Source organism: Bidens hawaiensis, unplaced genomic scaffold (genome assembly GCF_021521415.1).
Source record: "Bidens hawaiensis isolate Kalapana, Puna unplaced genomic scaffold, B.hawaiensis_p1.1 tig00038581_1, whole genome shotgun sequence".
NCBI classification, from domain to species: Eukaryota; Viridiplantae; Streptophyta; class Magnoliopsida; order Asterales; family Asteraceae; genus Bidens; species Bidens hawaiensis.
In genome coordinates, this window is record NW_027505564.1 from 22,139 (window position 1) to 93,830 (window position 71,692).

General features: G+C 33.8%; 6 protein-coding genes and 2 pseudogenes across 8 annotated transcripts; 3 read left to right on the forward strand and 5 right to left on the reverse strand.

The window, feature by feature from the left end:
* The first annotated feature begins 4,513 nt into the window (after positions 1-4,513).
* On the forward strand, positions 4,514-7,397 carry LOC143613959 (protein CANDIDATE G-PROTEIN COUPLED RECEPTOR 2-like). Its single transcript, XM_077087531.1, has 6 exons — positions 4,514-4,845; positions 6,216-6,407; positions 6,528-6,687; positions 6,783-6,885; positions 6,991-7,072; positions 7,156-7,397. The coding sequence occupies exons 1-6, from the start codon at positions 4,531-4,533 to the stop codon at positions 7,231-7,233; spliced, it is 930 nt and encodes a 309-aa protein (XP_076943646.1). The 5' UTR covers positions 4,514-4,530; the 3' UTR covers positions 7,234-7,397.
* A 1,287-nt stretch (positions 7,398-8,684) lies between these two features.
* Positions 8,685-12,167, forward strand: LOC143613958 (chaperone protein ClpB1-like; annotated as a pseudogene). Its single transcript, XR_013150215.1, has 5 exons — positions 8,685-8,750; positions 8,829-9,996; positions 10,324-10,507; positions 10,593-11,693; positions 11,787-12,167. The product of XR_013150215.1 is annotated as a chaperone protein ClpB1-like (transcript).
* An 8,364-nt stretch (positions 12,168-20,531) lies between these two features.
* On the forward strand, positions 20,532-22,027 carry LOC143613957 (SNAP25 homologous protein SNAP33-like). Its single transcript, XM_077087530.1, has 5 exons — positions 20,532-21,117; positions 21,181-21,274; positions 21,359-21,492; positions 21,606-21,703; positions 21,790-22,027. The coding sequence occupies exons 1-5, from the start codon at positions 20,689-20,691 to the stop codon at positions 21,887-21,889; spliced, it is 855 nt and encodes a 284-aa protein (XP_076943645.1). The 5' UTR covers positions 20,532-20,688; the 3' UTR covers positions 21,890-22,027.
* A 200-nt stretch (positions 22,028-22,227) lies between these two features.
* Positions 22,228-31,312, reverse strand: LOC143613956 (pre-mRNA-splicing factor ATP-dependent RNA helicase DEAH1-like). Its single transcript, XM_077087528.1, has 25 exons — positions 31,191-31,312; positions 29,585-29,680; positions 29,340-29,470; positions 29,033-29,218; positions 28,858-28,929; positions 28,640-28,726; positions 28,412-28,445; positions 28,267-28,321; positions 27,955-28,014; positions 27,788-27,859; positions 27,304-27,367; positions 27,138-27,217; positions 26,945-27,012; positions 26,815-26,869; positions 26,656-26,713; positions 26,503-26,571; positions 26,318-26,386; positions 26,137-26,226; positions 25,879-25,965; positions 24,916-25,031; positions 24,249-24,315; positions 23,096-24,142; positions 22,825-23,011; positions 22,637-22,737; positions 22,228-22,530 (listed from the first exon to the last, which is right to left on the reverse strand). Exons 2-25 carry the CDS (start codon positions 29,676-29,678, stop codon positions 22,345-22,347), a joined length of 3,135 nt encoding a protein of 1,044 aa, XP_076943643.1. The 5' UTR covers positions 29,679-29,680; positions 31,191-31,312; the 3' UTR covers positions 22,228-22,344.
* A 2,023-nt stretch (positions 31,313-33,335) lies between these two features.
* Positions 33,336-37,334, reverse strand: LOC143613970 (uncharacterized). The gene is made up of 3 exons (XM_077087540.1): positions 36,957-37,334; positions 36,546-36,853; positions 33,336-34,089 (listed from the first exon to the last, which is right to left on the reverse strand). Exons 1-3 carry the CDS (start codon positions 37,332-37,334, stop codon positions 33,336-33,338), a joined length of 1,440 nt encoding a protein of 479 aa, XP_076943655.1.
* A 21-nt stretch (positions 37,335-37,355) lies between these two features.
* LOC143613971 (uncharacterized) lies at positions 37,356-40,449 on the reverse strand. The gene is made up of 8 exons (XM_077087541.1): positions 40,392-40,449; positions 40,107-40,311; positions 39,873-40,022; positions 39,661-39,759; positions 38,832-39,613; positions 37,917-38,724; positions 37,506-37,726; positions 37,356-37,432 (listed from the first exon to the last, which is right to left on the reverse strand). Exons 1-8 carry the CDS (start codon positions 40,447-40,449, stop codon positions 37,356-37,358), a joined length of 2,400 nt encoding a protein of 799 aa, XP_076943656.1.
* A 13,529-nt stretch (positions 40,450-53,978) lies between these two features.
* Positions 53,979-54,643, reverse strand: LOC143613972 (uncharacterized). Its single transcript, XM_077087542.1, has 3 exons — positions 54,488-54,643; positions 54,136-54,403; positions 53,979-54,055 (listed from the first exon to the last, which is right to left on the reverse strand). Exons 1-3 carry the CDS (start codon positions 54,641-54,643, stop codon positions 53,979-53,981), a joined length of 501 nt encoding a protein of 166 aa, XP_076943657.1.
* A 10,595-nt stretch (positions 54,644-65,238) lies between these two features.
* On the reverse strand, positions 65,239-66,985 carry LOC143613961 (small ribosomal subunit protein eS19x-like; annotated as a pseudogene). The gene is made up of 4 exons (XR_013150216.1): positions 66,810-66,985; positions 65,834-65,924; positions 65,561-65,744; positions 65,239-65,476 (listed from the first exon to the last, which is right to left on the reverse strand). The product of XR_013150216.1 is annotated as a small ribosomal subunit protein eS19x-like (transcript).
* Between the last annotated feature and the right edge of the window lie 4,707 nt (positions 66,986-71,692).

Below are 71,692 nucleotides of genomic sequence, written 5' to 3' on the forward strand. Positions count from 1 at the left end.
ATACGGGTACTATCCTAACTTATGTTTAATATGTGTGTTTGTTTAATATGATAGTGTAAAAATGTTATGATTTTGATGATCAGTTTGTTATAATTTTTTTTTTTTAAAAAGCATCTGAATTTTTAAGATTGTGGTTATAAAGTTATGTTAAATTTTATGACTTTCTAAAATGTTTTCTTATGAAATTTTATGATCGTCTATATTTATATGGTAATTGTTACAATCAAACATTTTGTTTTTAGTTTTACATAATACTCTAGATATTAATGTTAACATAAGCTCATTATGACATACATTAAGATTTTCGTTTCATACTTAATCAGGTTGCATGGTTTGCTTTGTTTTTCAGGTTCTAAAGCAAAATGCTTTTGTTTTTTGACGTAAATATTTGAAAGTTCATGCTGGGATAATACGATTTAAATATTTTCATGACTTTGCTAATATAGACAAGTTTGTGTAGCTATTAACTTTTTATGTAGACAATCTTACTCTTTAATATGTTGGTTAGGCCAACCTAATATTAAATATTTGTTTTCTAGATTATGCTATTTATTATTATATGTATTCAATAATTATTTAGCATAATGTATCCATAAAAGGGTTATAACAAATGGATGAGAGAGCTTTGGCTAATTCCTGAATGATATATATTAGAATCAACTATATTTCAAACACACTTGAATGAAAATTAACATTTTATTGAATATTGATTAAAACTTTATTGTAAATATTGATTGTCATAATAGTTTGTTTTGTAACATAATTTTATAATATACTTATAAAAATAAATGTCTTATATATTGTTTATCTTTTAACATTGATGTGTAATAAATGTTTAAAATTGATGTATAAATAAACACGGATACTATCTTAGAGTAATAAATATTACAATTATTGACGTGTAATAAATGTCTTAGATAGTCTTTGTATGTTTTTGTATTTGATTCATATAAGTTATAATGTCTTATAATTCATGTAAAAGTATAATTTATTTATAAGTACAACATTTTCATTTCAATAAATTTATATTATGTTACATATATATTATGTTTTTAAATATGTTTCACCTTGTGTAACACATGTACTGTCCTAAATTAATATTAAAATCCAATGATCTGTTTCTTTTAAGAGATTTGGATCACTTGAAGCTTGCTAATTTTATAAAAGAAATGACACATTTGGATTTGGAAAATGAAGTTAGAGATAAATATTTTTCAAGATGGTAATATTTAATTCAAACATGTTTGGTAATAAATGTTTAAATTGATGTGCAAATAAACACGTATACTATCTTAGAGTAATAAATATTATAGTTACTGATGTACAATAAATGTCTTATATAGAGTTTATCTTTTGAATCAACATTGAGATAAAAGTTTTGTTGAATCGACATTGTAGAATTGTTTTATTGATTCAGAGACTAATTTCATTTGTTGGCTTATTATGTACTAATGATATAAGTTATAAAATATTTTAACTTTTCATTTAACTTTAGTCTTTGTATTTGATTCAAATAAGTTACGATGTCTTATAATTCATGTAAAAGTATCATTTATTTATAAGTACAACATTTGCATTTCATTAAATTTATATGATGTTACATATATGTTATGTTTTTAAACATGTTTCACCGTGTGTAACACGGGTACTATCATAAATCAATATTGGAATCTAATTATCAGTTTCTTTTAAGAGATTTGGATCACTTGAAGTTTGATAATGTTACAAAATAAAGGGAACATTTGGATTTGGAAAACGAAGTTAGTGATAAATGTTTTTCAAATTGGTAATATTTAATTCAAACATGGTTTGTAATAAATGTTTTTAAATTGATGTGCAAATAAACACGGGTACTGTCTTAGAGTAATAAACGTTATAGTTATTGATGTGCAATAAATGTCTTAGATAGAGTTCATCTTTTGAATTAACATTGAGATAAAATTTTTGTTGAATCGACATTGTAGAATTGTTTTATTGATTTGGAGATTAATTTCCTTTGTTTGCTTATTATTGTACTAATGATATAAGTTATTTTAACTTTTCATTTATCTTTGTTAGTATTTGAATGTTTTTGTATTTGACTCAAATAAGTTATGATTTCTTATAATTCATGTAAAAGTATCATTTATTTATAAATACAACATTTGCATTTCATTAAATTTATATGATGTTACATATATATTATGTTTTTAAATATGTTCCACCGTGTGTAACACGGGTACTATCCTAAATCAATATTAGAATCCATAGATCTGTTTCTTTAAGAGATTTGGATCACTTGAAGCTTGCTAATGTTATAAAAGAAAGAGCACATTTGGATTTGAAAAATGAAGTTAGTGAGAAGGTAAAATGGTTGCTATAGTGTGAGAACTATGAGTCAAATTTTGATGATCTTCCAAACTCTTTGGAATCTGAAGGTAAAATTTAAGGTAACACCAATAACTTAGTAACTTAATTATGTAGTTGATTACTAATTTTTTAATTTCATTGTTTACTTTGTGTTTTCTATTTAAGTTGTTAGTTTTGTTCATAACTAGAAACTTCAAAAAACCTACAATAAACTTTTATAATCGTTTATTTTGTTTGTCAAGTTGTGAAGGTAATTTCTTTTTTTTGGTTAAATTTTGAAGAAGTTAACGGTTGGTAAATTTGTCTATATTGATTTTGTTATTTATCTATCTTTAACCCGTGTGTAACACGGGTACTATCCTAGTAAATTTAATAGAGCATTAAATAGTGGGCTCTGGGCTGGATATAAGAGACTGACAAGGGCCCAGCCGGTGAGTTGTAAATTGGGTTATTCGGCTTTTCTCCAACGAGTATACTTTGGAATTGGATTGTATTTCAAACAACCATTATGGAGATGGACAAATGGACAATAATTCATCTAAGCATTTATGTTAATTGTAACAACTAATGAATATGCTAACATATATGAATACACTAAAATATGACTAATGTTAATATTTAAGAAGGAATATAACAAAAAGAATAAAAAAAATTAAAATAGCATATTAAAATTTTAGTGTATTCATATATGTGATAGCATATTCATTAGTTGTTACAATTAACATAAAATGCTGAGATGAATTATTGTTCATTTGGCCATCTCCTTGTGCAATATCGTATTATTATAAGCTACAAACTACTACATGGAAGATCGTAGTATAAATAAGTATTGGCAACAAAATAGAAATATTTAACTAGCATATAACAAGATTTATCACAATACTAGCACGTTACAATATTGTTTAAGATCTTAATAAGTATAATTAACTAGAAAAATATTTTACCCAATATTCAATATTTCTCTTTTAAAACCGGTTTCAACTCAAACCAAAACGACCATAAATCAGTTTTGACTTTTGTTGACCAAATTGAACCAGTTTCGAGTTTTAAACTCGTTTGTGCACTTCTACTTGCACTGTTGTAAAAATCGTTACTCGTTAATCGGACGGTGTGGTGAGGGACTAACGATCTGATCGGACTTAATGTACAATTTTCAGTTTTATATATGCACACACACAATTTTATATGTAACTAGTATTTACACCCCCGCGTTGCGACGGAGGTGTAAAATTGTGTATTTACATATCCACTCCACTCGAAAGCATGAAGTTACCACAACCATCTCCTTCGTTCGTCACCCCCTCTCCCACAACCAGTTCCTAACGTTAACCATTATGAAAACTGAATCAAAAGTAGACGTACAAACGCTGAATCACACACGCTCATTTGCATCATGTTAACACACAGAAAAAAATAACCAAGTCAACTTAACATCAACGTGTTGCGATGGGGTTGTTAAATGGGAAAATAGACAAAAACGCTCAACCACGCACATGCGTTGCAGCGCGTTAACTCGTTGAATTCAGACGTAAACGCTAAACAAAAAAAATTGTAAAAGATGAAAAGTATAGGGCATCAAAGTGGAAAGTGAAAAAATATTGACGACTAAAACTAAAAATATCTTCTGACATATCTGTATACTACGAAAAAAATGTAGGGACCAAAACTAAAAAAAATGAAAGTTATATAAAAAAGAATATTACATGGTACAAATTTGGATGCACAATGTACAAAAGAGTAATGCATAATTCTTCCACTTTTGTTATTATATATAATTTTCAGTTTTATACATATATAGACACATTTTGACCGAAAATTGGCTTCAATCTCGCCAAAAACTGTTGATTTTGGTAGGAATCTCACCGGAAACTGCCGATTTTGACCGGAATCTCATTCATTAGAAAAAACCGAAACCTAATGTTGTCCGGATCTGACCATTAATGATTAACTCAAAATTAATCAGTGAAGTAGGAAACTAACGATTAATCGACACCTAGGCGGGTAATTGAGATTTTTGGTTGGGACCGAAAGTCCAAAACCGACCAAAATGGAAGCATCTACCAGCCGGTGATCATATTCGTTTGCGCGTCAACTACGAAGCTCTGCAATTTCAACACTGCACAAAATCAAAATTAGGGTTTCAATATCACCAACACTGTTAATCCATTATTATGTAGAATAATGGCAAACAATCAAACCACACAGTATTTATTACCTCCAGCCGGAGACATCATCAACACCGATCATCATCATCATCATCATCATCCATTATCCTCCTCCTCATTACAACCGTCGCCGTTCAGCCACTACCAATGCCACGGCCTCTGGTACACCGCCGTCCTCTCCATCCCGGCGGTGTTGTTTGTACTGTACCTAGGGTTTCATTTGAAGAAGAATATTAAGAAGCTTCGGCACCGTCGGTCACATGTTATGATTACTTATTATGTTCTCCTCTGGTTCTCTGCTACTCTTAATCTCGCCTGGTGTTCTCTTCAGGTATTAGTTGATAATAGATAATAATGATGCATATATGATTTGTTTTTCAATATGTATATGTGGTGTGCATATTTTATAAGCTGGTCTAATGTAGTGTTGTGTTGATTGTTACGCCGTACGAGTGTACGGGCTAAGTGTTTGTTTAGATGTTTGTTATGCGTAAGGGTAAGAGTGCAGTGCGGATTCGGGATGGAAGTAAGTAAAGTTAAGTGCTTGATGATGGAGACAATAAAACTACTTCGTTGAGAACTACTAGGCGCACCTTCATCGCTTTAGAGCGCTTCTTGCATTTGATAACTATGGTTGAGATAGGACTTTTTTGCAGGTCTAAGCTACTTCGAAAGTTGTGAATCACTTGGTTTTGAAAAGCACACTTGGGCATGAGGTGCACTCAGATGCAAGCCCCAACGCCTTTGATTGCTTGAGGTGACGATTGTACAGTAGGCTCGCTTAAAAACTTGAATGTTTGTTAAAGATATAGTCCTAGGGGTTCAGTGGAGTTTACCTTTAGTTAGGCAGGTGCCTCTTGTACATGGCATCAGGGTGTTCTACATAATACATATAGCTTTTTAGGTTGTACATATAGGTTAGTCATATATGTACTCATGTATAGAGCTTATTTGTTTCTAAGTTTTGGGTACCTGATGCTAGAAACCCCATACGTTTTAGAACCTAGGTGGATCAGAATATTGTTAGCTTCAATAAATACCATGTGTAAATTTTCCCTACCGTGCGTTTTTTGGACCATAAAAAATTTCATACTCTGCTTTTTTAAGCTACTTTTAGGGTTGTGATTTAGGTGATTGTTCATTTCGATAAATACTGTGCATTAAGTTTTCACACCTTGCTTTATTTGGTCAATCTAAATGAGATTGATGTCAAGCTTGTTTTTGAATTATTTGTCTAAGTGGTAGTTTTTTACAAAAAAAAAGGAAGAAAGAAAAGAAAAGGAGATCATGTTGGTTAGTCTACTTAAGAGTTTGATGCTTCGTGTTAGGTATTTGTCCAAGCAGGAGCTTTGTTAGTTCAAAATGCTTGTGTTTTCTTTAGCAAATTGAATTTCCAGTTGAAACTATGTATGGAGTGGGCGGTTTGTTTTTCACATCAAATAAAGAAGATGGGTAGTGGTAATAGATAGATTTCATACTGTCTGTTATCTATCAACAACATCGTTTTATCAAATAGAGTGAGGATCCATAGACGAGGGTAAAATATCATTTTATTACTAGTCTGTACAACTTTCAGCATTTTTGTCACTTTATTATCAATAAATTTTGTTGTATGTTACAGTTTTAGATTTAACTGTCTAGTTTTGAGTTGTAAGAGGTTGAGTGGTGTTAAATCTTAAATCTTGGATTATGTTGATGCAGGTGTGGCAGTGCGTTCCCGGGAAAGAATTATCTTATAATCTATTGTCATTGCTCACAGCATTGGGGACACTATGTTTAGAGATTAGCTTGGTGGCCTTCTTGCTGCAAGAAAGCTATGCAAGCGGGTTGGAAGCATTAGCTCATACTTTTATTATTTCAGGCCTCATTGTTGGAGCAGATATACTTTTAAAGGTAATAGTCTAGTAGATATTTATCCTTGTGCTTGATTGTCTGTTTTCACTAGTTTAACTTTACAATAACCTTTTTCTTGATATGTTTTTTTTTATTTTTCACTTTCTTGTACGCTATCAGACAATTTGTGTGTTTGGATTCAATGTTCCACTTTTCATGGATGGTGCAACCATTCATCGAGGAAAATGGGGCTTGTGGACAATTGATACACTATTGCTGACATGTACATATGGCTATATACTTTTTGTGCATTACTCAACATGGAGAGATAAACTACCTCGTAAGTAGTCGATTCTTATTTGTAGATCTTTTATATATGATAATATCTCAATGTGTACAAACCAATATGTAATACGCCATCATCTTTTTATGCAGCTAGACCAGCATTTTACAATTATGTTGTTGTCATGTTTGTGATGACTGGAATCGCGTTATTTGGTTGTGGGCTTGCTGCAATTGGCGTGGGATTTGGACATTGGTACCTAAAATATGTTTATGATTATAGTTATAAAAGCATAGTACAAAACAGCGATGGAACGTATATAACACTTGGCTTGTATCTGAGTTATTTTGTTTGTTGCAGGCTGTATAGTTTTGTTGTTATCTGCTACCACACACTCTATCTTCCCTTTGTGTATATAACTTTCTTAGCAGATTTCTTTCAGGTATATATGATATATTATTGGTTTGGTATCATAATGAAGAACGTTATTTGTTTGGAGATATGATATGATTTTGGTGTTTTCAGGAAGAAGACTTGCTTTTGGATAATGCATACTACTCCGAGATGAAGGATGCTGGGTTCTTTGATTCTGATTTGGAATAAATGGAAGTAATTATTGTGTCTCCACCTTGTTGACATGGAATAATTAGAATCAGCTTGTAAGACATGTAGTATTGTTAATCTTATCTGTGGTCAAGTGTACTTTTTAGTAAATATCGTCTTTTTATGGTGTTAAGTGTTAACGTTTGATATGCGTTGTTTGAAAACTGGTTTGATACGCGTTGTGTTTCATCTCTAACGAGTTAATCGGCTAAAAGTTTAGAAGTTAGCTAAAAGGGTGTCAACTGAGCTGACTTGAATCAAATGGGTTATAAAATGCATAAACCTCATGTTCTTGTAAGGAAGTTTATATCATTATGTAGTAGTATGCATCGTCTTTCGGAAAGCAACTACGTCGGCCCACAGACATAAAATAGATAGTATGTTACACAAAAAAGGGATGACTTGCCTGAGTGTACTAAGTTGAGGAGTTTCCCTTTCCGCTTATAGAAGCCAATCTTCTCCGAGGAAGCTATAAAAGGAGACCCATACACCCGGTATTATCATCTCATTCTCTCTACTCTCTCTTCCTACATTATTCTCCTTTCAACTCTATTTATCATCACTTATTGACACGTTGTAGGCTGATCGCAGGAGATCCCTTCCCGCGGTGAGACTAACGATTATGTTCTTGTTCTTAGCGGGGGGTAGAAAGCTTTGAGCTAGTAGTTAACCCCTTAAATAGCCATATTCTTATTGTCACTATACCCGTTGTGACAAACAAAATATGCTTATAACACATACATGAGAAAATATTGTATATAAACTATTATATATATATATATATTAAAAACCAAAATGTTGCCCTCTCACATTTTTTACTGTTCATCGTTTAAGCAATTTCCAGCCACATATTTCTGTTACGCTTGTGTTCAACTGCTACTAGAAAAATGATCCACATGCAACGTTTTAACTTTCAACTTCACCCAATGGTATTTTCCCATTTTCATTATTAATTAGATATCATCTCTTACCACATCAACATTTGATTAATTAACATCAAATATTTTTTAAAAATATATATATATATATCATTTTATTTTGACCAAGTTAAAATATACAAATCATTAGAACTACACCAACTTCTAATAAACATTCTCTTGTCAAAAGATAATAAAATAAACAACAAATATAGATTTAGTTCTGGTGTTAAATGGTTTTAATTTTACTTATCCAAAGAAAAAAAAAACACGAAGGGCCCTATTTATGCTTAAAACCGAAGTGAAACGTCGTCGTAAGTCGTAACTACTCAAATTTAAAGTGTCTCTCTCACAATAATTTTCCACCCATAATTCAGAAAACTCTCGAATAAGTCTGGTAGCTTCCAGACCTCACCGGAGTGTTATTACACTATCCAGACGTCTCTCGTAACCTTTAACACCTGTATCTATATCTCTCTCTCTCTCTCTCTCTATATATATATATCATTCATATTCATCACATCACTTCAATACAATATTCCATAACAATAATAATAATTCTCTGTAACAAATTCTCTCTTCACAACAACAAATTCAAAGGTAACAAATTACTCCTTACATTTCATTATTATTATTATCATTACGTTGCATGTTAATTCAAATATATATTGTTTCCAGGTTTCATATTAATCACAAGAAATGAATCCTGACAAATTCACACACAAAACAAACGAAGCCTTAGCTTCCGGTCACGAACTCGCCATGACTTCCGGCCACGCACAGTTCACTCCATTACACATCGCCGTCGCCTTAATCTCCGACGCCAACGGAATATTACGGCAAGCCATCACCAACGCCGGCGGCGAAGAAGCCGGCAACTCAGCCGAACGTGTCTTCACACAAGCGTTAAAAAAACTACCGTCTCAGTCACCTCCACCGGACGAGGTGCCTGCAAGCACCTCGCTGATCAAAACGATTCGCCGCGCGCAATCGTCGCAGAAAGCGCGCGGCGATACGCATTTGGCGGTTGATCAGTTGATTTTAGGGCTTTTAGAGGACTCACAGGTTAATGATTTGTTGAAGGAAGCTGGTGTTAGTGGTTCTAGAGTGAGAACTGAGGTGGAGAAGCTGAGAGGTAAGGATAAGAAGGTGGATACTGCTTCTGGTGATACAAATTTTCAAGCGCTTAAGACGTACGGTCGGGATCTTGTCGAACAAGCCGGGAAGCTCGATCCGGTGATCGGGCGGGACGAGGAGATTAGGAGAGTGGATTAGAATATTATCTAGGAGGACTAAGAATAATCCGGTGCTAATCGGTGAGCCTGGAGTGGGAAAAACTGCTGTGGTTGAAGGCTTGGCTCAGAGGATATTAAGAGGTGATGTACCGAATAATTTAAGTGATGTTCGGGTTGTGGCGTTGGATATGGGCGCGTTGATTGCTGGTGCAAAGTATAGAGGCGAGTTCGAGGAGCGATTGAAGGCGGTTTTGAAGGAAGTGGAGGAGGCTGAAGGGAAGGTGATATTGTTTATTGATGAGGTGCATCTGTGCTTGGAGCGGGTCGGACTGAAGGGTCGATGGACGCTGCGAATTTGTTTAAGCCGATGCTTGCTAGGGGTCAGTTGAGGTGTATCGGTGCGACGACTTTGGAGGAGTATAGGAAGTATGTGGAGAAAGATGCGGCTTTCGAGAGACGGTTTCAGCAGGTTTTGGTGGCTGAACCGAGTGTTCCGGATACTGTGAGTATTCTTAGAGGGTTGAAGGAGAGGTATGAAGGGCATCATGGTGTTCGGATTCTTGATCGGGCTCTTGTTGTTGCTGCTCAGCTTTCGAGCCGGTATATTACTGGTATGATTCGTTTCATTGGCTGATTTGAAGTAGATTTGAATTTTGAAAGTCCGTTACACTAAAAGTGTCATAGTTTGAAAAAACTCAAAATTTAAGGCAGATTAAATGATTACTTTTTTTTACTTATTAAATGACAATAATGCCTTGAAAATTGATTCCATCAATATTGTTTATTAATGTAGTTGTGTGATTAAGGATAAACTTGATAATTGGCTAATAAATTTTGAAAGTGGACATATGGACACTTTTAATGGGACGGATTTTAATGGGACGCAGGGAGTATATAGTAGTGATGATGGTTGTAATGTTTGTTGAATATGTATGCAGCACGTTTCTTGCCGGATAAGGCTATTGATCTTGTGGACGAAGCTGTGGCGCGAACGTGAGGGTTCAACTCGATAGTCAACCGGAAGAAATCGATAACCTTGAAAGGAAGCGGATGCAATTGGAAGTTGAGCTCCATGCTTTAGAGAAAGAGAAGGATAAAGCAAGCAAAGCGCGTCTCGTTGAAGTAAGTTTATTAGAATTAGATTGATTATGCATTTAATTTTAAGTTAACTGTATTTGAATGTACTAACTTGTTGGTTTCGATTCAGGTGAAAAAGGAACTTGATGACTTGAGGGATAGGCTGCAACCACTGATGATGAAATACAAGAAGGAAAAAGAACGAATTGACGAAATTAGAAGGTTGAAACAGAAAAGGGAAGAGCTTTTGGTGGCTCTGCAAGAAGCTGAAAGAAGATATGATTTAGCAAGAGCTGCAGACTTGAAATATGGAGCGGTTCAAGAGGTGGAGACCGCGATAGCGAAGCTCGAAGGGACTACAGATGACAATGTGATGCTGACAGAGACGGTGGGACCTGACCAGATTGCTGAGGTGGTGAGCCGGTGGACTGGTATACCTGTGACTAGGCTTGGGACTAATGAGAAAGAGAGGCTTATTGGTCTAGCTGATAGGTTGCATCAGAGAGTAGTGGGTCAGGATCAGGCGGTGGGTGCTGTGGCTGAGGCGGTTTTGAGGTCACGAGCTGGTTTGGGAAGGGCTCAGCAGCCGACTGGTTCGTTCTTGTTCTTGGGTCCCACGGGTGTTGGGAAAACCGAGCTTGCTAAGGCTCTTGCGGAACAACTTTTTGATGATGAAAAACTTATGATTAGGATTGATATGTCCGAGTACATGGAGCAACATTCGGTTGCTAGGTTAATCGGTGCTCCACCAGGGTATGTTGGCCATGAAGAAGGTGGTCAACTTACTGAAGCAGTAAGGAGAAGACCTTACAGTGTGGTGTTATTTGATGAAGTAGAGAAAGCTCATCAGTCAGTTTTCAACACGTTGCTTCAAATGCTGGATGATGGAAGGTTGACTGACGGTCAAGGTCGGACCGTCGACTTCACCAACACGGTCATCATCATGACCTCCAATCTTGGAGCTGAGTATCTGTTAAAGGGCTTGTCTGGGAAGACTACAATGGAGAATGCTCGCGAAATGGTGATGCAAGAGGTCCGGAAGCACTTTAAACCGGAGCTGTTGAACAGGCTTGATGAGATTGTGGTTTTCGATCCGCTTTCTCATGATCAATTACGAAAGGTTGCTAGACTTCAGATGAAAGATGTGGCTGCTCGTCTTGCTGATAGGGGTGTTGCTTTGGGTGTCACAGAAGCAGCTTTAGATTTTATATTGAGCGAGAGTTATGATCCGGTAAGTGTCAAAATCTTGTTCGGTTACTATAATTGGTTTATTATCTTATGTGTATACAATGATCATTTGGGCTGACATGTTATGAATGTGTAGGTCTATGGGGCGAGACCGATTAGAAGGTGGTTGGAAAGGAGGGTGGTAACCGAATTATCAAAGATGTTGATTAGAGAAGAGATTGATGAAAACTCGACAGTGTATATCGATGCAGGCATGAACGGAGAAGAGTTGAGTTACAGGGTGGAAAAGAATGGTGGATTGGTGAATGCTGCAACAGGGCAGAAGTCGGATATACTGATCCAAATCCCGAATGCAAATGGTGGGGCACGTAATGATGCGGCACAAGCTGTTAAGAGGATGAAGATTGAGGAGGTGGATGACGATGAAGAAATGAACGAATAAGATGCCGCACAAGAGGATGAAGGTTTGAGGGTGGACAATGAAATGGATGAATAATTTGATGACCTTTTGTTGATTTTGATTTTGTTTTTGTTTTGGAGATGAGTTTTATGTATCTACAGCTTGTATGTTGTTTAAGAGGCTTGTCTATGTTGAACAAGTTTCTTGGTTTACTAATGTTTGTTTCAATGAATGTGAATTAGTAAACCCTTTTACTTAAATCAATTATGTTTATATAAAAGCTTTGTCTTTGTTGTTTTGACTTTTCAAGATCATTGCTGATATAAAGAATCTAAATGCCCAAAACAATAGGCCTCTTCGAAAAGTCTGCCCCTCGCTCGAAGCTTGCTTAAAATTTCGACCTCGATTCTAAATGAGCTCGGCTCGATATCTACATGAGCTGAGCTCGAGACAGGGTCGGCTTGTGGCTCGATCTTCGCTCGAAGCGTTAGCTCATTTGGATTAAACCTTAAATTTTAATATTTATATATAATAATAGCATACCAAGAAATAAATAAACCAAAATTTTACATATATTATATCACTTGATACCTAAAACCTATAAAAAAGTAACTAACACATAAAAATTATAAATTCTCTAGCTTATAAATTTTATATAATATGTATAACTAGTTTTTTCCCCTGTATTACTGGGGTTGTTTTATATTATTTGTTCTAATATTTATTTATTTTTTGAATTTATATTTTTTTTATTGTATGAAAGTTAATAATATAATTATAATTTGATGATAAATTGTTTCACAAATAAATGAGATGTTATAACCCGGTTTAAAAGTTATATGGTTTTGATGAGACCAAAGACCCGTTTATTTTTTTACTATAAATTTGCTTTTTTAATTATAAATAATATTTATGAAAGTTAAAAATATGGTTTGATGAGAACCAAGACCCGTTTATTTTTTTACTATAAAATTGGTTTTTTTATTTAAATAATATATATATCTTTTTTAAAATAAATAAGATATTAATTTTTAGTATATCCTATTTTATAGGATTTTTACATCAATAATTGATGAGAATAATTTTTTATTTAATGAGATGTTATAACCGGTTTAAGGAATATCTGGGTTTGGTAAGACCCATACCCACGAATTCGGGTCAAATGCATGAAAATCCTCCATTTAAAAACCAAGCAAATCTGGTGACTCCAAAAAAAGGGGGAGCGACCACATCGCGACACGTAGGATTTTTATGTTTTCGTTTATATATATTATAGATAATATTAAAATTCTCTAGCTTATAAATTTTATATAATATATATATTAATATTATAGAATTTTTCTTTTATATATCAAAATTTATAAAATATATAATTATAACAAAAAAAATTAAAAGAGTGGCTCGACGAGCTCGATTTTTCAGCTCGATAAAGAAAACGAGCCGAGCTCGAGCCAGCTCGATTAAGTTCGAGCTCGAGCACACTCTAGCTCGACTCGGCTCGACTGGTTTACAGCCATTTCAACAAGAAAAAAATAGTAAATTTTGATCCAAATATAAATATTTAATGAAATTACCAAGGCTCAAGAGCAGCAAAGCAGCCAATTAAGTAGATTATTTTAAAATTATTATTATTATTATAGTTAATTATACAAGGTGCCTCGTACACTCAAAATCAACACAGAATTGTACTCAAAAGGTGAACAAACAAAATTACAACCCACAATATAAGTATTAAACAACAAACAGAAGTCTACTAAATGCTCAATTTGCCTTTGTGTTTTGATTCCTCAGTTCGTTGGTGTAAGGCTCCTCTCCCGGTGACCCTACTTTAGCGTCGGATTTACTCATAAACACAGTTCTTCAAATCAGAGTTTATTAAAACTTTTCGCGGAATATAAAACATCAATAATTTGTTACAAAACATTAAATCTTTTCTTTGATACCATAACACAAAACTTTATATTTAAAACATCTTTACTTCTTTCTTCAGATGCCAGCCGTTCAATCCATGCCGTGTGTCATCCTCATGCTAACTCTATAATCAGCTCACCTGCGTGCATACTAAAAGTCAGATACGCTGAGTGAGTTCTAGTTAATCAGGCAACATACAACTTATTCCCATATATTTCTTCCCGTATCCGAAGACACATATTACTACCTTAACCTCGTATAAATATCCATAGGAGGATCGTCACGTAATATCTATTAAAAGAACCATTACCATTACCATACTATATATAATTTCCATAGGAGGAACACTCTGTATACTTTCCATAGAAGGAACACTATACTTTCCATAGAAGGAACACTATACTTTCCATAAAAGGAACTCTATATATTATCCATATAAGGAACACTATCTATAAGTTATTATTTAATATCCATGTAAGGAGCTAATCACTTCCCTTGACGATACGTGCAATATCCGAAGATCGTTCACGTACCGACAAGCTTTCATTCATAATGTTCATACATCATCCTTACATTACATACAATATTAATATCTTTATTTATATCCTGACAGTACGTGCAATATCCGAAGATCGTTCACGTACCGTCAAGCAATCAATCGTATCTATCGCATATATCATACGCGGCATACGCTTACCATTTAAGGTAAGTGTATTAACTATCACATTGAGTATGCACACAGCCCCGAAAACATAACACATAAATGGGGCTAGAAACTCACCTGAACACGGTTACGTTCACCGTTAATCGTAATCCCTTTCTTCAGCTGTGCACGGCTGACTGTATAACAAACATGCGTGTCAATACTCGCCTGATCTACTCTGGTGGCCTAGTATAAGCTTACTTTAACTTATCGCTTTTAATTTATTTTCTAATCGAACTTGGCTTTAGGCGAAGTTAAACCTCAGGCGAACTTGGCTTTAGGCGAAGTTAAACCTCAGGCGAACTTAGCTTTACAGCGAAGTTGCCATCAAGTGAACTTGGCTTCAAGCGAGGTTACCAGTTAGGCGAACTTAACTTTACAGCGAAGTTGCCATCAGGCGAACTTAGCTTGCAGGCGAAGTTCATCGCTTTGAAGGCGAAGTTGCCCAGTTGCAAGCGAAGTTGTCCAGATCAGCCGCTGTTCGGTTTCTGACCAGCATTTTGAGCGATTTTAACACCCTTGCTATGGTTCAATATCACCCACTACGCTTCCCGACCATTTTCGGTCGCTTATACACTAAAAAGCTTGGATCTTTAAACTTCAAAGATCAAGAATCATACCTTTTTGAGCTTGTTTGGATCTCGTTTAACTTGTTAACACAACTAATCGCTCTCTCTCTCTCTCGGATCTGTCCGTTCCTCTCATCGGATCTGCCCGGTTCCGGCCGCTGGCGAAGTTGTGGTGTTGTGTGTGTTTTTGGAGTGTGTTTGGATAATGATAGAAATGAAGATATTTTGGGGTGCTAGGGTATTTATATCCCTGAAATCCCATGGACCTAAGGCCCATTCTCATTTAACCCATCTCCATTAATCCAAGTCCATAACCCACATCCATTACCCAACACTAGCCCGACCCATACCAACTCCTACTCTATTATTTATTTCCTGACAACCCGAGTAAACTTTCCCTTTATTAGTAAGTAATATAATTAATATCACTTTGAAATTTTGGGATGTTACAGTTGGGAGTTTGACCGGTTGTTTGGGGAGAAGCAGGTTCATTGGGAGAAACCGGTTCGTTTATTGGAATGATGGGCGGGGTAGTTATCACACCCCCATCTTAGGCCTAGGAGTACGACTCAACAGTTGGTACCATATTTATATATAAATCAGAGTTACGGGTTATTAGCGGAAGACTTTATAAAACATGTGGATTTAAAGTTAAAATATTTACATTACAAAAAGACGAGACGAAAGTCTCGTTTAGATTTACTTGTTTATAAGTTTAACAAAAACATCATATTTTAATATTTAAACAAAATATCCGAGCCATCGAATTCTTGAGCCCTTCGTCCTTCAAGTTTATTCTTGGTTACCTGCAAAATGTTATAAAAATACGTCAGCAATAATTGCTGGTAAATATGCTGACGCTAAAAATATTTTCCTTTACTTTGTCACCCCTCGAGGGTTAAGCAAGCCTTGGCCCATCTTGGCTTAGGAATAACAAAGTTAAAACATCATTATAAACTCGAGTCTCTACACTAGGTCACCCTAGCAAAACACCGCAACGTTTCGACGTACTTAGGTACCATAAATATACACAAGGTCATTCTCACTCGAACATACATTGGTTCAGGCCATCGTGGCTGGAGGTCGTGACCAAGCGTGGTGCGATGTGCCCACCGCATTTAACCACATATGTAAGAATCCAGACAAATGTATACTACAGCCTGAGGGCTAGGCTTTTACTCTTATTCATAATGTTTTTAGAGACACTTGGTCTCATGTAGATTTTTACACATAACACATTTGTTTGTTTGAAAACAAGTTTATAAAAGTGGGGCGTATTCACCTTTTCAAGTGGGATCAGCTTCCAACACCGTCCTTGAGTCTTTCTCTTGCTATCTCGCACCTATAGTACGAGTATAACTTTTATTAGTCGGATATACAATCCGGCTTAAGACCTTTAGTCTTTATTTATCTCGATGAACCTTTAGTTCAATATTCTTTTACTTTAAATTTAACCTTTAGTTAAAAAAGTAATATTTATAAACCTTTAGTTTGTTATAAAAAACCCTATGTTTCTTCTTCTTTAAGAAACGTACTCTTTTCTTTTATTATTTAAGAATACTCATTACGCTTAAATAATATTTATAACAAAGAATATTTATATAACACACACACACACACACACACATATATATATATGTATACAAATATATATTTCTTTTTCTTTCTTTCTTTTCTTTTCTTTGTTATTTATTTTCTTTGAGATATCGAGTATAATTTCGCTTGGGGTATTAACCCTTTATAATATTTTATTAATATTTTAGTCGGGCATTATGCCTACCTTTACTTGGCTTAAAATCCCTAGATACTCGGGCATCACTTTGACGCCGCTTGATCAACACTCCTTCCTCGTACAATCTTTCTCCTCACTTTGGCACGCTTCTCGAGGCACCAACACTTCACGGCACACACTTCGAGATGATCGTCGGGATGTAAAAACAGCATCACCTTCTTGTTTGGAACGTCGTCGGGGAGTGGTACGAAAATCGAGGTATGGCACGGGAATCGAGGAATCGTGCACGGTTTTCGAGGTGGATCAATGGCGCGAACTTCGAGGTGTAGAGAGATGTTTATAGAGAGAGTTATAAGCTGAATTTGGTGTGAAAATATGAATGCCCGAAGCTGCTATTTATAGGCATAAATTTGGATCCCATCGCGGTACGCGATGGGTTCCTTGGCTGGTCCGTCGCGTGGCGCGACGTAGGCCTGGCCAGTCACACACTAGACCTTCCACGTGGTGACACGTGGCAGGCGTTACGCCGCGTGGCGGATGTGTTGCCACATGGCGGCAGATGATGCCACCGTGTGCCGCGTGACACACGTGTCACAACGTGTCAGACCACGTCATCGCCGTACGCGATGACATTGGTCAACAGCGATCGCGTATCGCTGTTGACCCTTCCAGAAGCTTTGACCAATCCCCTTCGCGTATCGTGATGGACTGGTCTTTTGTCCCCATCGCGTAGCGCGATAGGACGAAAAACAGATTTTTCACTTTTCACCTTGGAGTTAGGAAATTGGCAGAATTGATCCCTATACTTTGGAAAGTTGACATTTTTGGCCCGAAATTTCCGTGATGTTACAGTAGTAGAGTCCCCTGGGTTGGCAATAGGTGGGTTTTGAGAGGAGGGTTTGTGAGGAGTGTTATGGAGGTTCAACCAAATGGATGGATGTGGTGGTTCGGACAGGAATATATACGGGTCCGATGTCGGTTTGGTGGTTTTGGAATATGGGAAAACGGTTTCGTCAAAGATTACATGTCGGGAAGTAATCACTTGACGGGTTTTTAAATCGAGGCACCGGTACCCGTGGTGGTTTGGTGGATATCCGAGGAAGACGCATGCATTTGACCGGTGTTCAAGTTTATGTATCATGGTGGATGGTTTGAGTGGATAGCATAGGCAGCCAAACACTCGAAGATGAGTGTAGGATGGTTGACGGTTATATAGGATTGTGGTTGGGTTGTTGAGGTTACTTGGTTTGTTCGGTAGGATGTTTGAAAGGTAGGTTGTTGTTTCAAGAGCATAGTGCCAATAGGTGTTTGGTAGGTTGGATTGAGCAAGAAGAGTGCGAACCAGTTCACCAAGACCCTTGACAAAAATCTTGCTACTACTTTGTTCAAGATGCTACTCAAGTACAGACCGGAAGACAAAGCGGCAAAGAAAGAACGTCTTTTGAAACGAGCTCAAGCCGAGTCAGAAGGGAAACAGGTTGAAACCAAGAAACCAATTGTTGTGACGTATGATCTGAACCAGGGCCGGCCTAGGGGTGTGGCCGGGTAGTCTACGGCCACAGGCCCAACACCCCGCTATGCCCGAAAAAAAATTTTAGAAATTTTTTTATGCATTTTTTTAAAAAATAAATTATGTATAATCAATGTTTTAACATAATTTCATAACCACTAGATTGGTCTAGTGGCAAAAAGGTAAGACATCTAACCAAGAGGTTGTGGGTTCTAGTCTTAGTTAAGACATTTTTATGTTTATTTTTATACATAAGTTTTTAACACAACTCAAATCATAACTAAATAGTAAGTAAGCCACTTAAAATAAAATTGTTTAAACCCAAAAAAAATGTTTCTTTTACTTAAGGCCTAAAAAAATTTTCGCCTTTGGCCCAAAAAAAATTTCATCTTTTCAGAGCCGGCCCTAGTCTAAACCACGTCACATACCTAATTGAGCAGAACAAGGCACAGTTGGTGATCATTGCTCATGATGTTGATCCGATTGAATTGGTTGTCTGGCTTCCACCACTCTGCAGAAAGATGGAAATCCCATACTGCATCGTTAAAGGGAAATCAACTAACAATATTATCTATATTTAATTGATATACATGCCAACTATACAATATCTATTATTTAGTTCCAATCTTTATTTTTCATCTTATTCATCTTCAAAGTTTACTCCAAATCTTCATCATCTTCATAATATTCATCACCATCAACGGTAGATTCTTTTGGTGTTTTGTTTTCCATCATAACATCTAAAAAAACACATATAATTGTATTAATATTTAAGTAAAAACACATATCGGTTCGGTTCGTTTTTTTTCGGTTTTTTAAAAATGGAAAACCGAAACCGAAAATTCGGTTTTTCAAAAAAACAAAAAGTTAACCGTCGGTTAATAATCCGGTTCAATTTTTTCGTTTAATTCGATTCTGATTCGGTTAATTCGATTTTCTATTCACCCCTAGACCCTGGTGGTGGGTTTGTAACAAATGTTTCTGGAATTTTAAAAATCTCTCTTTTAAAGGGACATTTTTGAGGATTTTTCTTAGGTTAATATACACCATTAAAACTTTGAAATTATTATTTATCATTATATGTGTCTTGTTTTCCCACACGATTATTATCTATAATATATATAAATGAAAACATACAAATCTTATGTGTCGCGATGTTTTCGCTCCTCCTTTTTTGAAGTCACCAGATTTACTTGATTTTTTAAATGGAGGATTCTCATGCATTTGACCCGAATTCACGGGTATAAGTCTCATCAAACTCAAATATTTCTTAAACGAGTTATAACATCTCATTAAATTAAAAACTAATTTCATCAAATATTTGATATAAAAATCCTATAAAGTAGGGATCTACCAATAATTAATATACGATTTATTTTAATTTATATATTATTTATAATTAAAAAACCAATTTTATAGTAAAAAAACAAACTGGTCTTGGATCTTATCAAACTCTTATATCTTTTAAACCGAGTTATAACATCTCATTTATTTATGAAACAATTTATCATGAAACCATTAGTATATTATTAACTTTCATACAATAAAAAATAATAATTCAAAAAATAAACAAATATTAGAAACAACTAATATAAAACAATTCTTACGGAGGATAAAACTAGTTATACTATATATGATTCGATCATATGCTAATTATTTATAAAACGTGTACATTTTTTTATATATTTTTTTAAAAAAAAAAAGAAAAGAAAAGAGAATCTTGATGAGAAATTAGTTTCAAGTGTTTTTGGAATATTGAAGTCAAATTGTACAAGGAACCATACAACTTTGAAGGTCCTTTGTTTTATTGGATATTCATTCATTCTCTCCGTCAACAAGGTACCCTTTTTCCGGTGTTTACTTTTTAACTTTCAACTTATCTTCTTCATGTGGGTTTTGTTTCAATTACTTCTTTTAGGTTTTTGATTCATGGGTGTCATCTGTTTGATCAAATCATCATTTTTTCTTGATGATATTTGGGGCTTTATTCATGTGGGTCTTGTGATATTTATCTTGATGTCTTATGTTTATGTTTTCTTTGGTTGGTTTAACTGTTAACAAACAATCTTTAACATTAATTCAACACCAATATGTGAAAAAGGTCAAAACTTTGTTAACTTTCATCATTTTACTACTTGATTTGTCTAATTGTCTTGTATTTCATTGTTGTTCATACTTTTCAGGGCTCGTATTATCGTGTATAAAGATCAAGTATGTTTGGGCACAAGAAACCGCAACCTGGTTCCAACCCGTTTGACTCTGATGACGAGATTGACAAACGGTCAACCGTAAAACCGTCCAAAAGAACTTCATCTGACCATTCTTCAAATCCCACGAATTCAAACACCGCCGCGCTTTTTGACGATGGTGGGATTAACAAAGGGACATCATTTGCATCGAGAAACAAATACAAGAACGATTTTGTTGATTCCGGCGGTTTAGAGAACCAAAGTGTGCAAGAACTGGAGCATTATGCTGCATACAAGGCTGAAGAGACTACAAAGGCTGTGAATAGTGCGTTAAGAGTTGCGGAGGATATTAGAGAAGGTGCTAAAAACACGTTGATTACGTTGCACCAGCAGGGTGAGCAGATTAACCGAACTCACATGGCTGCAGCCGACATTGAGCAGGATCTCAGTAGGGTAAATGGCTCGGTTTTGTTTCGTTTGGTTTTCAGCATATATCTGATTATTTTGTTTATTTAGGGGGAGAAGCTGTTAGGGAGTCTTGGCGGCATTTTTTCTAGGACGTGGAAGCCGAAAAAGGGTCAGGCAATAAAAGGACCTACGATAATTAGAGGTAATTAAGCGTAATTAAGTCATGTGATTAGAATTGTCAATGGGAAAATTTTTAGTGTTTTAGCGAGCTTTGGTGATTTTGCAGATGACCCTGATAGAAGAAAAGGTAACCATTTGGAGCAACGAGAAAAACTTGGACTTACAACAACTCCAAATAAGGGACCGTCATGTTCAAGAACTCCACCTCCTGAATCTGCGGATGCAATGCAGAAAGTTGAGGTATTATAATTATCCTCGAAAGTCATGAGCTTTTTGAACCTTCGACTGACGATTGTTCTTGTGAAAAAAAGTTGTCTTTTTGTCTTTGAATTCTCACAAACATCCATTAACAGTATGAGAAAGCAAAACAAGACGACGGTCTGTCTGACTTGAGTGACATATTGGGAGAACTTAAGGAAATGGCTGTTGACATGGGTTCTGAGATTGAGAGGTTAGCGTTTTCTACGAGGTTATTAATGTCATGTTTGAAAAGTTTAAAGGTTGAATGTTTTCTGAAAGTTGGTTCATATTGTGCAGGCAAAACAAAGCCCTGAATCCTCTTCAAGATGATGTTGATGAGATCAATTTTAGAGTGAAAGGCGCCAACCAACGTACTCGCCGCCTGCTTGGAAAATAGATCCTGCAGTGATTTCAGTTGCCGATTCTTAAAACGATAATTGTGCTATGTTAAAACTTAACTCCTTACTGTTGTTGATTACTTTGTTATGTACTGCTTGTTAGTTGTTATGGTTAATCAGGGTTGACTTTTTTTTATTTGTCAATCTCATTATATGAGTTGAATGGATTAAGGATATTTTGTCTGAATGTCTTCTATCAATTAGCCTGAAATCACTTATTGATTTCACATGAGTTTTCATCTACAACATGACTCAACTGCGATTTCAAATTTAACCGATTTCACATAAGAATTTGTCTGTATTAAAGTTGGTTTAACAACAATCACGTCTAGCAATAGGATTAGCGGTAGCATTAGGGTGCCTAAAACTCCTCATCAACAGTCTTACACAAGATATACAAAATTGTATTTACAAAATCTCATTCCTTAACATCTCCATTGAATAAATACCGTACTCAATCCCTGACTGCACGACCTTGTCCACGTGGCATTTTCTTTGACGCCAAATCTTCAACATCCTTGAGCTGATAATAATGAGGCGCTATTTCCACAAGCCACTCGGGTTTTAGCTCGCTCACTTGTCGCATATACTCCTTGGTTGTCAGCACTAGCTCGTGGTATACCACCCACCTTGGAAGTACCTTAACAAGCAAAACCCAAACAATAACAAGATTAATAACTACACATACACCTTACAATTCAAATGATTTGAAGGTTTCTTTATAATATAAACAGAAACTAAACTACCTGAGCTAAACCAGAGCTGGGATGTATATAAACCGTCTGAGGATGTTTAACGGTTCTGTAAGCACCATTCTTTTGCATCTTTGCTGAGTGAGGGAAGTATCCTAGAAAACATAAAGAACGGGCTTAGTAAACAATAATGGTTTTATTTTTACTTAAAAATAATCTCAAGTATTCAGTTTTTGAACAACCTGAGGTTATGGCCTTCTTGATCGCTTCCAAATCTCCCGGGTTCGATGTTAACTCGATTTCAACTCTTTCTAGAAGCCCCTCCAACTGATCTCTTATGTCTCGGGCCCGCTTCATACTCCTGACCTGGATGTAATTCTCATAGCACCACTGAGTAGAAAAGTTTGTTTCTCTCCACGAACTGTAAACCTATAATGGTTACATTTTTATAAGAAATATGAACGTTTTATAATACAAGTGTGTGTATTTACTATTTAGTATTTACCAACATACCTTAAGCAAAGCGATGTGATCTCCAACATTACCCATATGAAAATTCAAACGCGCATTATCAGCATGAACTTGTTTATCTTTCGGACGATAAAAAATAGAACTACCGATCGACAGCATGGCAGCAATTGAAATAATCTCATCCGAGCATTGATATTTCTCAGATGCGACAATCATCTTAGACAACATAGGATCAAGTGGGAATTCAGCCATCTTTCTACCCACTTTTGTCAACTCACCTTTTTTATTAAGTGCACTTAACGCAAAAAGCAGCTCCAAAGCTTTAAGTAAAGCCTCAGCAGGCGGTGGATCCATAAAGTCAAAGTTCAACAAATCATGGATCCCGAGACTCTTCAAACTGAGAACCACATTGGCGAGGTTGGTTCTTTGGATCTCGGGAACCGTGTTATCATCTAAATCATTAAAATAATTGTAAGCAGTGTACAGTCTAAAACACTTCCCGGGCCCTGTTCGTCCAGATCGACCAGCTCGTTGATTTGCAGATGCTTTTGAAATGGGAGTGATGAGTAACGACTCCATTCCCGTACGCGGGTTGTAAGATTTCATCTTAACGAAACCCGGGTCGATCACGTATTTAATACCATCAATTGTTAATGATGTTTCTGCAATGTTAGTAGCAAGGACCACCTTGCGGGCCCCTTCGGGAGTTGGTTCAAATATCTTGGCTTGAAGTTCAGTTGGGAGATTTGCATAAATGGGGCATATTATTAGTTCTGCTATTTTGCTACCTAACCCACGGGTTCGGTGCTTAAGGATCTCTTCGGCTGTTTCGATCTCCTCCTGACCGGTGAGGAAGACCAGTATGTCACCATCGCCAGGTGGCTGAGTGACATGAATCTGAAGAGCTGTGACAATTGCAGCATCCAAGTAATCAGCTTCGGGTGCTTTGGTGTAATTTATCTCTACGGGAAATCTTCTTCCGGGAATTTTGAAAATTGGGGCAGAATCGAAATAGTCACTAAATTTCTCGGCATCAAGAGTGGCACTTGAGATGAGTAACTTGAGGTCGGGACGAAACCGAGCTATATCCTAACAAAATAAAAACGGATATGTGGGTCAAATTATGTATATAGGAAATTTTCTATAAACTCAAAAAATGATTGAAAATATGCTGGGGTGCGAGATTTAGATATACCTTAACTAAACCGAACAAGATATCGGTCGACAATGTCCTCTCGTGAGCCTCATCCACCATCACAACACTGTTTTCAATTTAATTAATACTAGTTAGCCAGTATGTACAAATAAAACAGTAAGGCCCCGTTTGTTTTTTTTAGAGATTTAAGTCTGAATCTGAATACCACATCTGAATGTTAAGAGGTGGTTCAAATGTCTGAAATCTGAATCATTAAGAGGTGGAGGCTAGAGACGAACCTCTAGTCGTCGGAGATGGAGCCTAGTCTCCGGGTTAGAAGTTAATGGAGGCCGGAGACAAATGTATGTTTTTTTGGGTTAAGAGGTTTTCAGACCCACTAAAAGCTCTTACTGGTTCAGATTAAGACGCTGAACCTCTTAATGCCAGAAAAAAAACAAACAGCCCCACGTCTGATTACGTCTGACCGAATCAGACGTTTTCCTCTATTCAGAGAAAAGAGGCAAAAACAAACAGGGCCTAAAAGTCGAATTACTGGTGGCACAATGGGTGCATGGGTGTGTTGGTTAAAGGGGGTAAATGTTCAACTTTTTTCAATCACTTGACCCATTTCTATTTTACTATGATTTTAAGTTTACCAATGTTAACCGTTAAATATAAAACAAAAGGCTGAAATTATCACATTCGATAGGTGATGAAGAAAAGATACCTGTAACTTGCAAGATCAGGTTCACCAAGAAACTCTCGAAGTAACATGCCATCAGTCATATATTTGAGCACTGTCTTGTCAGAGGTGCAGTCTTCAAAACGTATTGAATAGCCAACCTGAAACCATATGACAAATATTTAAAATTACCATATTACAAGCCGAAAACAAAATTCAAATTAATCCAGTCAATTTTAAGACTCAAACAAACAACTTTAATTTACAAATTGTTCGCTATTAAAAAGTAATTACAAGAACATCCTTTCACATCTTAACCAGATAGTGTGTGTGTGTGTGTGTGTGTGTGTGTAACACCCTAATCATTTTAAAGCTTACATTGAAGAGTTTTCTATGGTTAGTTCATTAGTAGCAAGTGAAGGACTGACTGATTGCTTGATAAGAGTTTGGGAGCAGTTCTCTATATCAGTTCAGATTACTTTAAAATGTAAGGTTGTAGAGCTTATTTAGTAATCCATTTGTAAGCAAGTTCATTAGATGTTGAAGTCAGAATATTTAAAAGCATTTGACGTAATATATAGTGTGTATTATCGAGAAAACATGCATTCTTTAAGTTCAATTCAGTTAAACAAACCAGTGGCCAAGTCATGAACCACTTAGGTAGTTAGGTTTTATGATGTTCAAGCAAACTGAGTCAAATAAACATTGATGGATAAACTTTATGTAATATCTTGCTATAATGAAGCATCTAGAAATGCATAGACGTTTTAATCCGGTAGATGCTTTATATAGCCTATTGTAGTTATTGAGCAAACAAAGTAACTAACACATTGTTAAGCAAATTTGTAAGTTGTTTCTGTTGTAGTATAAGCAAAATTTCATACGTGATGATTTATAATCAATTAGTTGTATATGAAAGTTCATATTCAGCCATTTTAGCATAAATAAAGCAATGATTCATAGAGAGAGTAGACATTACAAAACACTTAAGTCAAGCACAATACATACCTCATGCCCGAGTTTGACTCCCATTTCTTGAGAAACTCTAGCAGCAACACTCATCGCAGCAACTCGTCTTGGCTGTGTACACCCGATCTGCATGAAACAGAAAGGACATGTAAAAAAAGAATCATAGCTTTCATTATAATGCCAAAATTCACCCATTATCATATCCCCATGAAGCATCAAAATCATGTTTTTAAAAGAAACATGCTGTTGCAGAAAAATAAGAATGAAAATAAAGAAGCTTGGTATTTGCAAACATACCATTCCACGTTTGGTGTATCCAGCTTCATGGAGATATTGTGGTATCTGAGTAGTCTTCCCAGAACCGGTCTCACCAACAATGACAAGAACCTAACAAAACCCAGATACAAACCCAAAATCATAAGCAAATAATTTGGTAACAGAAAACAACCAACATGTAATGCAAAGAGTTCAAGTAGACCTGATGATCTTCAACAGCTTGGAGCAATGATTCCCGATAGGGATACATAGGTAAAGTTTTTCTGTCAGCCTGAAGACCAAACATAAAATCACATGTTAGAACAAAATAATTCATCTAAAAAAGAATATAAAGTATATTAATAAAGCAATATACCAATCAATGTTTCAGAAATGAAGGGAATGTACCAGAAGCTTCTCATGCGCTGATTTTGCCATTGATTTTTCCTGTTCCTCTTGATATGCTTCATCATCAACCTGTAAATTACAGAAACTCGATAAATTAACGATTAGGTGAAAACCAATAAAGAAATATCACACCACGATAAGTAGAGTTCCTACATTTACACCACCCATGACTTGACCCTGTATGAACTCGATCTGGTCCTCAAACACGAAACTGTCGAAGAAAATAAACAAATGAGATTGATCATATCCATTGGTTGCCATATTTAAACAACCTCAAAAAAAATCTCAAAGGTGTAACTACAAAAAGCTTACTCGTAATTTTCGGACTGCGTTTTGTTCTTTGACCCGTACTTTAGTGTTGCTTTACCTGCGAATTGATTACTCATTAGCTAACAAGTTAGTGATTACAGATTAAATATTAGCCTAGGTACTAAGAGCATACCAATCTGATGATCCTCCCATGCTTCTTGTTCAGCAAATGGATTCATCTTATCTCCATCTTTTGAGTCTCTGAAGTATTAGCAAACAAAATTTATTTAATTTCAAGTAATAGCATAAAGAAATAAGAAAACAAAGTAGTGTGTTTGCATGTAGGAACATGCTATAACATGGACTGATGAACATTGGATTTTTACCTGTAACGCTCCATAGCTACAGCAAATCTTTTCTCTTGATTTACACCACCTTCTTCATCATAAGCATCAGGCATCCGATACTGCATTGTGAAATGAATTAAACAATCAGTAGAAAAATAAGACTATAACATAAATAGCAGCTAGTATCTGTTTACTAAAAACTTACCTCGTTAATGTTATCATCCTCTTGAGACCGCTTCTGCACCAGGTCATATATTTGCTTTTTATATCTGTAAAAATAGAAGACAAGTATCAGGAAGTGAGAAAACTTAAAATAGATATTTAGTACAGAAAATCATCATGCACACAACAAAATGCATTCAGATGCAAAAGAAAGTAAGAAATAGTGACACACTTACCAGAAAATATATAAAATTTACATATATGTATACATTTTGACAAGGTAGGAGTGCCAAAAGTTTGTTTAAAGTTATAGATGTTATCAGTGCCGAATTACACGCCAACATTACTTATATTATAAGTTTGACAAAACAACAAAAACAAGAAAGAAAAAAAATAGCTTGGCATGAATAACACAAACTGAGATGTGATATGTTCATATTAAACCAATTCATTAATTAGCATGTATAGGCCACAAATGTATTCCAGGCTAGTACAGATTTCACCTAATAAAGATTTAAGAGAATTACCTATTTTCACGCTGTTCAACTTCTGATAGTTTGGTATTCCCAAATAGATACTGCTCATCTTCAATATCGTCTCTGAAATTGAAGAAAAAAATAGGTGAACAAAAGGAGAACAAAATAACACGTTCATAAGTTAGAAAACTGAATGTGAAACAATATTCTAAATATACCTGATTTCCTCCAATTTTTTCTGCTCTCTTTTCTTGAGATATTCCTGCCTCGAAACTTTCCTGAAAAAGGATAGAAGAAACTTTTCAAGTTAAAATCCTCCAAGTGAAGAACATTTTTTCTTTAGAAAATCTTGTTTAAAACATGAGATCTTCAACTGCTTAACTTCTTAGTTACTACAATAATTCAAATCATTTAACTGTTTCAACCAATCATGTTATTTGGGTATCACACTTGGTGTGAAGAAATATAAAACTTAAAATCTAATATAACAATAATATTCAAAGGGTTTCTAGCAAAAGCTCAGTTCAGACCTTAAAGCTCCAATGTCATCTTCTTCCAAAGCATTGGCTCTCCTAATTGCCTCTTCTGTTGTCACAAAAGAAAAAAAAATAAAAATAAGTATTAACATTTTCATAGATTTTTGTGATAGAAAAATAGTAATATTTTCATAATTACCTTCTTCCCTCTTGGATAACTTCTGCTCTGTCAGCTGTTAAATAAGATAAAAGAAGTTAGGAACATTAGCACATAGCTTATTTCTCCATCCATCAGTCAAACATATGCAATCATAGTTGTCAAATGACTGAATAACCAAATCAAGATCTTATAATAGTTAATCATAGTAGTAAACAACGTATAAATGCTTGAAAACCCATAATTTAATTCATACTGATTTAAGCAAACCTTTGTGGTCCTTGCAGCATCTTTTTCCCTTAGATGACGCTCCAACTCCACCCTTTCTTGTTGATCACGCAGTCTTTCTTCTTCAGACTGTAACACCAACACAAGTTTGGAATTAATATTTGACCAAAGAATTACCACAAAATATCTGAAAATAAACAATATCAGGTAATTAACTAAACTGCGTTTTGATGCCAAAACACTAATAATATGTCAGATACCTCAGAATCATCTGACTCATCACGTGAAACTTTTTGTTTAACTCGTCTTGCTTCTTTCAAATTCACAACTCCCTGCAGCACAACATATCATAATCAGTATCAACTATTACACAAGACACCAATACACCAGCTTACAATAAAAAAGATCAAATTTATTATGTACAGGCATTCATACCGCGTCATCTTCATCTTCTTGGGCTTCACTCTTCTTTCTGAAACGTTTCTCTTTTTTGTCAGTCTTTTTAGGCTTCACAGAGCTGCCAGGGTCACCATTGTCGTCATCATCATCAGCCTCCAATAGCTTGTAAGTCCTCTGCTTTTTGGCTAGCATTGCAGCAGCCTCTTCTTGTTGTCGATAAAGCTATTAAAAAATATTATTATAACAATTAGGTACCATGGAAATTACCCTAAAAAATCAAAGAAGGCTGATAACACTAACAGACCATTTGAATAACACAAAAAGAAAAACAATGGAAACTCACATTTGATCCAGAACTCTTACGATCAACCTTTCGAAAGAGTTCTTCAGCAAAAGTTCGTGTGTCGTTTAAATTAGACACCCCCATGTCTTTCAGATTATCAAACACATCAGAAGGTGATGAAGCTTTCTTAGCTGAAATGGATTAAAGAAAAAAAGCAACAAATATCTATCAAAACCTGATAAAACAATATGGCGTAACAACTTAACAACAATATATGTAAACAATTAGGTTCAAAGATGCCTTACCTAAACTAATCATGTATTGGACCACAGTTGGTTGTGAGTATCCCAAGAGAGAGATCAACTTATCTGACACCCAGGTCTTCAAGTCACTCCCCATATCTAACTACATTCAAAAGACACCAAAACACAATTATACAGCAAATAATAGCCATATAGCAAGACAGACACAAAAAAGTATTGACAATAATGCAATAATCAAAATCCATAACATCAGTAAATCATGTAAGCAAAAGCTGGTCTGGAGACGTTGAATTTTACTATTTAGAGCATTCAAATTGGAGCCTTCAGCTCAAAAACCTCCAACATCCAACTCTCTCGCTCTCTATCTTACTAACAAAGAATTATATTATTATTTTTCCTCTTTTTGACGCGCTCACAACAAATTCTAGAAAGTTGAATAAGAGCCTCTAAAAATAGAGGTGTACTTTAGTTTTCTATACTTTTTTTCTATTGTAGACAATCCAATGGGGGTGTTCTAGTCATTTACTCTGTATTTTCCTCTACATTATACAGAAAGTATTGGATAGACTCCAATGTGCATGCTCTAAGAAGGTCAAATTTGGTTTCTCAAGAACAATCATCTCCAATTGTTTAATTCACTCTTTCACTAATTCTCACTGCTCCTCTCCTCAATACTTGTTAGGCATGTTTCTCTTAGAAAACAAGTTAAAAAAATCAACATACTTCCATGAAATTTCAGTTACAAATAGAGCTGTATACAAACTGAACGTTCAGCGAACAATTCGTGAACCGGGAGGTTCATATAAGTTCACTCGTTAATAAATGAACGAACACGAACTTGCTTCGTTTAGAAAAATTAACAAACATGAACAGAGGTCGCGTTCGTTCATTTGTGTTCATGAACGTTCGGTAATTTTTTCATTTATGTTCGTTTACGTCCCTTTGTTTATGTTCGTTAGTTAAAGGTTTGTTTCATATATTTAGTATTTAGTAGAATAGGCTTTGCGATTCAAAAAGGGGATAGCGGCGCAGCTTGTTGCTCGCTTACCCATTATCCAGATGTAGCTCAGTTTGTGTTATATATAAATTTAACTGAAAAAAAAAAAAAAAAAAGAGTAATTTTTACCAAAATATATTTTCTCAATATTTTATTTGTAATAACAAACCTAACATTTAAATATAAATTCTATAACTTTATTGTTTATGTTCAGCTCGTTTCGTTAAAGGTAGGTTTGTTTGTTTGTTTTATTAAGTCTTCCTTCAACTAACAACAAATCTAACTCGTGCTTCATTGACATTACTAAAATAAAACCACCAATTGGAGGATGATTATTACTATTATTATCTCAAGTTCTTAACTTAATACTTAATTAAGTTGATTATAATACTGTTTTTTTTATTTAAATAGTACATGTTCGTGAACAAGTTTAATGCTAAACAAACGAACATGATCAAGGCTTCATTCGGTTCGGTAGTTTACAGGATAGGGAGCTAATTATCCTAATAATAATGCGAAATATTAAGGAATTTGATTCACAGCAGTGGACATACAGACATACATACATAATAATAATAATAATAATAATAATAATAATAATAATAATAATAATAATCTGAATCTGAAAACGAAGATGAGTTGATTTCTAACCTGTAATTTGGATTTCGATGAACAAAAACCCTAATTAATTCCAGCAGCAGGATCTCGAATTTGTTAGTAATAGGATTTATTAACCGACCCGAAACCTTATTATTATTCTAGTTGCGATTAATATGAGCCTCGTTTCTTTTGAAGACCCGCGTAAGTTATGGGCCTATAGCCATATATGTATAAGAGTTCGATAATTTTAATTGCTTTTAAAATATTTTTAAACTAGGTTCGTACCCATGTTACACACGGGTTGACATTAGATATGTAACAAAATGTATATAAACTACCATACAATATCATAATATATATAATAAACCATAAGATATCATCAAATTTACAACCCAAAATATATCATATATCACTATATTTGAGATATAGATAAGAATATTGTCTACATAAAAACTTACTAGCTACACAAACTTAAGTTTATAACAAAAGTCATGACAAATATATAGATGTTAACATTCTTATACCGACATGATATTCAAAATTTCCGTCATCAAAACAGAATCATCATGCACTAAAACCTGAAAAAGACAAACAAACCATGGAAGTCAATTAACTATTAACAAAAAGGTTACTAACATATATCATAAAGACTAAATGTAAACATAAATATGTATATACTTTTGTTATAATACACACAAAATGTGAAAATGTAACACAACACAACTTTATAGTCACAACAAATGCATCAAATGGTTAAAAAAAATCATAGAATTTTGAAACTATAATATTATTGTAACAAACATATTAAACATAAGAACTACAACAATAGAAGATCTAAACATGTGAATTCAACTTACCAAACATCATATTCATCCACAATCCACCAACAAAACAAAACTGCCATAACAACCTACAAAACAAAAAAATAAACGATTTTAGCAGTTTATTGTACGTTTTAGGAATTTATATTTATAAATTAATGTAATAACATAATCAACCAAAACATAGCAAACAATAAACTAAATATTTAGACTAACTAAGTAAATAAACAACTTATTGAATAATTGTTACCTTAAACTTCAACATCAGAATCCAAATAACTTTGTAAATCATCAAAATCGGACTCATAATTTTGACAATCTAACAACCATTTCACTTTCTGACCGACCTCCTCTTCCAAATCAAAATGTGCCCTGTGTTTTCTCTCATTCGAAAGCTTCAACTCATCCAAATCTCTTAATAGGAAAAGATCATTGGATTGCAAAATTGTATTTGGCATAACAATCTTCTGTTGGCCGTTGACATACTTTATAACAACTAAATTCTGGAAAGGATAAAAATACCACTCACTAACATTGACAACCGGAAGAACCTCTTGATCATGTTGTAAAATATCTTCTCGTATAGCATTCATCAGCGAGTTCTCTTCATCAGTTAGAACTACTTTTCGATTGCCAGCGGCGAAGATTTGGTACTTGTTGAGAATTCCAAAAGACATAACAGAGTGGATGTTATACTTGTAAATTACGGAAATATCACTGATAAGGAACTCATATCTGTTGTAATCGGTGGAAAATTTCCAGTTAACAATTGTCGACATTGTTGAAGAAGACGAAAATTGTTTGGTGTTTGATTGAAGAAGTTAGGGTGTGATTGTTCATCTTTAAAAACCGTATAAATTAATAAAAATTAATGGCTGTTTATTGAATCAAGAAAACTAATTATTAACCCTATAGTTTCAGACTGTTTTTAAACATTATACCTATGTTTTTTTTTAAATACAAAATCTGGTAAATAGATATAATCCAATACATATCAAATAAGTTAGCCTACAAATATAAAGTTTAATCAAATATCGTATAAATATTTTTTTTTAACATTAATTTCCTAAAATATACTGAGTACAAGATAAAAGAGAAACATAAAAAATAAGAAAAAATAATGGATGATTAACAAACAAACATATACCTATAGTTAGACATAAAATAATTAACACAATCCTTTTATAATAAAAAGTTAAATGCAATTATAACTGTTGAAACATAAACGAAAATGAAATGTAAAAACTCATAAAAGGTTTCCAAATATTTCCTTATACACAACGTTTTTTGTTTCGTTAATCAACTGAGATTCTTTATCTAGTAAAACAATCTTAATACCTTCTCGAGTCTTAACTCTAGACAAAGCAACATAAAGCTAGCCATGAGTAAAAACCGGGTCTTTTAAATATAATCCAACACGCGATAACGATTGTCCTTGACTTTTATTTATAGTCATTGCAAAACAAACGGATATAGGAAACTGTCTTCTCTTTAACTTGAATGGAAGCTTCTTATCAGAAGGTGTAAGACTTATTCTGCTAATTAAAGTACGAAATCCTATATTTGTACCAGAAACAACCTTAGCTTCAATGACGCGTTTTCCCAAACTAACAACTTGTAGTATAGTTCCATTGCACAAACCTTTTTTCTGATTAATATTTATTAGTAACATAATAGAAACTCCCACCTTAAGTAACAAACGATGGTTTGGCATTCCAGACATCTTTATACCATTAAGGAAATCAGGAGAGTACAACGTGGGATCAAAATCTTCTGAGACACTTTCAACCTCATCGATACTATCTGAACTTAAGTATTCCATTTCTTGACCGGGAAAATATGATAACATACGATCATTAATTTCTTGAACCACCTCATTTAAGGGAGAAAGCAACGCCCGTTCTTGAAAGTAAGTAAGATCGTTAAACCTTTCTAACATAGAAGGATAAACAAAGTCTATTAAATCAGACATAGGATCAAGGGAATGTTTTATTAGAAGGTCATCTGGAATTGATATAGTTGTTTCACCGTCATTCGGACCACCAAGATTACCTTCACCAATATCCAACAACCAATCAGCAAATTTTTGAATCTCTAAAGTGTTTGTCATTTGAGAACCAAGAGTCAACCTGTAACATCCCGAAATTTCCAAAATAATATCAATTATATTACCTAATAATAGAGGGAAAGTTTACTCGGGTTATCAGGAAATAAATAAAAGAATAGGAGTTGGTATGGGTCGGGCTAGTGTCGGGTAATGGATGTGGGTTATGGACTTGGATTAATAGAGATGGGTTAAATGAGAATGGGCCTTAGGTCCATGGGATTTCAGGGATATAAATACCCTAACACCCCAAAATATCTTCATTTCTATCATTATCCAAACACACACACACCCACACACACACGCCACAACTTCGCCGGCCGAGCCAAGGGAAGAATCGGGCAGGTCCGAGAGAGGGCAATTAGTGTGCTAGCAAGTTAAACGAGATCCAAACAAGCTCAAAAAGGTATGATTCTTGATCTTTGAGGTTTAAAGATCCAAGCTTTTTAGTGTATAAGCGACCAAAAATGGTCGGGAAGCGTAGTGGGTGATATTGAACCATAGCAAGGGTGTTAAAATCGCTCAAAATGCTGAAAAGAAGCCGATCAGCGGCTGTCTGGGCAACTTCGCCTGATCTGGGCAACTTCGCCTTCAACGCGATGAACTTCGCCTGTAAGCTAAGTTCGCCTGATGAACTTCGCCTGCAAGCTAAGTTCGCCTGATGGCAACTTCGCTGTAAAGTTAAGTTCGCCTAACTGGTAACTTCGCCTGAGGCCAAGTTCGCCTGATGGCAACTTCGCTGTAAAGCTAAGTTCGCCTAAGGTTAACTTCGCCTAGAGCTAAGTTCGCCCGAGGGTTAACTTCGCCTAAAGTCAAGTTCGTTTAGAAAATAAATTAAAAATCTAATGAAAAATGTGTTAAGACAGTTAATGGAAATAAAATTTTTCCAAGCTGACCTGGCAGCTCGACCCCAGCCAGGGGCTCTGCCCCTTGGACCCTGCTAGGGGCTGCCGCCCCTAGACCCCGCTGCCAGGGGCGCTGCCCCCGGACCCCCGTTCGTTGTGGGTCATATAAAGATAGAAATACATTGTGAGAAGTGATAGTTAATTGATACGTATACTTGTTATACAGTCAGCCGTGCACAACTGAAGAAAGGGATTACGATTAACGGTGAACGTAACCGTGTTCAGGTGAGTTTCTAGCCCCATTCCTTGTTATGTTTTCGGGGCTGTGTGCATACTCAATGTGATAGTTAATACACTTATCCTAAGAGATAAGTGTATGCCTTATGTGGATAATGTGAAATGTATGAATGATTGCTCGATGGTACGTGAACGATCTTCGGATATTGCACGTACTGTCAGGTTGTAACGCTATGTATAAGGTAAGTATGTTAGGTATGTTTATGTGTATGAACATGATGGAGATAATAGAAGAAAGAAATGATAATGTATGGTTGTATGGTTACGAAAAGGGTACCGAGCCCTACTAAAACTCGAGGTATGATGTATGGTTGTATGGTAACGAAGAGGGAATCGAACCCTACTAATATTTGGGAACTAGGGAACCGAACCATACCAATATCCGAGAAAAGAGGTGTATGTCGTGTATGACATATGTGATAGATACGAATGATTGTCTGACGGTACGTGAATGATCTTCGGATATTGCACGTACTGTCAGGATATAAATAAAGATATTAATATTGCGTGTAATGTAAGGATGATGTATGAACATTATGAATGAAAGCTTGTCGGTACGTGAACGATCTTCGGATATTGCACGTATCGTCAAGGGAAGTGATTAGCTCCTTACATGGATATTAAATAATAACGTATAGATAGTGTTCATTTTATGGAAAGTATGGTGTTCCTTTTATGGAAAGTATGGTGTTCCTTTTATGGAAAGTATGGTGTTCCTTTTATGGAAAGTATAGTGTTCCTTCTATGGATAGTAAAGTGTTCCTTCTATGGAAAGTATACAGAGTGTTCCTCCTATGGAAATTATATATAGTATGGTAATGGTAATGGTTCTTTTAATAGATATTACGTGACGATCCTCCTATGGATATTTATACGAGGTTAAGATAGTAATATGTGTCTTCGGATACGGGAAGAAATATATGGGAATAAATTGTATGTATGGTAGCAAGTATGTAGGTAGAGCAGAAGGGCAACTAGTGAAGTATGGATATGTATCTACAAATATGTATGTATGTGTATGTATTGTATGGCATTCGATTAACTAGAACTCACTCAGCGTAGCTGACTTTTAGTATGCACGCAGGTGAGCTGATTACAGAGCTAGCATGAGGATGACACACGGCATGGATTGAACGGCTGGCATCTGAAGAAAGAAGTAAAGATGTTTTAAAAATAAAGTTTTGTGTTATGGTATCAAAGAAAAGATTTAATGTTTTGTAACAAATGATTGATGTTTTATATTCCGCGAAAAGTTTTAATAAACTCTGATTTGAAGAACTGTGTTTATGAGTAAATCCGACACGAAAGTAGGGCCACCGGGTTCGGGGCCTTACACAACCTCATGTTCTTTGTTAGTTTCAAAACCTTACACTTTGACCATATGTAAGAAGAACTAATTGTTGCATTGACACACTCGTTTCTTGTTCCATTCTGTACAACAGGTAAAATCTGTCTGAAATCACCCCCAAGAACAACTACCTTACCTCCAAACAATGATTCAGAAGTGTTTGCCAAATCACCTTTCATAACATCTTTTAGCGTTCTGTCCAACGCTTCAAACGCATGTTTATGAATCATTGGAGCTTCGTCCCAAATTATTAATGATGTTTTCTTCAATAAGTCAGAAACATCAGTATTTCTCTTAACCTGAAAATGTTGAATATGTAAACATTATATTAAATATAATAATTAAAAAAAGATAAATTAAATTGTAAAATAATAACTACCTAATAAAATTTATAATACTTACCTGACATTGGGAGTCCTCGGTAAGATTGATTGGAATGAGGAATCTTGAATGAGCAGTTCTACCGCCTTCTAATAATAAAGATGCTATTCCACTTGAAGCAACATTAAGAACAATTTCTCCCTTAGACCGAATTGAGGCGGATAAAGTTTTCCATAAGTATGTTTTGTCGGTACCTCCATAACCATAAACGAAAAAAACACCACCTTTTTTACGTATCCATGAGTCAAATATTTCGTTGTAAACGCCTTTTTGTTCAGAAGTTAGAGATATATACAAATGCTTAAAATCATTTGTCAAAGCATCGGTATCATAAGCTAGTTCTTCCATCATAAGAGGATTCATTGAGGCAGATATAGATTCCTGATCTGGAAACGGCATGTGCGAAAACCTACGTAGAGATTATTTGTTTGATACCAAAAACTCTTCAATCTCAAGTAATGCCAAGTTCTTAAGTTGGTCGTCACTAAGACACAAATCTGAAAAATAATTAATTAATTTACTTTAAAGTAAACTACAAAAAGAAAATATCACATATAGAACAAAACTAACCTGGATTCTTGTGTTTCTTTTGTTGATAATAAAGAATACCGTCGACTAAGAATTGCCATGTATTATCCCAAACGTAATCAGGTCTTGATAATGAGAATGTTATAAGCATTGTTGCAAACAAATTCCTTAGATAATATCCGGTTGCGGTATGGCTTGCTTCCTCTATTGCTTCTATGTACTCCTTATCATCATCTAAAAGCCCTCTTCTATAACATGCATCTCTAAAAGAATCACAAACAACACCATCTACCGTGCGAATATCTTCGAAACATTAGGGTCCTTTAACCTTGTTTAAAAGTATTCGTAAGTAGTAGGCCTCGTCAAACGATGCAGGAACGGCATGAATTCTACCAATAGCAAATCCCTTTAACCTTGGTACCCATTTCGGTGGTGCTTTTTTTCCATACAAACTGTGTTGGAAACTCAGCATAGGATAGCTTCCTTGCATGCCTATAGCTTTTATTGGCTTCCATCCAACCAATAAACATTGAAGCAGCATTGGAAGGCTTCGTAAGAACATCTTCAATATCTTCCTCCGGACCATAAATTACTTGTTGCTGACCATGTAAATGGAAAGGAAGTCTCGTAATAGCCGGGACCCTATAATGAACATCAAAAGCAAATATCCTCCAGGCAGCCTCACATGCAGAAAGATATCTACAATCGTAAAATGCTTTAATCTCGTCCGCATAAGGATCTTCATTATCGGGGCTGTTATTTTGGACAAGGGAAATTGTAGCACGATCTGGACCCTTATTTATATATTTAAACAAATACTTGATTGATCCTTCTTGATTGCACCACTCGACATTTATATGGGCTTGATACTTTCTTAACAGAATTTTGTTGTAAGGGACAACACTTCTATTATCTAAATTTATTCCTTTCTTAACGACGTAACGTCCATTATCTCTTCTTTTATAAATTGGAAAACCTTTTGAATCTATACTTGTCTCACTTTGAAATCTTTTTGGAAAATTTTTGGAACATTCTCTATCAATCATGCAGCTACAGCTCGGATTAGCCTCACCACAAGGACCATGAAGCATATGATCCGACACAAGCTGGTATAGGTCTGGTTCAGTCAACTTGTCTGGAATTTCACTTGAAACAAACTTATCTATATCGGATGGATTATGAATTTTATTATCTGGATGAATGAATAAGCAAATATGGGCATGAGGTAGATCATGTTTCTGAAACTCAGTTGTGTAAACGGCTGCACTTGGAATTAAAAATAAAAATTAGCACAAAATAATAAAATAAAGATCTTCAAAATTAGCAGGAAAAAATATGAAAATATAAATTTTTATTTGCGAACCGAACCTGCTTTAACCTTCCCAAACAAAGATTTACCCTTCAACAACTTAATCATTGAATCAAGCTTCATCTTAAAAATACGACATAATATATCGGGCTTGTCTTTAGAATTTAAACTGGTATCCTTCAAAAAACGCTTGACTTCTGGCCAACCGGGATTGCACGTAATGGTTAAGAAAAAATCTGGATAACCGTACCATCTACAAAGACACATGGCGTCCAAATAATTTTGCATCATATATCTACTTCCTCCGGTAAAAGATGATGGAAGAATTACACGCTGACCAGATGTGAAAACATCTGAAGTTCCTGATGTCTTAAGGTTTCGAAGGCTTTCGTATGTGTCACACCTAAGTTCACTCTGTTTAGAACGTATAAAATGCAACCTTTGACTCTCAACCATGGTGTATTTGTCTACCAAAAGCTGCTGAAAAAGCCTCCTACCATTTAAGGGTAGTGAGAATTGGTTAGGCCTATCTTGTAACCTATATGCAAAGAACTCTCGCATCGTGCACTTCTTACGGGCAGCAGTAGATGAAGGATCGACATTCCGATGAGGAATGTCTATCTTATAACCATCCTCACCAAAAGGAAAAAGCAAAGGAAATTGGAGAGGAGTATAAGAAGGATGAAGCTCACTAATTCGTCGAAGACCGCCAGAGCTCGAGTTAACTATTATATCTCTATTGTCCAAGGCATCACCAATATCTCCAACTATAAGAGCAGCAACCTCAGAGGCCGTTGGTAAGTTATAGGTCCTAGCATCGTATTGCCTTGTTCCAACAATGCTGAGTTTTAAATCATTATGAGGATTTTCTTTAAAAGAATCACGTACCAACCGATAGGCCTGAACCAATGGATTTGTGAGTCTAACATTTCCTTCGGATAATTAATAATATAATCATCAAACTTTTTGTCATCTCCGGATAATTGACTGCAAGAAAAACAAAGGAAAAAATACACTTTAAAGTTAATATGAATGTAATATATTATAAAATAATATGTTTATAAAAATTATAAACATATACTGGTTAAGGTAAGTCTTACCCAAAAACTCGCTGTCGGTTTGAAACTTCGTTCTCTGTATCATAAATGTATAGTTGAGCAAACTGAGGTTTGTTACCATCTAATGGAAGAAGAGTTCCTATAGAATGGTAGTTTTCTCCACTTAGTCTAAACGTGTATGGAGTGTTTCCTCTATTAATGGAATTGTCAATTTTTCCACCCATTGATGTAAAGGAGAACATTGAATTGAATCATCTAATATTTTTCAAAAAATACTTGCTTAAAGGATCCTCGCCACGAAATAACTTAACATAACTTTCATGAGGCTGTTTTAATTCAGGCAGTTGAACATTCCCGCTGCGACAACATAAAGAGAAATTTGAATCGCCACTACTATGTTTTCCTCTCCTAGATTTAGCTTCCCATAAACAGGCTTTGCATGAATTACATTGGAAAGTTTGATTACCAAGATCAAGGTAATCTGTACAACAAATGCAAAAGAAGTTATGGCATGGATTTAGAACATACTATGTAGAATTACATAATGTATTAACAAATAACCTGATGATATGCCTTTAAAAACATCTACAACAAACTCAAAATCATTTAACGGCTGCATAGGTATAGCAGTAGTATTGCTTGTTCTCCTTGTTCGTCCTTTACGCCTTGTTGATGAGGTACTTCCCGAATTTATGTAGTTAGAAACAGAAGCGCTATTACTCAATATTGGGTTAGTGTTGATGTTAGAAGAAGTAACACAATCTGTTCAACAAAATATTATACGGAGTATAACTACTAACACAACAAATAAATATAATGATTAAAAGAAAATAGGCAATACTTGTGATAGACGGGCTTCTTTGGAAAATTTTGTTTAAAGAATGTTTTATTTTATCACGTTTCCCATCTAGAATATCCTTTCTTTGTTTTCGTTTTGATGAAAACGAACTTTCAACTTGAGTAGATGTATCATCTGCAAATATATATATATATATATATATATATAGGATTAGGTTCATTTTAGAAGTATTTCTAAGTGCGAGAAGTGCGAGAAATGAATCCAACCAATCACATTTTTTCTTTTATTTTATCATTTATTTAATATTAAGGGTATAATAGTAAAATATATATTTTATTCATATTTGGCAAATCATAAAGAAAGGAGGAGTTACAAATAATTTATTTTTTTATTTGTTTTCAATATTGGACTATATGTCCATAATCCAGGAACTATATTGAATTCTTTTTCTTTTTATTTTATCAATTGTGTCATTATCCGTATTATCATTTTTTTAATTAAATTTCATATATTGATTACATATAATGTTCTTGAATTCAACTGTGTCGACTAATTCAATCAAATCTACTTATCAAATTGATTATTTTTTATTAATATAGGTATGATATCAATTGTGACAGATAAAGTGTGTACTATTAAATTATTAGACAAGGATATATTATTTTCAACACTCAATTTAAAATTTTTGTGATATCTTACAATATATGAATCAAGTTCGTCAACTGTGAGACTATTAACGACTTTTACATGAACATAACTCGTATATTGGATAACAGTTTCACAAAAGAAAAACAAAACTCAGCTTATAAATTATAGTAAATATACAAGGCAACGACAACCACAAATGATGTCCAATAATCAAAACTTGTCACACCCTCAAAATCCACTAACAGAGTTTTACCGTTAGAGGGTGTGAACTAACAGGATCGGATTCATTAGTTATAATCAAACCATAAAACAAAGTTTCAAAACCATGAAAACGTTTACGAGTATTTAAATGCGGAAGCGTAAAAAAAACATAAAACAAAATGTTGCGTCACGCAGGACGACTTAAACCCAATGATAACAGTTTTAAAAGAGTTTGCATAATAAAAGCGTTTTCAAGCAATGCATGATCCTATACCGCGCGCCCGCCTCGGCTACCTGAGAATAACATACTAAAAGTGTCAACACGGGGTTGGTGAGTTCACAAGTTTATATAAAATAAAGCGTTTAACGCTTGCGTTCAGCGTTTTGCGTTAAGCGTTTTGCGTTATGCGTTACCAGATAGTGTTATGTCAATTATATATCTATAGGTAGCTAGCCTATAAAACAAGTATTACTAAGTGTTCGACACCGAAGCTGACTGTTTATCATTTGCCTTGCCACCAGGTCTATCCCGACCATGGTATGTGTTTAGCCAAAATTACACCCACTCGACCTCCAGTCGAGTTTAGCGTTGGGTGGGGTTTGTCAAACCCAGTAGTACTACTCAACAATGACTCGCTATTATCCAATATTAAACGGTTCGATGTGAATGAAGGACTTTAGTTATTGCGTTTGCCACTTAGTCTTTACAAGTGATATATAACTAAATAACAAAATCTAAAGCGTTTTGGAGTATGTATTCTCCCCCAAGTAAAAGCGTTTAAAAGAGTTAAAAGGGGAACGTGAAACTCACTGTTTGCGAAGAATTCCCAAAATAAATCACCAAGTGATGCGCGTCACAGAAAACTCTCTCTAGCGTTCTAAAACAATAAGGAGGTTTTCTAAGTATCGGAACTAATATCGAGTCTCTAGACCTGGCACATAATTCCTATGCACACAACATGTTTCGTGTTTCGTTTGTGAATCGTGTGTGACTTTAACAAGTGTATTTGTGATACGTTACATGTGTGAGCAATTATTTACGTGTCGTGTATTCATAATGTACATCACTAGCAATTACTTCCCGTAAGGGCAATTTGGTCAACACATAACAATTAACTAGCAATTATTCCCCGCAAGGGCAATTTGGTCAAATCATGACAATCAATTAGAAATTATTCCCCGCAAGGGTATTTTGGTCAAAATACGACAATTAGTTAACAATTATCCCCCGCAAGGGCAATTTGGTCAAAACATGATAATAAATTAGCAATCACCATGTTTCATGCAACTTTCACAAAATTCAGCAACTAGTTTCTTAACGACAGAATTCTACTTGAAAAACTAGTCTATCCCACCGATCATAGCATCACAATAAATTTACCAAAAATCATCACAAAAGCATATATGTGTTAGGTTTCCAGAACATATTTTGTTGTATTTTTATTCCATACATATTTCTCACAAAGATCAATTTACCACAGCAAACTCATAGCAGTCAAATTTATGCGCAACAGAATGTTATTTGAAATTCCCGTTAAATGAAAAATCCAATAAATGCAAGACCACTTGGGTTAGGTTCCTAACTCAACAAGTCAACTTTTAGAAGTAGAACCAACCCAATTGGTCTCGTAGTTCATGAGATATAACATTTACAAAACAACCTAACAGCAGGTCTAACAACTCAGCTTTGCACAACGTTTTTGTAAAATCATAAAGGTTAACTTTTACACGTCCAAAAATTGCAAATTTACATTCTTTAGAAACTAGACTCAACCTAGTTTACTGTAGTATCAATTATCTCAATCAATTTTCACATTTACACCCCGTTACAGTCAGTTGAACATCAACAACACAATCTGTCCAGAAACTGTTTACATCCAAACTCAACATATTAACTATCTATGGACCACAAATCATTCATATAACATTCTAGACACTATAACCACTATCCATGCATATCAATTACACCATACATACATGATTAGGGTTTTATTTGAATTCAAAATCAAGAACACATCAATTAACATGTAATAAAACCAATTCTAGTCATCATATCACAATCAATCCATCATCAAATCAAGATAAAACATATGAACACATATACATATGAAAATCGGACCTAGGGTTTGCAATTATACCTTCAAAAACACCAATACAAGCAATAGGAAGGTAGAGGATGGCTAGAAACGGATGTAGGATGCTTCAATTGTGAAAAACAAGATCAAAAACCAAGAGATATGTGTGTGTATGTGAGCCGATCATGAGGAGACGGGGGGGGGGGGGGTGGCCGTCGGTTTTGGGAAGAGGAAGAGGGAGGAGAGGTTAGGGTTTATATTTATTAATAATAATAACATGTTACACTTTAGTCCCTCAACTTCTAGTTTGTACTTTTCTAGCTTAATTAACTAGTTCTAGCACATTGAGTTAACGTTTATAATAATGTTATCACATAACACATAAGTCTAACACATAATTATCACATAATTATTGTTTTGACGTTTTTCGTTTATTCACCAATTGTTTGCGTCAACTCGTTTGCGTCAACTCGTTTGCGTTTCGGTGCAATTCCCGAAAGACTACACATGTAGTAAGTGTCAAGCGTCATTTAAACCCTAGTTTAAATGTAATGAGGTGTGCGTTATAGATTCAGTGATCTTTAAGTTTGAATTGACGGAGTTGAGTTAACGGAGTTAACGGAGTTAACCTGAAATTGACGATTGTCACATCATTCCCATGTTAAAGAATTTTCGTCCCGAAAATTTGAGTCAAGTCGTGATGAGTGTCTGAATAAGTAAGAAAAATTTTCAGTTTGTCATAAAACTGGTTTCGATTAATCGACCTGCGGAACCTTAATAACAAATATGTTGAGTTCTCCCAAGCCACATAAATTAGCTGCTAATGGGATCCTTGTATCATATAGTGAACTGCTTCTTCCATCACTGCAACCCAAATTAAAGTACAAATCTTCATCAATAATACATTGAAAACTGAAAAATATAGATAGCACTTCTGGCACATTTACTAATGAATGAGTCAATTTGTGTTATCCTTTATCAGTAACGAGTTATATGAGTCTTAAAATAACTTTATAATTATAATAATAAAAAAACCTTTTGTAACAATATTTAGCACTTTAACTAAAGAAGATTTATTATTATAATAAACATATTTAAACCTAAACTTGTTTTCCCATTCCATGTTCTGGTGCACCAACCGAGATGGCCAGGAGGCGAGGGCTGGCGTCATTACGCTTGGGCTTGCTAGACGTCATTATCCAATAAACAAATTAATACAGTACAACATTTATGATTTACTACACAAAAGCATTGCGTCCTATACATCTATTATACACACAAACAATCATTTATTATCTATAAAGCGTAACAACTTAAAAGACATACACAAACCATACATATACACAGCTAGGCATGAAAACTAAAAACACTTCCAATTGCAACAAACGTGTTATACAACAACTAAGACATTATATACTACACCTAAAAACAAAGTAACAAAAGATCAAAATGTCATACACATTAACCATTATATCATACGCATCAAACAACGATATTAATACTAAAACATGACAAATTTAATAAACCTACATAATTTCAATAGCTCATCCTACGCAATAATAATAATAACCCGTACACGTGCTCTAAAAAACACCTACATAAATCATATAAAGCCTACACAAGTTCTATATTTATAACATAATTCATATAAAGCCTACACAAGTTCAATATCTTTACAACAAACCATACACCGTACAAAGCTCATACACAATAACCAATAACACATACATATTTACATAAATACATTTTTAATTGCAATTACTAAACCTACACAAAAAACATAACCCCTAATAAGCGTACACAAAAAACAAGCCAACACAGACCACAAGAAGCCTACACACAAAAAAAAGCCTACACATACCACAAGCACAGGAAACAAGCCTACACAAAAAACAATCTACACATTACCTAAATAAGCGTACGCAATAAACAAACTGCATACACAAGAAGCTTAGTAAACCTACATAGTAAACAAAATGCATACACAAGAAGCTTAGTAAACCTACATAGTAAACAAACAACATACACAATAACCACAATCACTCCTACATAGGAAACAAATTACTTACACAACATGCTCATTAACCCTCCACAAAAAATGGTAAACACATTAACTACTTAAGCATAAATAGTGCCTAGTCAACAACCTACACAAATAACAAACTACACAATAACTAAGTAAGCATACACCGAATATCCCATATTATTTATAATTTTATATCCAACACCTAAATATATAATCTCCCCATATATACAATTGTTAACTCCTACACTAATATGTTGTTAAATTCAATAACAACAAATGGAGTAACCCTAGACGGCAAACAACAATATTATCAAATATATACATCCTTGTATAAACATGATATTATAATTAACAAAGGCCATCAAAGATGCACCCTACACATGCTCCATGTCTTGTGTATGGAAATTTCCAAAAAAATATATATTAACATAATAATAGTTCTATAGTATAATTTGTGTAGGGTACTGTAATAATCTACGAAATACTATGAAATAATTGTTTTAAAAAAACCTGATTTAAGTACAAAAATTCATACCTTGATGACAAATAACATAGAAAAAAATTACGAATATAGGCATGGAAGTATAACAGAGACGATGAGAGACGTTGATTGAAAAAATAAATCAGAAAGAAGGCAACTAACCGTAACCTCGAAAAACGCCAAATTAATCTGGACGAGAACTCAATGATTATCAGCTATGAACGAATCCTTCCATATACCCTAGCTAACTGAATATCTCGTAATGATTAAAGATTTTGCGAATCGCTGCTACTTTGAATATGATTTTGGCAGATGCGATTTGGTGATTAAGGCACAAAAAGGGGAAACCGAAGATTATATTAACGTTTCCATTATTCAGCCTACATTATTAAGACATTTTTACCCTTTTATATTAAAACAGGTTATACTGAGATCTTGGTATTTACACAAATGCCATTTGTATTCTACACCATTGATTACATGTCATCAATTGTTGAGATCTACTTCTCACACTTCTCACTCTAATTTCATTTCTCGCATGAACCGTCCCCTATATATATATAATATAAAATGTAAAATGAATAATAAATATAACAATAATAAGATAATTTCAATATTCTAGAAATATGCAAAAAGATACGTACGTTTGTTATATTGCGAATTATTGTTTACGGTTGGTAATGTATACGGATATACGTTTTCCTTCCCCTTGTAAGACTTAGACAAAGAACCGCTTTGAACTTCAAACGGTGTATAGGTTATGTTATTAGAACCTGCATTTAGGATTTTAATATAAATCAATCAAAATAATAACAATAAATTTAAACAAATAACAAACCATAATACATTTAAAACTTACTTGCAAGAGAATTACACACATAATTACTTGGTGTGTTGTTTTGAAATATTGTAACTTGTGTATTGTTTGAAACATAACCAAACTGCCCAATTTGAGGTTGACCTTTGTTTCAACAAATGTACAATCGGAAAATAAATTAACAAAATAGAAAATACCAAATTAATATTACAAAACAAACGTATTCAACTTCATTATAATTATTATTAAAAAATTGACGTTTACAGATTATACCGTATTGATTGTAATGATAGTTTGGAGATGAGTATCGGTTCAAGAAACATGTATTAGGAGGATTAACATGAACACTTTGAACATTATTTTGCTGTGGCGTGTTTGAAACATCAGACAATGGTTTTCTTGGAAGCTTACCTAAAAGAAAAATAAAATACGGTTTAAATCAAAAAATCAATACCGCTAAAGAATAGGTATGGTTGATAGCTTCTTAAGGATTAAATACAATACCATTTGGATCGTCGTTGTTGATCTTTGAGGTGGAGGGAGTAGATTTTCGTTTCTTTGAAGATGAAGACATTATTAGAGAAATAAGAGTGAAAATTGTGGAATAGATGTTAATAAATTATACAAAAGGATAAATATGGAAGATAGTTATAATAGAATATTAACTGATTTCATAATATTACATATATTTTGATATGTGATTATAATAATAATTTGGAAAGTATCTTTAAGTATTGATAACGATTATATATTGTTAATTTTAAGATAATATTTAGGAAATAAGGATAATATCCAATATAAATCCAATTTAAATATTCTATTCTCTAATATGTTCAAAGTTAATAAGTATAAAAGGTGTTACCGTATAATATTTAAAACATGATAGATTAGGTTACATACAAGTTTTGTTTTTTATGATTATGTTAACAAATAATTAGATATCAAAAAAAAAGGAAAGAAATAACAATACAATCAAACATTCTTCCAAGAGCAGACAAAATTAAATTTTAAATACCATAGTGCTTATAACAAAGTTTGAATAACGACAAAATTAAAAAAATAACATAAACGATAAATAAAACTCATCAACCATCAACTTCAACCACAACTAAAACATCATCGTCCTTATAATAACGAATAACCAAAGTGTTGCCAAAATATAACCGATTGTTGATTACGTAATCCTTCCATCCAATTAACGAAAAACACCCCTTCTCTTTTTGGCCTCCGTTTTTAACTTTGAAGATTGTTTCCGAGCCGGCTAAACTTTTGAACTTAATTAAGCGTTTCTTTTTTAGATTTGCAAGTCTCCCGACCTCAGCTGGTAATCGCTAAGAAAAAAAACATACAAATTTTATATGATTATTTTTACAGTTAAAAAAACATAACAAAAAATAAAAGGGTAATTATATTTATCACTATACGATATTCAATCTTCTTAGGAACTCTGAATAACAATTAGAGTTTTCAGCCTTATTTTTTTTATCATGATTCAAACCTGTATTGTGAGAATAACCAACTACCGATTGGTAATATGGAGAATCGACTGTATGTTCACCATTCGGATTGAAGTTTGTTAATTGATGACAAACAATTGGTGGTAAATGTGGAAACAATAAAGGAATACCGTTCTTGTCATACACTCTTAAATCAATGGTAGAATTGTTAACATACTTCTACCATAGAACGTCACCATCTCTGAAACACAAATCTTGAACCAATTGTTTCCAACCTTCACCAAACAAATAGTGTTTTTTGTAAAATTTAAAACTGATCTCCCATGAATGGTTATGATAAAAAATAAACTTAATTACTCCGATATGAAGCGAGTCTTGAAATTGAGTATCAATATTCTTCTTTGAAACAGCTTGTAAAGAAAATAGGAAAACATACTATATGTTAAAAACCATTCTAATATATATATTTATATAACTGGCTATTAAGTAATAACAGTTAATAAGAATTATACCAATTTATCATTCATTCTGTTATGATCGTATAAAACAAATGTCTGTCGATGCCCAATAGAAATTGCCTTATTTGAAGGAGTTCTAAGTAACCATTTACTATCATCTTCAAATGAAATAAAAATAATTCTCTGATAAGGACGAATCTTCAAAGAAGACATTAGATCAAGAACTCCATCACCCAAACAAACTGTTTTTTCTAGTTTTTTTAACTCCACTATCGATGATCCTTTGTAATGATGAATTTCTACTGTTTTAGGCAACACGTTAAACATCGAAGAATTTTGCAAGATAAATTCTTTGGGAATTTCCTAACAAAAAATTTAATATTTACAACAATTAGGTATTGAATGTTTAGAGAAATATATTATCATATAATTTTAATAATACCTGAATAGGAAATTTGGGATCTTCGATAAGCATGAGAAAAGAAGTTGTCATAACCAAAATAATCTTTCTACATCAAACACAATAATGTTTATGTAAAATTTTAGTTATTGACATATTAATCTAAGAAATATAAGTTATATAAGAATCGTGAAAAGTTAATCTATACATTATACGAAGAAAATTAGAAAGTAAGGAATGGAGAAATACATGAAAGACGGCAGGGAGAATGAAAAAGAAGATGTTAAACCTAAAAGATGATTAGGTATTTAAAACGTTTTTTAAAATTAGATTCTAACTTAGTTAATAGGCGGCATATTTGTTAGAATACAAATTAACATAAAAGGAAAATAGGAGGGGCGGGTATTGAATTTGAATTATATATTCTAGAAGAATCATATGAACTTAACAAATTTAAACACATTTATTTGTTAGTTATAATCAAATATGGAAAACATATACTATGAAAAAATAAAACATCTGCTAAATAAGTAAATTTAATATAAAATTAATATATACTAATCATAAAATTCTATAACATTTATAATAACAATAACACCACATCAACATGTATGACAAAGACCAAGATATGATAAACATATGTTCTATAAGATCTTTTAAGTTTATACAAAACATTAATACTTAATAAAGATATTAAATACAATACATAAAAAAGTGTCATGGTAGCATAACTTAAAAAACATAAACATAATATTCTTGAAATCCAACATTGATAACGGAAAAACTAAGTTGAAACCTATTCAAATACTTGGGACATGATTAGAGAATGAGTGGGACGGTTGTACTCGAGTAGACATTTCTTCCCAAACTCGAGTGAATTAAGACAAACAAATTGTGGCCAGTCATTAACTCCAAACTTGTAATTACCCTAATTGTATTCCATGTGGATTTTAGTCATGACATCTTCACCATTTGGGTTTATCAACACCAACTCAGTCTCCTTATTCAACCCATTGGCACGTGCAAAATCAACAGGTAAACGCTGTAAAAAATATAAACAAAAGTATTTAGTATTTATAATAATACATACTTAAATAGATAATACGTATGTATACCATGACCAATTTATGACAATGGAACATAACTTACTAAACGATCCCTAATAACAACTTCAACAAAATTGTTACTCACATGTTCATCTTGAATCCAAACACCTTGATGATCAACAACACCAAAGCTTTCATCATCTAATTATAAAAACATACAACAAAGGTTAAAAAATAAATATATTTTCTGAAATATATTAGGTGAATATTGGGAAATTAACCTGAAATAGTAACTATATCTAGACCAACAACAAAACTTTGTTGAGCAAACTGTGTACGTTCAACACCACGACTATCAAACACGTATAACCTGAGAGAATTTTCATCCACCGGTAAAAACACAAGATAATCATTAACTTGTAAGTTAACATGCATTGCTAAACTGGGCCATTCACCAACAAATGCGTATCCATGAATACTGCTTTTCAAACTTTTAAACACAAGAGTCCATTTACTTCCATCAACTAAAGAAACATCCCAGTTGGCAGATGATCTACCACGCTTCAGATATGAAAGGTAACATACAAGTTGATCGTCTCTTAATTGATGTAAACAATAATAACAAATAAGTAAAAGATAAATTTTACGTATTAAAAAAATAAATATAAAAAAGTTTAAAATTTATATATACAAACGAATAATAATACGCTTTAACATACCAACTTATTCATTGTTGGATAAGAGACATAGACGTCAAAAACCTTATGCCTTCAGTCCGGATGTTCTGGAACATATAACAATCTCCACTCGTGTGGCCGAGTGGGAAAGAAAACTAAAACATCTCCAAATAAGAAACTGTTGTCTTTTACAAATGGGAACCATCCATTGGCAAATACATACTTATCAATGCTCAATTCAATATCAACAGTCCACTCTTGGTTTAGATGGGTGATGGAAACAGTCTCATTGAAAGGTTCATGTGGAAAAAGAAGCTTAAAATAATTTGGGAATTTTCTATAGAATATAACAGAAACCATATTTTAATATACTAACCTCACAATTATAAGTACATAATAATAACAACTACTTTTAAATGGTAGATACTGACCATATGTTCAAGGGATGATTGATTAAACACAGCTAGTGCAGGATAATCCATCTGATTAACAAATAACAATGGTAATTAGCCTAGACAAAAACTAAAAAATTAACATTAATGATGAAGAATATGAATAATTAAGAAGAAAAATCTAAAAAGAGGGATTATCTGGGACAAAATCAAAAACTAATTAGGGTTGAAGGAAAGAACTTACCTTCAAAACCTGGAAGAAGAATCAAAGAATGATGTTGATATTGATCGGATTGTAAAAATAGATTAAAAAATTATAATTTTGTTATAAATGATACAAAAGGTCGGTTTTAAACCCGGGTCATTATAGGGTAAACGGGTTTCTTGGAAATATAAACATCACATTTAATAATTGGAATATATTTAAAGTGGAGTATAAGTTAAGTACAATATCTTTAATATTTATATTTCTCTTAAATTTAAACTTTGGGAGAAGGTAGTTACATTTTTGAGAGACTAATACAATTCCACCAAATTTATCGAATTAAAATTTTAAATAACATACCATAAAATAATTAAAATAAAATTAGTGACTTGCAATACACAATAGAAACAAAATAAGGTTAATGATAATATAAAGAAATAAAAAACCACCATGATAAATGTATGTGAACAAAAATAAAACCAACAATCAAGTCTTCAAAAACACCACCAAATTAAGTCTTAAAATAGAAATAACACCGAACAGACTCAGGTGTATTTATTATAAAAATGTGAAATATATGTTGAAGTCACTTCTCGACCTTAGGAGTAAGAAGTTTAACACCATTCTTGATTGTTTCAACAGCATTAACAAACTCATAATCACCTTGAACATCGCCTGTCTTGGACTTAGTAGAAGAAAAAGCCGATGGTTGATCACCATAAAAAACATCCAAAAGTTTACGCTTCAGTTTGTCATCGGAATCACTACTTGACAACTTGATCTCATTCAATTCCTCATCAACCAAAGGATAAGAAATTGGAGTCTTGTTATCACCATTCTAAGAAATCTGTAAAAAAAATAAGGTGTAAAAACAAATATAAAAACAAACCAAAAAAACAAAATAATGTAAAATACATAGAAGGGGAAAAAACCTTTAAAGAAGCAGAGCTTGTAGATTGAAGATCAGTTAAAGAATTTCCAAATGTAAGAGATCCAGAATTATAAGGCTACAAATATAATACAAAAAAAATAAGATATAAGGCTATAATGTAGTTGATAATTCATTTTAAAGGCAGATGAATTTACCACTATAAACTCAGGCATTATTCTTTTCTCAATAGCATAAATTATTTGTTGATCATCTGTTAGCTTTGATATACCGTATACCTCAACATTATTCCTAAAATTGAAATCGGCAATTTCAACTTTAAAAACAAACTTCTTTTCCAACAAACAGTTCAACTCACTGGGAAATCCACCAAACCCAACATCATCCTAAAATATTTATAAAAAAACATATGTTACATAAAAAGTGTTTCATATAAATTAAAAAGTAAGCAGTAGAATATGAATAAATAATAACATAACCTCATCTTTAGCAGCAAGCAATTCAGATGCTGTTTTGTTAATAATAAGTTTGGCATTCCGATCAAAAAGTGTCAACGAAACAACATCACTACCATCTTGAACTCTTGGCCTAATCTTAAACCTGAAAGAAATTTGTAATCAACAACATAACAACATTTATTATTAAAACATATTTACTTATACAATATACACTATACCTAGGAGTAGGTGTAACACCCAAAGTGTTACATCTCTGATTCTTGCATCCATAAACATCTTTGCCTTCGAAAACAGTCACGCTCACCTTACGACTACAACTATTGCAACCGACATAGTATCATTCTGAGTCGGGACAAACAGCCTTTATGGTTCTGAGTACTATAATACTCTTTGGCTGAAATAAATAAATTAAAAATAATAAAATAAGCGTTTGGTAAATGTTAGAAATTATAATTATATGTCATTATTATAAATTACCTGCAATATAGTGCAAATTTCACAAATGTTGAAAAATGATGTAACCATCAGAAACTCTTCATCAAGAGTAGACATCAACTTAACAGGAATCGGCCTACGAACAGGACCATCAACCTTGAGTTCCAAAAATTCAAACAAACTGCAGAAATATCATTTAAAAAATGTTAGAAATTTCAACAAATAAAAAATTGAACAGACAATCAGGAAATCTAATAATAATATTACCGTGTCCTATAATCTTCAATCTCAGAAATACTATCATTCATGAAAACACGAGTAACATCAGAACCATAGGAATTAGACACATACGGTTTCTCTAAAAAAAGAAAAAAATTACAGTCATTATGATATAATATCAAAATAAGAGAGTGACAATGAGAAAATAAATTACAGATAAAAAAAATAAAACAAAACTTTATGGTATTTAACTCTACCAAATTGCATGAGAATAATCATATATGATTCATCAAAATGCTCAACATACTTAGAGAACTGTGATACGTAATCCCCCCAAAGAGTGACGTAAACACTGTCACCGCTGTAAACAAAAATAAAATAATTGTTATATGACAAAATAATATTAATACAAACAGAAATATAAATTAATAAAAAATATTTACCTGATATCAGAAACCTCCATTGTTAATCTTGCACTTTTTTAACATCTCTCATATTAGAATTGTTATCTTTAAAAACATGAACAACATGTCCAATTATATCTGGAAAAGATCTGATTAAAGAATTAGAAATACAAAAAATGTTCATAAATAATAAAAACATAAAAGTATGTAAATAATACCTATAGTAGCTTTCAACGGGATCTCTTTATCAATAACTGACTTGAATGAGTAAAACTTAAAACCGAATGTAGGACCATCAAACTGATTACAAGGATTAACATGGGTACTGGAGTTTAAAACTAACTTATTAGGGCAGTCGATAACCTTGTAATTAGATACATTAGATCCAAGGCTAAGGTTGAATATAGTTAATGTAACATTCTCGTTTAAATAACGTTTGAAACGGAATATATCTTGTTTAAAAAATGTAGACTGCATCCGGGTACCCTGAATTGTTAAAAATACAAAATATAATTATTAACATTAAAAAACAGGAAAAATATTCATAAACATAAATGGTAAAAAAAAAACCGATTCATCCATAAAAACTATTTCCATCAAGAAATCTTCATTAGGTTTATTATTATCCTTGACACTCCAAACCTTCAACACTTTTACCTTAATGGTTGATGGAGTAGATCTAAGCACATCAATCTCGTGTAACATAGTAACATTCTGGGCCTCCATTGACCTTAAAAATTAATAAAAATAATAATTAGTAACGTAATTTGAATGTAAAAGTTGATAGATAAAACAAATAATATTAAAAATTAAAATGACATTAACTTGGATGAACACAAACAATGGATATTGTGATGTCTGAAAGTGAGGAGAAAGATTAAGAAATGAAAGAATATATAGTGTAAAATAGTTAGTTATTTATGTAAAATTTAATATAAATAGTAATGATTGATATTAATTGAGATTTATAATTCTGGAAATCATCTAAATATTGGTTATGATATAAAAATTGTTGATAGTCAAACGAATTATTTTTAGAATAATTGATTTGTACATAATATAAAAGTTTGAACTTGATTAGTAGTAACTGCGAATTATAATGTTATGCAATAAAAAATTGTTAGGGATACAAAAAATATTTGTCAAATACATTGTTTTAATCAAATAAAATATATGTAATCACATACATTGTAATACTATGAACTATAAGTTTAAAATTTGTAACAAAAATACAGTTAATAACATAGTTATAAAGTTTAATTTTAATAATGTCTAAACTAAATAGATTATGAATTATACGGAGTAATTATTATTATTACTATATAGTAAATATAATAATTATTTAGTCAAAGAATATATATAAATTATTATTCTGAATTATACGGAGTACATATTAATATTATTATATTAAATATAGTAAATATAATAATCATTTACTCAAAGAATCTATAAAAATTATTTAACAGTTATTTAATTATCAATTCAAATTTTAGTTGTACAAATAAAGGAAACCTATTTAATAGGAAACCTATAATAATTATTTCATAATTATTTAGTCAAACAATTAATATGGACATTTATTACAAATTTTAATCAAACTTTAAATTCCGGTATAGAGATACAATAGATAAATTATATAATTTACCTATTTATATAATTTATATAATTTGATAAATGTATAGAGATACCATAGATAAATTATATAATTTGATTTACCTATTTATGTAAATTATTAAAGTTGTTACTCCGTATTATGTATTATTATTTATAGATTATGGACATTTCATTTAATATAAATTATTATTATGTATATTACGGATATTAATCAAATTTTTCCGTGTTTATATTATGTATTAAAACTATATACCATTACCGTAAACTAAGATTAACTTTGAGTTTGGTCAAATAATTTATTAGTGGTATATGTTTACATTTTTGGTATATTATTAAAACTTTGATTTAAATTTGTAATTAATTGTATTAACACTGTCACACCCCACTTTAGGGCCTAGGCATGTGACCACAAGTTGGTACCAGTTTTGTAAATAAATCAGAGTTGCGGGTTTTATTTCAGCGGAAGTCTTTAATAAAATATTATTACTTTGAAAACTTATTAAAAAAGTAGGGTTTAATTACCCGTTTGATATTTCAAATACATTTCTTTGGAAAATATAACTCTTTTGTAATATTTTGAAATAAAATATCTGAGCCATCCGATAGCATCTAATGACTATAACTCCAATCTTCTATTCCTTCTTGTTTGTATGTTCTAACCTTTCTTGTTTCCCTGTAACATGGGTGGGAAAATACGTCAGCACAAAGCTGGTGAATAACGCTGACTCTAAAAATATCTTTCCAATACCTTTGTGAAACCAACAATAATACCTTTGTGACTACTCATTAGGCACCCAACTAAATTGGGATCAAATTACCCTAAGTACCTTGTACAATTAATTATATACACAATATCATTTCTTTGAACAGTCCCGTAGACCTTCAGAGGCATGTTGATGATATGCATGGCCTCGGGGAAATGCCGAGTCACCATGTATGTTTAGATCCAGACACATGTATACTCTTAATCAGAGTGTCTGTTTCTTATTATTGTACACAAAGTTTTTAAGGATTCGTAAATCCTATGCAAACATTCAGACTCATTATAAAAGGTTTGGGGCGTATTCACCTTGTCTGTTTATAATCAGTTTCTTTTACTGATTCCTGTTTTCTTATTCTTCTTCTCGTTTTGTTACCTCGGACCTATAGTACGAGAATAACATTTTGTATAAATAACTAGATCAGCGATCTAGCTTTAGACCTTTATAGTCTATTTTGGTATAACTTCAACCTTGATAAAATCATTTGTTTATAAAACATTTGGACCTTTAGTCATTTTCTTTATTTACCAATTATATGCTACGTTTCTTCTTCAGGAAGAAACGTCTATACTGAGTTTCTTCTTCAAGAAGAAACATTATTCAACTATACTATTTGAATATTATATTAAAGAAATATTATTTTAACTATAACCTTTGCTTAAGAAAAGTTATATTATTCTTAATCGTAATCAAGGTTCGGGTTATACCCTCGACTATGGTCTAAGCCATTTATAATAATAAAATAATAACTTAGGCAGAACCCCTTACCTTTCACGGGTATTCGGAGTTAAATATTCCTAAGTTTATACGGGCAGCATTTCTATTCTATATGCACGTATATCGAGGCGTTCTTGATCAACCTTCCTTGGCACGCAAATCGAGGTAATGTGTAGCCATCGCCGGGTCGTGCACGTACTTCAAGACAGAATGTCGGGTTACTTTTGGGTGGCACGCACTTCGAGGAAAACACCGGGTATTTGGCACGGATTACGATTTGTTATTTGTCTGGTCGGTGGCACGCAAAGCAATGTTCGGCACGTAAACCGAGGTAGAGAGAGTGAAAATTTTAGAGAGAGAGTGGATGTGGTGTGTGAAATGAATGTGCCATGACCACTCTATTTATAGCCGATTTTGAGTCCCATCGCGTACCGCGATGGGCTCCTTTCCTGACTCCATTGCGTACCGCGATCGACATAGATTCCGAGATCTTGCCACGTGTCGCCAAGTGGTCTGACACGTTCTGCCACGTGTCCTGGCCTGCTGCCACGTGTCACCAGAGTGTGACACGTGTCTCTGAGTCATCATGGTCCATCGCGTACCGCGATGGCCATCTTCTTGGACTCATCGCGTACCGCGATGGGTTCTTAGATATTATTTTTCGTTTTCAGTCATTTATCTTTTGTAGCTTGTCACTTCTGGTCTAGTTCTCGTTGTCCAAAAATACTAAGGCGGCTCTTAAGAGGCTCGCAGCGATGCTAGCGTGCGAAGTGCAAAGTGCGCCATCAAAGCGTCATCGCCATCACCATCGTCCTAGTCCTCGCCCGAGCCCGAGCTAGGATTACTTGGTGCATGATATTCATAAAAGAATATTACTATAGAAATTCTATCTCTTATAAAGAGCTTCCATTTCTTTACCACTTTCTATGTGGGATAGATTTCATGTTCCTTATTTATATCTTAGTGGAATGCTTCCACTTTCTTGCATCTTCCAATGTGGGATGAAGTTTTATTATTTTCCTTCATATAAGAATACTTAATTTAGGAAATATTTTTATTTCCTTATTTTTCTTATAATTCCTTATTTAATATTTTCTCATTACTTATCTTGAGATTGTTTTTTTGATCCCTCAACTTTTCTAAGTTGTCAAATTTGGATCGAAATTTTGGGGATGTTACAAACACTACAAAAATTAGGAAATAGTTAATTGAGTAAAGTCAATGTATAATAAATAATTCGGTTATGAGGACACATTAGGTAAGTCAAACAAATTAATTATAATTAATGGAATAGTCAATGCTATAATTTATTTAAAAAAAAGGAAAACAAGTATTATTAACTTTTAACTAAAACATATGAAATAAAATATTGAAATACATGAATATTGAAAATTTAAATCTATACATGAATATATCTTAAGAATACATATACTACAGTCTTGATCAATGGTGATATTAGTACAGATGAGTCCGACAATAACCTGAAATAATAAATTCGAGGATTATTATTGATAATATGGACTTTTGAACATAATTAACAAAGGCAAAATTTAAAAGGTGTTACCGGAAAAACTATATTGTCGGAATTACCATGGTATACCGGAAAAGCGAAATGAGGATCTATTAGTCGTGACATTAACCTGAAATTATAAAGTACAATATTAATGTGGAATGTCTTACCGGAAAAAGTACACACAAAATATAAAGTACAATACAAACAGTTTTTATTAACAAAGTTAAATGAATTATTCAAACATATATAAACAGATCCATCTTATAAATGTTAAAAATTTAATCTACAACATAGATTAACAGGATGTGAAACAAAAGCACAAAAAATATTTAAAACGACTTTTAATCATTGTTATAAACATAAACGGAAAAAACAACAGGCAACACTTACCGGAAAAAGGTAAAAAGGTCCAAAAATAATAAACGACAATTTGTATTAAATAAACGAATCCTGTTAATTTAGGATGATAATATATTGCCGGAAATATATATATATATATATATATATATATATATAATATGTCTATATTATACGGTAAGATCCGGGTATTTGGCCGGAATTTAGAAGATGGACGAAAGAAGAGCAAGATTACCATATACTACAAACTTACCGGAAAATAATATTAAATTGCCGGATGATAACATAACAATACAAATTTGGAGTGGTCGGAATATAGAAGACGGACAAATAAGATTCGGGTATTTGGCCGGAATATAGAACATGGATGAAAGAAGAGCCGGGTGTTTGAGAAATAAAGAAAAAAATGATTAGGGGAAAAAATAAGAAATATTATGGTTTAAATATAGCAAAGTAGATGACATGGCATTGCTAAGAAAGGTAATGGGTGACATGGCATTGAGGTGGCATTTATGTGGATGGCCTATATGATTGACAAGTGGAAAATGGGTCTTGCTTTAATAGTATGTATAGATAATAATAAGTTTAAAAAATATTATTTTAATTAAAAAAGTGTTAATAAGTTTTGATCTTGTCAGATATTAATAGAACTAAACTGTACAAATAGTGAAATAGTTTTTGAGGCAATTTTATAAAATTGATACTCAATTGGGTCAAGTTATTCTACAAAGGTTAATAAAAATGAGAAGTGTGAGAAGTCATAAATAATTGACATGTGTCAAGTGAGAACCAAAGGAAAAGGGATATAAAAGTAATTGTATATATTTTATCTCCCCACATGCAAGGCACATGTTAATACCTCATCATTTTAGAACGTTTATAACTTTTTCGTATGATATTTAAAAAAAACATCATAATAACAAGCGTTTTGTTATCTTTAATATGAGTATGATTTTTGTTATATAAAACTTAAAACAAAAATCACGTCATTGTGTCTTTTCGCACACCGTTGTGTCTTTTTCGCTTATCATTGTGTCTTTTTCGTCATTATGTCTTTTCGCACACCATTGTGTCTTTTTCGTCATTATGTCTTTTCGCACACCATTGTGTCTTTTCGCTTATCATTGTGTCTTTTTTCGTCATTGTCTCTTTTCGCACACCATTGTGTCTTTTTCGTCATTATGTCTTTTCGCACACCATTGTGTCTTTTCGCTTATCATTGTGTCTTTTTTCGTCATTGTGTCTTTTCGCACACCATTGTGTCTTTTCGCTTATCATTGTGTCTTTTTTCTTCATTGTGTCTTTTCGCACACCATTGTGTCTTTTCGCTTATCATTGTGTCTTTTTTCGTCATTGTGACTTTTTTCTTCATTGTGTCTTTTCGCACACCATTGTGTCTTTTCGCTTATCATTGTGTCTTTTTTCTTCATTGTGTATTTTCGCACACCATTGTGTCTTTTCGCTTATCATTGTCTCATTTTTTTGACATTGTGTCTTTTCGCACACCATTGTGTCTTTTTTTGCCATTAATACATGTTACACAATAACTTGAAACGTAAAACACAATGGTGAATACGTATAAAACAATGACCTAAAACGTAAGACACAATGGCGAATACGTATAACACAATGGCCTAAAACGTAACACGCAATGGTGAATATTGTAAGGCCCCGAACCCGGTAGCCTTACTTTAGCGTCGGATTTACTCATAAACACAGTTCTTACAAATCAGAGTTCATTAAAACTTTCGCGTAAACGTTTACTTGAAGCATTCGTTACAAAACATTCAATCTCTTCTTTGATATTATAAAACAAATCATTATATTTAAAACATCTTTTCTTCCATCTTAAGATGCCAGCCGTTCAATCCATGCCATGTGCCATCCTCATGCTAGTCCTTTGGTCTGATCACCTGCGTGCATACTAAAAGTCAGCTACGCTGAGTGAGTTCTAGTTAATCGGACGCCATACAATACATACACATACATACATATCCGAAGATACATATCCATACTTAACTAGTTACCCTTCTGTTCTACATACATACTTACTACCATACATACATATCTACAATCCCTAACCTCAGTCCACCGAGAGTACGTTCATAGTCCGCCGTCTATACCTGTACTCAAGGTCGTGAACACGTAAAAGGTCCGCAGTCCTTACCTATGTTCACCATTCATGGCACGTGCAAGGTCCGCAGTCCTTCCCTATACCATCCTACATCCACAACACGTACAAGGTCCACAGTCCTTCCCTATGTTGCAACCTAATTCATAGCACGTACGAGGTCCGCAATCCTCCCCTATGCTACAAATACAGCACGTATAAGGTCCACAGTCCTTTCCTATGCTGATGCCTATCTATAACACGTATAAGGTCCGCAGTCCTTAACTACGTTGTCGTCTATTATCTGTAACACGTATAAGGCCCACCGTCCCTATCTACGTTTACATCTATCATCTACTTTACGTATAAGGCCCGCAGTCCTTAACTACGCCATCACCAGCCGAGTCTATGTCCGACAAAAGCTAGAGGGATTTTCCATCCTAACTTACTATGTCGAACGTGGAACTCACATACCATTCGTGTACCTGTATACACATACCTCACATATACAATAATTACATTATAGCATAAGAACACTCTAGGCGTTCTTTACATCATTCATTTAACAACCAAACCTCTTGTCGATACGTGCAATATCCGAAGATCGTTCACGCCCCGACAAGTATTCATTTGTAATGTTCATACATCTTCGATATATAATATTCGTACCTTTATTTTTAACCTGACAGTACGCGCAATATCCGAAGATAGTTCGCGTACCGACAAGCAATCATTCATATCCATCACATATATCACATATGGCATACACTTATCACTTAGGATAAATGTATTAACAACACATCGAGTATGCACACAGCCCCGAAAATATAACAAGGAATGGGGCTAGAAACTCACCTGAACTCTGCTTCTTCCTCCGATAGTTTTAAATCCCTTCTTTAACTGAGCTCGGCTGACTGTATAAGTTACACGTATCAATACTCCCCTGATTTAATCTGGCGGCCTAGTATTAGCTTACTTTTACTTATCGTTTATAATTTATTTTCTAATCAAACTCGACTTTAGGCGAAGTTAAACCTTAGGCGAACTTAGCTTTAGGCGAAGTTAAACCTTAGGCGAACTTAGCTTTAGACGAAGTTAACCCTTAGTTGAACTTAGCTTTAGGCGAAGTTAACCCTTAGGCGAACTTAGCTTTAGGCGAAGTTGTCATCAGGCGAACTTAGCTTTTAGGCGAAGTTGTCATCAGGCGAACTTAGCTTGCAGGCGAAGTTCATCAGGCGAACTTAGATTTTAGGCGAAGTTGTCATCAGGCGAACTTAGCTTGCAGGCAAAGTTCATCAGGCGAACTTAGCTTGCAGGCGAAGTTGTCGGCTGCAGCTACTGTTCGTCCTTAAATCCTTTGTTTCTTAACCAAATAACTCGATTTAGGTATCCACGTAATCGTCTGACCAGCGCCTACAAACCCCAACCATCAAATCGGCCTAACATCGATGTTTAAGGGGTGCGATTTAGGCATATAGGTTACGGGTTCTTTTAGGTTAACAATTAACCTATCAAATGCTAATCAATTCCAGTAATATTTGTTGTTTTAAGTTCGTTTATAACAAACTAACACAAATCTATGATTTCCCAAATCAAACCGAACCTATACGAACGATTTCTAACTATAAACGTACCTTGAACGAGTCGAACTTCGAACCCGGTTAAGCCTTGATGTTGTTTTCGTCCGTCACGACGTTCCAGCACCAACAAGCTCGGGTTTTCGCCTTCGGATCTTGGTTCGGGTCGTGTGTGTTTTGAGTGTGTGCTAGAGAATAAGATGGAAATGAAATGAAATGAGGGTTTAGGGTTTTAGGTTGGTTTAGGGGATATTTATATCCCTTAAAGCCCATGGACCTAAGACCCATTCTCATTTAACCCATCTTAATTAATCTAAGTCCATGATCCGTTCTTTACTCGACATTAACTAACAACGCGAAATCACTACGTAACTTTCTTTATTTAACATTATAAATTTTAGGATGTTACAAATATATATAACACAATGGCCTAAAACGTAACACACAATGGTGAATATATATAACACAATGACTTGAAATGTAAAACACAATGGAAACAACATATTACACAATGACACAATGAACAACAAAAAAACACAATTAAAAAACCCATTAATTTTTTTTTATTTTTATATAGCAATATGATATTCATATTAAAGATAAAAAAAACGCTTATTATCATGGTGAATTTTTTTTAAAAAAATAATGTTGTATGAAAAAGTTATGGACATTTTAAAATGATGGGGGAATTGGCATGTGTCTTGCATGTGGAAAGAGAACGTCAACAGATGTGGGTTATTACCTTAATGCCCTTTTTCATCAATTTTTATTTATTAAATTAATCCCAGTCATTCAAATCTAAAATCAATGGACATAATTCATTCTCACCCTTCTCATTTTTATTGTCCTTTGTATTTTAACTTTACCCCTCAATTTAAAAGTCATAAATAGAAACAAATTTTGTAGACTGAAAAGAATTGAATTAGTTAAATCCAAAATTTTATATAAAACTGGTTATTTTACCCGGGCAGCTGACAAAACTTTAGCGTTGAAACCCGGGTGTTGGTTAAACCTAAGTGTTACGACGATGAGTCGACGCTAATTCTATCGATATCAATTACGTTCGTTAGGGTATAGACATTGATGGTAAAGTTTGAGCGTTAAAGCCCCAAAAATAATTTGTCAGATTAACATATAAATATATTAACATATAAAAAACAAAATATTTAAGATGTTTATTTGGTTGGCAAACCCGAGCAGTGTAAAATACAAGCGTTGTCGGCCTCGAACATTGTGGCAGTAATTTGACACGAATTTGATCGGTTTTAATTTCACTCGTTACAGTATTGTAGCTATAAAAAAAAGTATAAATATGACGGTGGACCAATGGCGGGCCAGGGGCAGAGGTAGTCGGACGGAAAACTTGCACGTCGGTAAAAAAAATGAAACCAGTAGGAATTCTAAGACTTATTGTGCTTGATTTGTTCCTATAATACGTTAGAATGCAACGGGATTAAAATCTCTTGCCACATTCTTTACATGTTTGGTGTAGAATTTCTTAAATAAAATCTTAATTACATATAAAGTATTTGTTGAACAATGAAAACATTTTCTTAAATCAAGAAAAAATCCAACCAAATTGTAGGATTTATGATTTTATGTAATCCACAAAATGACAAAAGGAATATTTTACATTAATAAATAAAAGTGCAATAGGTCGTCGTTATAGTCCGTTCACCATGCGGGGACCAAGAATATAACCGATGACTCAACCCTAATCTCCACAACTGGTTAGTAGTACAAACAATGAAAGATTCAGAGATGCTCTCACTTTCACTTATACTCGCACTTATCTCTTTTCAATAAAGAACCAAGTATTAATTCTCACGCTAAAGGGTGGTCAATAACGAAAACACATCCTATGGCAAGACTAACGAAGTTTGTTGTGTATATATACACACACAAATAATTTTCAATGTAGGTTAGCATCAAGCGATACATTTATTATATTAACATAATTGCACTTCAAAACAACTATCCTTTTAACCTTTCAAAGACTTAAGAATAGCATAGCGTCACATTTAGCTAGGGTTGGTCACAAGTCGAGTCAAGCTTAGCTAAGCCCTCTAAATTACATTCAAACTCGGATTCCAAACTGAACGGCAAATTTGAGCACAAGCTTGGTTTAATTTGCTTCAAAAAACATTAAGCTCTCTCAGCTTTGGCATGATTATATTACTATAATTTAAAAGATTGAATGCCATATACGCAAGGTATAAAATGTTAGAAGATTGGTTTAAGCGAGCCAAACTAGGCTTGAGCTCGGTTCATTTACAAACTGAGTCTAGAAAAGGTTGACAGGAGATGAGTATGAACTGAGAATCACAGGTAACCAAACATCAGATTCAACAGAACCTATCCATGGACCAGGTAACCAAATAAACCATGTTTAGTGAACCACGTGAGTGAGATTATGGAACCACATACCAGACGACACATAATGACCAAATTTGATGACTTTAAGCAGCCTTATATTGCAAAAATGACGGCAGCATCAGCATATTATAAGCGAGTAATTAATTAGAAGAATTATAGCAATTTCAGATATGTTATAATTTTTTGGATTTTTTGTCATATAAAAAAAAGAAGTGTATTTTCCGATCTTTGATCATTTAATCCAACAAGCATTTCAAGACGCTCTTGCGTTGCAATATATAAAGACAGTAAAAAACAAGAAATTTAATTTCTAGGGAAAAAACAATGTCAACAAACAGTAAATCATGTCTCATGGGAAGACAAAAAAACACATTTACCAGTATACTAACTCTGAAATCTAATAAAAATTAAACCAACGTTTTTTAATGTACCCATTATAATTTATAAGCTGCAAAGCCTCAAGGGGTAGCAACCACTACTCTTCCTGCAACTTGATCAAGATCTCTTCTTCCATTCGATGTAATCTTCCTTCCACTATGCACATTATCACATAAAATCAGTAACACAGTTTAAATAAAGTTCTATGCACTCATAAATACTGAACTTTTAAACACTCACCCCTTAGAGTCAAAGTCAACAATGTTCATGGTCTGCAACTGTTGAAGAATGTGACGTGCAACACCACCACTGCTTTTGCAGAAGTGAGGTGGAGCACTACCGTTCCTCATGCGTCCACCATAGATTCTTTGGAAAGCACCAACACCAAGTCCTCCCCTCAAGTAAATCTTCCTTGCCATGGAAGCTTAACATAATAAATAAAATATCAGCAGATTGAAATTTAGTTTCAAAATATCAAACGTACAAAATTAAAAATATTAAGTAAATGCTTACCGGCTCAAATATAGTACCAATCTGGGTCGTATGGTGCAAGCTCCTTAAATGTAGCGGTCTTGACAATATCGGTCCAATGTGGTAGCTCCATCTGTCAAAAATGGCAGCAAAAGAATACATTAACTAAACTCACAACTATACTTAAATTGTCTTTTTTAGGACGGGCTTTAAAGTACTGTTTTTTTTTGTATACGACAGAGGTGTTTTTCATTAAAGTAAACACATAAGTTTGAGGTAAAAATTGTCATATACAGATCGCACATATATCATGTTTTATAAATGTTATATGTGGGGTCTGAATAAGACAATTTCTACCTCTAACATATGCATCTAATTAAACAAAACCACTTATTCAATGTGGCATATAAATAAAAACAAAGTCATTTTAGCGATCCATGGTAGCATACTTGCATTAGACAGCTCCTCAGTTCTGCCTAGTTCTAATAATCATATTCCAACTAAACAACTAAAAGTCACAAAGAAAAGGTTGCAAATCAAATCGTTTCACACATCGCATAAGATGAGAATTGAACACGATGCTGAATATGGTTTGAGCTTTTAGGCCGGTTTGCTAGAACTAAGTTAACATTTACTCATTCAGCTTAACGGTCTGTTGTATCAAACCGTGTTCGCGCAATCTTTATTAAAACTTTACAACGACGAAACGAACAAAGCGTGATCTAATAAAACAGGTTAAACAAAACAAGTAAAGTTAATCAAATCCTAGCAAAGTAACAAGCTCAAACCATAAATGCATCTTATCCAGGATATAAATAAAACTTGTAGGATTGCAAATGCATATGACTCTTAGGGTTTCAAAACATAAGTTCTAAACTAGATCATTCACCTAATATGTATAAGTATAATATTCCATATATACATCAAACAACACACAAAATAATACACATCAGATAATAATAATAATAATAATAATAATAATAATAATAATAATAATAATAATAAACGATAAATAAACCTTGCCGGAGCGTTTGAGGTGAGCAGCATACGCCTTCACGAACTCATGAGGTGAAACGTCTTTCACGGTTCTCGCCGTCTCCATTTTCAGGCGGTGCTACGGCGGCAGACGACGGTGGCTAGGGTTTTGTGTGTGTGCGAGTGTGCCGGCGGCGTGTTAGGGTTTAAAAGCGTTTGTGAGTGAATGCAGGCTGCTATGATTTGCTTTTAGGTATGTTATGATTTGCTTTTGAGGTAATTAATTTTACTGAACTTGTGATTATTATTATACAGAGTTACAGAATTTGTCCTTTATGTTTACCCTAAATTTTACTGGTGATCTTTTATCTTTCAAATTGATGTTTATTATCCTTTACGTTTTAAAAAGTAACACCTTTTGTCCTTTAGGCCTAACCCAGTTAAAAAATCTCATTAAGTCTTGTCACGTGCTTCTCACGTGGGGGTATTTCCGCCATTTCAACTCCCGTTATGATTTTCCCTCCATTCCACTGCACATGGTAGTGATTTTCCTGATTTTGAAATGACGGAAATACCCCCACGTGAGAAGCACGTGACAAGACTTAACGAGATTTTTTAACTGGGTTAGGCCTAAAGGACAAAAGGTGTTACTTTTTAAAACGTAAAGGATAATAAACATCAATTTGAAAGATAAAGGACCACCAGTGAAATTTGGGGTAAACATAAAGGACAATTTTTGTAATTTTGTCTTATTATTATTATTTATTACTATAAATTTGTATATCATAAGTTTTAATAAATGTTATATAGTGTTTTTATCAATCAATCAATCATACATAGTGAAATCCCACAAATAGCAAAGCTATAAGTATGGTCTGTGAATGGTGGGATGTGGGCACAACGTACCTCTATCCGATGGGATAAAGATGTCGCTTTCAGAGAGACCATCAGCTAAAAGTAACATTGTATGAGAGAATATAAGGGTATATGTAGTGGGCGAAATTGAGGGCGATTTTGGGACGATAAGGGGCGGGGGGAAATTGTCGCCGGGAAGAAGGAAAAGAATATTAATATTATATTAATGTGTTATATATATACATACATATATATATATATATATTACTATTTGTAGCCCCTACACCATTACACCCCCAAAAACAAATTTTCACCCCTTGCTAATTAGGCGTCACGTGTCTCAATTCGCTCTAATTTATAGCTCCTCCACTACGCATAGCCTAAGGAGCATCAGAGTTCAAGATATAGTGTTTTTAAAATATTATATATAAAAAGACTAGCTTTTGAACCCGTGTATTACACGGGATTGTCAAATAATAAAATGTAACATCCTACTTTCGGTTATTATAATAAAAATAAATTTCGTTATTTCATAGTGGGTCGTTATCGGTTTAGATAAATATAATATGAGTTGGGCTAGTGTTGGGTAAATGAATATGGGTTATGGATTTGGGTTAGGAAAGAAAGAAGGAAAGACCATGGGCTTAAGCCCATGATCCATAAATATATAAACCCTTAATATCCATTTAATCCTCATTCACACATATTCCATACACCACCCAAAACACACACTTAAGATTTCCCTCTAGTTCTTCCTTATCTCTAGCCGAAATCAAGAAGGAAACCGAGCACCGACCCTAGGTAACGATAGTTTAATATTGTATGAGCTTAACCCGTTAGATATAGTTGCGAAACGACGAGCCGACACCGTTAAACCGTTTAAATCACGAGATCTGGGTGAAATCGGGTATAAACCGAACCTATGATGAGCTCAGGGATCACCCTAGCTCAGATCTGGATTGAACGGGACGAAAAACGGTGAAAAACGAGTTAAAACTCGTTTTTCCGGCGGCTTTCCGGCAATGACGGCGCCTGAAAGGTAATACGAGGTTAAGGGTATGTTAGGGAATGTTATGACATTCCCTGACCTAACCCTAGTTCGCTAACGGGAATTTAGCGAATTAAGGGTGATTCGTTAAGTAGATTCGCTGAGGAAAGATAACGAACTAGCCTTAGTTCGTGTCCTGATTCGTTAAGGAAAAGATAACGAATTAACCCCCCATTTCGTTATAGCTATTCGTTAAAGGAGATAACGAATTAGAAGGTCCAATTCGTTACTTGAACTGATTCGCTATGTGGACTGGTTCGTACAAGGACGAATTCGTCAGAGGACCAGTTCCTTAGAGGGTTCAGTTCGTTACAAATGACCAGTTCGCTAAGATAAGTCAATTCGTTAAAGACTGAATAACGAACTAGAAAGTTTAATGAAATGACAGAACAGTCCTTGGACTTAGAAAAAGAATGAATTAATTACAATTCATCCCTTGAACTTTTGAGTTAGCAAATTAATTAATGATTCGAAATTGTAATGGAAAATGTGTTACGATAGTTAATGGAAATAAAATTTTTCCAAGCGACCCCAGCCAGGGGCTCTGCCCCTTGGACCCTGCTAGGGGCTGCCGCCCCTAGACCCCGCTGCCAGGGGCGCTGCCCCCGGACCCCCGTTCGTTGTGGGTTATATAAAGATAGAAATACAACATGAGTAGTAGTAGTTAATTGATACATGTAAATATTATACAGTTAGCCGTGCACAGCTCAATAAGGGAATAACGATTAACGGAGAGCGTAACAGGATTCAGGTGAGTTTCTAGCCCCATTTATGTGTTATGTTTTCGGGGCTGTGTGCATACTCAATATGTTTGTTAATACGCTTATCCAAAGAGATAAGTGTATGCCTTATGTGAATAATGTGAAATGTATGAATGATTGCTTGATGGTACGTGAACGATCTTCAGATATTGCACGTACTGTCGGGTTGTAACGCTATGTATAAGGTAAGTATGATATGTATGCTTATGTGTATGAACGTGATAAGGTTAATAAAAGAAGGAAAGGATGGTTGTATGGTTACGAAAATGGTACCGAGCCCTAATAATACTCGAGGTATGATGTATGGTTGTATGGTAACAAAGAGGGAATCGAACCCTACTAATATTCGAGAACTAGGGAACCGAACTCTACTAATATTCGAGGAAAGAGGGTACCGAGCCCTAATAATACTCGAGGAAAGAGGGTACCGAGCCCTAATAATACTCGAGGGAAGAGGGTACCGAGCCCTAATAATACTCGAGGAATGTAGGGCGTAATGCTCTTTATAACGTAAGATAAGAAAACAAGTTAGTACAAAAGAAAGTATGAAAGTATGAATGAAAGAACATAAGTTTGTGTATATTGTATAATGTATGTTTAACTAGAACTTACTCAGCGTAGCTGACTTTTAGTATGCACGCAGGTGAGTAGGATGAGGCAGCTCGCTTGAGGAGACACATGACACTGAATAAGAGGCTGGCATCGGAAGACCCAAGACGTTTAAGTTTAATGTTTTGTTTATTTTGAAAGACAAGATGTTGTTTTAAGACAAGATGTGTTTTGTTATGAAATGTTTTATGAAAGTTTTTATATTCCGCGAATGTTTTTAATTAACTCTGATATTAGAACTGCGTTTATGAGTAAACCCAACACGAAAGTAGGGCTACCGGTAACGGGGCCTTACATAAAAACAAAAAGATCCATTATCTAAAAGAAATGAACAGAATTATAGGTAAAAAGAAAATAAAATATATATAGTATAAACAATAAGAAGTCTAAAATCTCAAATTTACAAATTTGATTTTTTTATATACAACATTTGCAAAAATTGTTTCGACCAATTACCCGTGGATAACTATGATAAATGAAATGGGAGATTAGAGAATTAAAAGAGAAATTATAACCAATTTCTTAAACTGTATTGTCTCATGACCCATGGATATGTACGATAAATAAGATGAGAAATTAGAGAATTGTAAATAAAATTATAACCCATTTACCAAAAAAATTTTTGGCCCATGACCAATGGATAGTTAAAAATAAATGAGATGATAAATTAGAGGATTAGAAAGGAAATTATAACCCATTTCTCAATATGGTTTTGCTTCATAACCCATGGATAGGTAGGATGAATGAGAAGAGAGATTAGGCATAGAATGAATGTGGGATTGACACATCATCCTCATTATTTTCTTTTATTAGTATAGTTAGATATATGAACTAAAAGAGAAAAAAGAACATGTGGTGTTGATCAAAAGTCAATATACATGAACTCTAACTTTGAAGTATTTGAAACAAGTGATATGAGAAGAGTATTCGAGTATGTGAGATTACAACATTAGTTTTGAAATTTTCATCGGTATGTGCATGTGTGACATTAGGTGACATTTTTAGTCAACACGTTTACACGAATCAAACCCGAATATGTAATATACTATACAATAACAAAAATAAAAATTTGAATTTATTAAGATCAGAAAAACATTCCAAAAATATTTAACATTTAAAATATGTTTTAGAGGTGAGCTTTAAGATTGAGTTTTGTTAACTAGTGGACATCCGATGATAAAAGTTTAATCATACAAGACCACACATGTATGACAAGAGTTACTATATATTTTGATTGGTGGATATCAAACACATGCTTTTATAATTACTAGACGGGTGTCCGCGCGATGCAGCGGGAAATCCAGACTTTGGTAATCTCATTACAAGTTTATGTGTGTTCATTGTTCGGTTTGAAAGCGTTCAAACCGATCATTGGTTTAATTTCACGATTGGTTTTTTTTCTTTAACTTTTAGCCAACCGATTTTAAGTTTCAACGGGGTGGTTTCAGTTTTCGACGACAAAAAGGTTACTTACAGTTTAGATCACAACTTAATTTAAAAACCATCAAAACCATACCGCAAACACCCACACGTAAAATGTTGTTTTTTAACTAAAAAAAACTATAACAATATGATAATCAAATTAAAGATAATAAAATTCTCGTTTTTATGGTGCAATGTTTTATAAAAAATATTAACGTATAAAAAAGTTAT

What these genes read in the sequence shown, in the direction of transcription:
- LOC143613959 (XM_077087531.1), top strand. Translation starts at nt 4,531, where the DNA reads ATGGCAAACAATCAAACCACACAGTATTTATTACCTCCAGCCGGAGAC. An exon ending in GAGCAGATATACTTTTAAAG is followed by an intron (nt 6,408 to 6,527) that starts GTAATAGTCTAG and finishes GTACGCTATCAG; the next exon opens with ACAATTTGTGTGTTTGGATT. An exon ending in ATGGAGAGATAAACTACCTC is followed by an intron (nt 6,688 to 6,782) that starts GTAAGTAGTCGA and finishes CTTTTTATGCAG; the next exon opens with CTAGACCAGCATTTTACAAT.
- LOC143613957 (XM_077087530.1), top strand. Translation starts at nt 20,689, where the DNA reads ATGTTTGGGCACAAGAAACCGCAACCTGGTTCCAACCCGTTTGACTCT. An exon ending in ATGCAATGCAGAAAGTTGAG is followed by an intron (nt 21,493 to 21,605) that starts GTATTATAATTA and finishes ATCCATTAACAG; the next exon opens with TATGAGAAAGCAAAACAAGA. An exon ending in ATGGGTTCTGAGATTGAGAG is followed by an intron (nt 21,704 to 21,789) that starts GTTAGCGTTTTC and finishes CATATTGTGCAG; the next exon opens with GCAAAACAAAGCCCTGAATC.
- LOC143613956 (XM_077087528.1), bottom strand. Translation starts at nt 29,678, where the DNA reads ATGGGGAGTGACTTGAAGACCTGGGTGTCAGATAAGTTGATCTCTCTC. An exon ending in TCTTGTTCGGTTTAGTTAAG is followed by an intron (nt 24,143 to 24,248) that starts GTATATCTAAAT and finishes TTATTTTGTTAG; the next exon opens with GATATAGCTCGGTTTCGTCC. An exon ending in ATCACATCGCTTTGCTTAAG is followed by an intron (nt 23,012 to 23,095) that starts GTATGTTGGTAA and finishes TAACCATTATAG; the next exon opens with GTTTACAGTTCGTGGAGAGA.
- LOC143613970 (XM_077087540.1), bottom strand. Translation starts at nt 37,334, where the DNA reads ATGCCGTTTCCAGATCAGGAATCTATATCTGCCTCAATGAATCCTCTT. An exon ending in CCGAGGACTCCCAATGTCAG is followed by an intron (nt 36,854 to 36,956) that starts GTAAGTATTATA and finishes CAACATTTTCAG; the next exon opens with GTTAAGAGAAATACTGATGT. An exon ending in AAACTAACAAAGAACATGAG is followed by an intron (nt 34,090 to 36,545) that starts GTTGTGTAAGGC and finishes GGGATGTTACAG; the next exon opens with GTTGACTCTTGGTTCTCAAA.
- LOC143613971 (XM_077087541.1), bottom strand. Translation starts at nt 40,449, where the DNA reads ATGCAGCCGTTAAATGATTTTGAGTTTGTTGTAGATGTTTTTAAAGGC. An exon ending in TGGTTCAGGCCTATCGGTTG is followed by an intron (nt 39,614 to 39,660) that starts GTACGTGATTCT and finishes TTTAAAACTCAG; the next exon opens with CATTGTTGGAACAAGGCAAT. An exon ending in AAAGAAACACAAGAATCCAG is followed by an intron (nt 37,433 to 37,505) that starts GTTAGTTTTGTT and finishes ATTATTTTTCAG; the next exon opens with ATTTGTGTCTTAGTGACGAC.
- LOC143613972 (XM_077087542.1), bottom strand. Translation starts at nt 54,643, where the DNA reads ATGGAGGCCCAGAATGTTACTATGTTACACGAGATTGATGTGCTTAGA. An exon ending in TAGTTTTTATGGATGAATCG is followed by an intron (nt 54,404 to 54,487) that starts GTTTTTTTTTTA and finishes TTAACAATTCAG; the next exon opens with GGTACCCGGATGCAGTCTAC. An exon ending in CCCGTTGAAAGCTACTATAG is followed by an intron (nt 54,056 to 54,135) that starts GTATTATTTACA and finishes GATCTTTTCCAG; the next exon opens with ATATAATTGGACATGTTGTT.